General features: G+C 44.3%; 1 protein-coding gene across 2 annotated transcripts; it reads left to right on the top strand.

Moving 5' to 3' along the window:
• The first annotated feature begins 4,651 nt into the window (after nucleotides 1–4,651).
• On the top strand, nucleotides 4,652–59,037 carry LOC134462400 (vitamin D3 receptor B). 2 transcript variants are annotated; one of them, XM_063215417.1, is made up of 10 exons: nucleotides 4,652–5,214; nucleotides 5,682–5,816; nucleotides 26,140–26,284; nucleotides 30,321–30,451; nucleotides 33,603–33,787; nucleotides 38,692–38,791; nucleotides 43,114–43,294; nucleotides 50,710–50,861; nucleotides 57,439–57,555; nucleotides 58,684–59,037. In XM_063215417.1, the coding sequence occupies exons 3-10, from the start codon at nucleotides 26,142–26,144 to the stop codon at nucleotides 58,935–58,937; spliced, it is 1,263 nt and encodes a 420-aa protein (XP_063071487.1). In that variant the 5' UTR covers nucleotides 4,652–5,214; nucleotides 5,682–5,816; nucleotides 26,140–26,141; the 3' UTR covers nucleotides 58,938–59,037. The 2 variants fall into 2 exon arrangements, with proteins under 2 accessions (XP_063071487.1, XP_063071488.1); XM_063215418.1 differs by lacking the exon at nucleotides 4,652–5,214 and adding an exon at nucleotides 5,221–5,384.
• Nucleotides 59,038–72,089: the final 13,052 nt, after the last annotated feature.

Below are 72,089 nucleotides of genomic sequence, written 5' to 3' on the forward strand. Positions count from 1 at the left end.
CTTATTTTATTTCAGACCTTGAGATGGATAAGCAAGCATTTATTTATCAATTTATTATCTGTCAATTTATTTCTGGAAAAGATGCATCCTTGAAAAATGACAATAAAGCGTTTGGTTAAACAAAGCGTTTGGTAGATAATAAATAATATAAATCAGTTTTGCTATGAATCATTGACAATATTTAAATAGCATAAAATATCTTGATCATTTACAAGAGATACCAAAGCGAGATACAAGACTTGGTGACGGCCTATTGCTTTTTCCGAATTGGTATGCCATAGCTGAAGTTGTTGTTTTGTTTTAGGTTATGACTCAGAGTTAAAACTATGCTCTGCGAATATGCATTCCTGAACAAGTACAAGCTAAAATTGGCTATTGTCATGTAAGATACTGCTCTTGGTGGAAACATGGCCTCCACCTAACAGCACTGGCTAAAACATGGAAACATGGCCTCCACCTAACAGCACTGGCTAAAACATGGAAACATGGCCTCCACCTAACAGCACTGGCTAAAACATGGAAACGGCCTCCACCTACACAGCAGCACTGGCTAAGTAAAAGCAATGCGGAGACCAGAAGCAGGGAGGTAATGAAACACCAGTGTAACAAGTGAGCTGAAGCGTGAGAGAGAGAGAGAGAGAGAGAGAGAGAGAGAGAGAGAGAGAGAGAGACACAGAGAGAGAGAGAGAGAGAGAGAGAGAGAGAGAGAGAGAGAGAGAGAGACCGTGGGTGGGGGGTGGTGGGGAGGGAATGGAAGCCTGTTCCTGAGACCAAAGCAAGGGGCTTTGGGTGTTGCATAAGAGCAGGCCTAGGCTGGAGGGGGCAGCGGTTACTATAGATCACTACAGCAAACTTAAACAGCCAAAGTCCACACAATCCAGGCCTCCCCACCTCTATCGCCATTCCTCAACTACACAACCATGTAGTCCATGGCTGCCCTAGAAACATGACCACCACCTTCACAATGTAATATACTGTTTTCACTCGTTTGCTTGCTTGTTTTTCTTCCCTTGTTATTTTATACAAATACTTTAAAGTTGCCTTGATGTTTTTCTTTAAGATCTCGAACATCACTATGGTGTGTGTGTGTGTGACTTTTCCAATTACATAAGAAAGCTTTTGGTAATACCTAGGATTTCCAATGTCATGGGGAGGCCAATACTTTCATCTGAAATATTTGAGACATAACTACTAGCACATACACAGTAACCCTTTCACAATATCCTGTGTGTAGCCTACAGTAATATATTCAAGAATGATTTACAAATGAGTATGAGTATGTTGTTGAAACAGGCACTAGAGCTGGTGTTGTAGATTGGTGTTTTGGCAGTCGCCCAAGATCCAACCTAATTAGGGTCAACTCAGGCAAGTTTAGATCAGCTGTTAGAATTTCATGATTTCAATGAATACTGCTACAAAATGTGTTCCCATGAATATAACTTTCTTGATGTACTATAACTATAGTGTTAAATACAATTTCTTGATCATTTGATCACTTGAGATTTTTAATGTAGGTCTAATAATACTTCTTCATACAGTATTGTGAAAATGGTTTTAATGGTCCATCTTGTCAATCTGTATATGTACACTGAATTTCAATTTATGTTTATAGATATTTCCTGTTTCATTAATTTCAATTCCCTCTTTATCCTCATTTAAATTTCTAATTTCAGCCACACCGTTTTGGGTTGACCTATCCTCTAAATGAATATGATCGTAACATTACTGCACCTGGGTCAATATTACAAAGTAGTAGCGCTGTTAACCTCTCCGGGTTTATGAGGTTGGAAATGGTAAAGCACACTTTCTCTGTGTATGAGTCTGTGTGAAGGATGAGGTATAGAGCATAATGGCAGGAATCAGTTTCAGCTTAAGCCAGGCATGTCATTGTTAGCCGTTAGCTCATAAATGGTGCTGAACATTGATACCAGTGACACTGTGAAGGTGCCCTGGTTTTAGAAAAAGCAGGTAAAAGGAAAGTCTTGCATGTGTTGAAGGAGGAGTGCTGAAAAAAAAGCGTCAAGCTACACCTTTTTGACTCATGGTGAAACCCTTTTATTTACCACTATTATACTGTCTTATGTCATATGGGAATTGGAACAAAGTCGAGAGGGGAGGGGAGGGGAGGAAAATAGTAGCCTGGGGTAATAAAAGGAACAAGGGGGGGGTAAGAAATTGTCAAAAAGCCACAGGAATGTTGAAAAGATTTAGGTAGTAATAAAGCACAGTGTAAATAAAACCTGACATAGTCTAAATAAACCATAAAGTGCTACGATTACACAACGGAGAGTGTTGACATTTTCAACAGCACAGTCTCCCTTCCACATATGATTCACAGCTGAAATTTTGAAAGTATCTGGAAAATGTGCATTTAAAAACACACACACACAAACAGAAATTGAGAAAGGCACTGATTTTCAACCCTCAGACACCCTCAGAAGTGGACAAGACAGACATGATAATTTCTTAAACACAATGTCACATGTAATTCATTTGTTATGACATGCCCTTTGTTATACAAATCAGCAGTTAACAGCAATGGCAATGCTTAAGTTACAATGCAGTACTCTGTGTAATGCCATAGTAGCGTAGTATTATGGTAGTTACACCAGTGACTAGTACAGCCTTCCACTGGTGGAAACGACGAACACCATAAGGCTACCATGAATTTACAATGCTATCAATGAGTCAAACTCAATATACAACCCACCATTGTGCAATGACAATGTATGACATTAGTTTAGTGTCACAAAGCGGAATACATATTTTGACCTGGATACAACCTATGCCAATGTCCTGAAATTCAACACCAAACATCAATAAGCACATCATGAGCCGGCAGTAGCCACAGATCATAGGTTAAGAGCTCGCCATAGCGCCTGCCTTCTGTTGATGGTTACAGCCCATAATGTGCCGTGAACATTTTTCAGGGATTTCTGTCATGAAGCATGAATAATGGAGCATATAAGCTCGGCAGGCACTGAGTGGGCACTGCAGGTTAGTGTAGCTGTTTGTTTCACACGACAACACGCCAGCAAAATGAATTTCAACATGACAGCATTGCCAAGAAGGCAAATACATTCTATTTGCTTCTTCACCTTACTGGACACCTTAATTTCTCCCTTGGATCAACAAATGATACTCTATTCTACTCTACTCTACTCTACTCTATTCTACTCTACTCACGGCACTGGCAAATCATGCAGTATAAGGCCATCTAACAGTTTTTACTGCATTTTTCAAAATACATGCAGTCCTATAATAAACCTGCACACAACAATAGTTTGTCAATGTACAGGTTTATTTTCAAATATAATGCAAAATAGCTCTCCTACTCGTGTCCACAAGGCCAGCAACCCATCATGAACAGGGGGAAATGAGTTACTCTTCATGAACTTTTCAATATTGCATGCCACAAGGCATACCACCCAATTTAAAGGCAGCTTACAGTGGGTTCCTGCCTGCTCTCCTCTCCTCTTCACGGCACGTTTCCCTCTGAATGCATGCATCAGCAATGTAAATATCCTCTCCGCAGCTGCTCTGCGAGAGGTCTGTTTTTGATTTGAAAAAAAAAAATGCCAGCGAACCTCCACTGTACCCTAAGTGTGGCCTCTTGCATGTCTAGACAGACAATGGTCTCCATGTTCCAGAGGGTGGGAGCGATGGGAAGGAGTGGAGGATACAGGATGTAATGGGGCCTCTCTCCTCTCTCACTTCCCGTTTGTTGTTGTAATTGAAACACTACCCTTGAATCCCATGATTTTAGTTCACTGTTAAGAATATGACTTTGTTTTGCTAAAAGACTGCAGTGAAGAGGTGGCAGAAGATCCAGCTATTATAATGTGATGGCATGTCAATAACAACACCAAAAAGGAATATCTCTTCAGTGTCCATTTTCTCTGCCCTACCCCGAGCCTGTGAATCTCCTTCTCCACATCTTTTTCTTTTCCGTTCCCCTCCCTCTCTCTGTTTCACTTCCCTCAGTTGCTCTGTATCCCCGACCTTGGCTACTCACCCTCCACATGCACGCATGCAGGCATGCACACACATACATGTGTGCCCCTCCCCCACCCTCTAGCTCGGCAACCCATTTACCAACAGCACTGAAGGACACTAGCAAGAAATTGCAGATACATTCACAACAATTCTTGGCTCATGATTAGCTTACCACATCTTCAGATACCATGCACACATCCTGGCAGAGGTGACTGCAGATAATCTCAGTTTTTCGTTCCTTTTGGTCTTGAAAAGGAAATTAATGGTGGGCAATAGCCTATATCTAGCCTAGAAAAAACAATAGGCCTATCTTCAAAAAATAAGGCCTATCCTTCAGCCTAGTTTTGTATAAGAGAGCCTCTAACAATGATATTTCATCCAATTAGCCCATTCAGCAACTCCCTATAAGAGTCATAAAAAAACATATAACTACGATTCAGACGATTTTAGTATTGGTCCTGATGACAGGCATTGTGAAAATATGCAGTGTGTACCACACCCCCCGTGATTGCGGCATGATATGATGCTTTAAACCTCACGCGGACAGAGTTGTTTACCTCTTCACTGCTCCTGACGTCATGACACACCCCTGGTTTGTGCTTGTGTGTGTCTTTGTGCGAGTATGTATGTGTGAAGGAGGGTGAGTGTAACTGCGTGTGTGTGTCCGTGGATATGTGTTTTCGTGGGGAGGGGAGATTTCCCCTAAGCGCGTTACGAGCGTTGGAATTGACCAAGCACAGAGCGCGTGTCGTTCGATGTCACACCAACCGAAACAGCAGACTCGCGCAGACGGCCACTTTGATCTGTGATTGGAGGAAAAACACACCGTTCCGACCAGCTTCGAGGCGTGGCTTGCCCAAGTGATCTCTAGCTATTTAGGGTCAAGTTGAACATTTTTTTCCATCTCAACAAGCGGGGTTGTAAAGTTTGCATTATTACGACGCAGAGATCTGGAAAAATCACGCGACGAAAAACAAAACAGAATTGGTTGGATTGGCTATTGTTATCCTCGCTGCAAACGCCGAATCCCGAGCTTGCGGAGCTCGGGGTTTTCACGAAGAACGGGGGCAACTAGCTAGCGACGGAGTCGTTTACCCAGACAAAATCAGCTAACGTTAGCTAATCCCTTTGCTAGCTAACGAATCTCAACGTGGGAGTGCTAGTAGCACTAGTCTGAAGCGGAGCAAACACCTCCATCTGCGGATCAGGCTCAGGCTGGTGAGTCAGTGGGCGTGTTGTGTTCGTGTCTCTTGCGTGCTGTTAGCTCGCTCGCTAACTAACTTCTTGGCATAAAATGTCCGTGATTTCCTAGTTCTAGCTTTGTTCGGTTACTTTGCCTGTACGCAAAATACGGGGCGGTTGGTGTTGATCAGGAAAGTTCTGTTCAGGTAAAGAACAACATGCATTTGTGCTAATGCGTTTAGAGCAATAACGTGTAAGCTAACAGCAAGTCAAAACACAAGAGCTAACGTTAACGTTAGACTGTGTTAGGTAACCTGCGCAAGTGACTGCGCTTTTGTCAGTTTGGACTGTATTTGGCTTAAAAAACTAGGAATCATGCAGCCAAACACTGGTACCAGCTCAGAAAATGGCATGCTGAAAATATTGGAATTGTGGCACAGCAGCACAGTAGCGTAGCTATTCTACTCTTTGAAGTATTTCTGCGTATCCATTTTTATTTTTAGATAGCAGCCAGCACAGATCTTGGCAAGTTACACAACGTGGAAAACTTCGTACTAGCTGGTGCACACCTTTGAGTTGCGGGCAAGTCTGCTGTTCCTTCACCACCAGGTATAACGACGGGCATGAAACAGTACGAGGTAAGACGGCGCTTTTCTCCTATTAAGTTATTTAACCTGTTAAGATTGCTGCCTAGAACTACATGTTGAAATGCCTCAGTGGTTCCTAGACATTTCCATACATCTGAGTTCGTTCGAAACATTTCGCTTCACTCAGCGTATGTTTCCGTTGTATGGATACGATATATGCTAAAGTTAGGCCCACGATTAACAAACTTTAGCTGACGATGGAGTTCAGTGTTATTTTCTTTTGCTGAAGTTACCGCAGAATGTTGCTCAATTGTTTACCCAAGCTAATTAATCAATGACCGTTATTTACGTAACATGTGCGATACCATTGCCTTTTTTGTGTTCATCGTTGCATTTTCAATTCATCCACGCACCCCACAATAATTTGTGTATTGGGCTAGTGATCAAAAGTCCTCTGAATGTTAGCTGTAGCTAGCGCTGTCTGGAATCAAGATCTGTGCTGTGTGTTTACTCAACTGAACGAACGTTCTGTCTTTACGAGGACCACCACATGCTGGAAATTGCATCAAAAGAGTCGATAAAACGAGTTTGTCTTTCTGTGTGTCAAAATATATGACGAGGCATGGTGTCAAAGTTGGAGAGCAAATGTAGTGCTGGAATATAGACATAATGTTTTGGTTGTTTTTCTGGGTCGTCTTCGAAATTGTTTTGCAATATATAATTGCAGTTCTCTGTTTACGTAATATTTTGTTGACCATTGATGGTTATTAGAAGTTAAATATCACAGCCTTAATAATGGTTTAATGAATGAAGATATTGGACGGAGTTGATGCAATAGCAATGTATTTCAAATTGTGAAACCGTGAATTACAGTGGAAGTCTATATGTAAACTACATGTAGCATTCGATGGTTGTTTGCATTGTTGTCGGTCAAATGTCTTGTTTGATAGTGACCTATTTGTTACTGTATGTAACATTCATTAAGGTACAGAAACATATCGTCAGTGTGGTCTATTGTCCTAATATCTGTCGATATGAGTTGGCTGATTAGGCTTCATATGGAGGAGGAAAATGTACTTCATTGAGGCACAGGAAAGTGAAATTCGTCACACTGGATGAGCTTGACTCGCTAGTTTTTTTTGTTTCTTTTTTTGTCACAAAGCACTTTGCTTTACCTTTGTCTTCAGCAACCAAATACTGACCCTTATATTTGGCATACAAAATGCAGGCACACACGTTGACACAAACAAACATACAAGAAGTCATGCACACACAGGAATGCTTGCAAACACGCACACATAAACACACACATTCATTCATATACCGGTACTCGTATACTATGTTTTTGTAAACCAACGTGCATTTTTTTCCCCAAAACAAAGTTGTGCAAATTAATATGGATCATAGCTAATTAATAGAATCATTTGAAATGAAATAAAAGCTGCCATATTAAGTGATTCATACTTTTAGAATATGATAAAGGTTAAAATTGGAAGCCCTATGTACGTTATTTACTGGCCAGTATCTTTCCCCATCTTAGAATGGTTTTAAGTGGCTTCTGTCACATGGTCCAAACCTCCTGATCACTAAGTGATTGGACTGTTCAAAGGTAGTCTTTTTCACTGCTGTGTGCGTGTGTGTGTGTGTGTGTGTGTGTGTGTGTGTGTGTGTGTGTGTGTGTGTGTGTGTGTGTGTGTGTGTGTGTGTGTGTGTGTGTGTGTGTGTTGCAGGGAAGTTAACTCCCAGCGATGTCGGCAGCAAAAGCCATCAGTCAGGGCTCACAACAGACCTTTGCTTAGTGGAAAAAAAATGAGAGATTAGTCTGTCGTTCGAGCAAGAGATAGCTTCTGCTTTTGTGGACTTTAAAATCATAAGCCACACTAATTATGTGTTTTTTGTTTTAAAAAAATACTTTATAAGTTATTGTAGATGTTTTGGATTTGATGGTGCAGAGTTGACCTGCTCTTTAATGGTCAGGCGTATGCTCTTAGGGTCGCCAACGGGGTCACTTGTTGTAAGCCGTGCTGAAGTGGGCAGCTTAGTTCTGGGTTTCATCAAGAAGCCTCTCCCCCTGTATTGTGGAAATACTTGTGGTGTGTCCGTTTGCCTTGAAGGAGCATGCGATACACAAGCATGTAACAAGATTAGCGGCGATATCCTGGCTCCGGTCCCGTGTTGCACACGGGAATCTGCGGCTCATATGCATACACACTTGCTCGTACTGTTCCAGATCGTCTCGCTGTCCTCCTAACACATGCTCCATATTCCTCTCCCTCCCTCCTTCTCCCTTTCTCTCTTTCTCTCTCTCTTCTCTCTCCTTCTCTTTCTCTCTCCATTTCTTACTCCCTGCACGCTGGCCTGCTCTGCCACTTGTTTTGCCCCTTCGTTCCAAACTCCCCCCTCCCTGACTAAAAGGACAAAATAAGAGAATGAGAGAAATGGAGGGAGGTGGGGGGAGAGGAGAAAAAAGTTCGGCATGCAAAAGACATGTGGCATCCATCTTTAGAGTAGGCAGTGAAATGGAGCCTCCCTCGTGCCTTTGCTGGTGTTGCGCTCGTGGAGTGGCGGACCCCACTGTACGGCAGGAATGGTACACTCCAGACCCCCCACCCCCACCGTTCCCGCCCGGCAGCCCGCTTGGTACCTGCCTTTCCCTCACACACATACACACACACACACACACACACACACACACACACACACACACACACACACACACACACACACACACACACTCTCTCTCTCGCCTATGTTATGGCCATGCACCTGTGCATACCTGTGTCGTCCCGCAGTCCTGGCCCCGTTGTTTTGGCTGATGTATGACGAGTTGTTAAAGTGCCTCGAGTTGTTGTGGTGGTGGCCGACACTTAAGGGGATCCGTTCAGTTTTCAGGCATACACTCTATGACGTGTGTTGGTAAACGACTCAGGAATCCACCTCTACCTCTACCCCCCATCCTCGACTGCCAGCACCACATGCCTTATTTGAATGCGTAATAAACAACCAGTTTTCACTTAGTAGAGCTGTTATTGCTGCCTTACTACTTAACTGCGTATCCATATAACAGATTAGCCACTGCCCCACTCTCCACGGCTGTGGTTAACTTGACGACTTTGCCTGAAAGCTGGTTCTCTTTTATATGGCAATGGAGAGCTGAGATCGCTTGTGACTCAGTCAAGCTGTTTGGGATCACCGTTTACACTGTGTCTTTGGAGAGGCAGATTTGTGTTGGATGGGCATGGACCTCAAGGTTTGTTGTGTGTGTGTGTGAGTTGTTTATTTGGGCCAAGACCGTTAGTGCCGCGCTGTCCTCATTGTTTTGCTGCCGATATGTTGGGAGACGTCGCAGTGCCATTGAGGAAGCTGCCTGTTAGGATGGCCCTAATGCTTCAGAGAGGGAGAGAGAGAGGGGAATGGAGGGATGGAGGGAGAGGGCTAAGAAAGTCAAATCTGTTATATGGCTGTGGTAGTAAAAGAGAGCTGTTGTGGTCAGGTCTGTACCATGAAGTCCAGACCTGAATGTTCTCACTGGTCATTACATATTTCTTTCCCTCTCTCTCTCTTTCTCTCCTTCTCTCGCTCTCTCTCTCTTTCTCACACGCACTCTATACATACACATTGCCCCCACTCTCTCTCTTGCTTCTACACCATATTTTCTTGTCATTTTTCTGCCTCATATTTTAAAAAACTTTCTCTTGCATTCTCTCACTCCCTGTGTCCAGTCATCCCTCCCTCCCTCTTCCACTCTCTCTCTTTTTATTCGTTCTGTCTGTACGCCTCTCCAGAGGGGCCCAGTGCAAGGGGTGGCTGCAGTCCTCCCTCGTGGTGTGTTAGCGAAGGGGAGAGAGAGTGAGAGCGAGAGAGCATGCAGTAGGGGAGCTAGAGGGGGGAGCGCAGAGCAGCGCGGCAATGGGCTGTTGGATGTGGAGCATAGGACACAGCGCAACACCACCCACCCCCCACCCCACCCCACCCCCTCCCGCCACCCTACCCTACCCTCTCCATACTGAGCGAGAGACGCAGGGAGGGAGGAGGAGAGAGCGAGAGAGAGCATGCGCTGCTCACACTTTGTCAGTCATACATGTTTGCATGCGATAGGTGGGCCTAGAGATGTGTGAAGGCAGAGAAGGGGAAAGAGAGAGAAGCGAAGGAGGAAGAGGCGAAGGGCAGGAGAGAAAGAGGTCAAGATGGATGGTCTGATCAAACACAGTGCTAGCTAGGGCTAGTAAGCCAGCTATTTTTTCCCCCTTTTGCTCTTCTCAACAGTTTTCACTTTCTTGTCTGAGTTTAGGCCTGCCTTTTTGGTCTTCTTCCACTGCTTGCTTTTCGCCCTTTTCAGTTGCTCTCCTTCTCCGTGTCTTTCGTTTTCCATGAAACTCTCGCTCTACTTTCACATGCTCGTCGCTATTTAACTCTTCATCCTTCCCACAGCTTATACTGTATCTATTTGTGGTGAAAAGCCAAATAGTTGAATAAAAATGTGTACTTTGGTCTGCTAGCAGATTGCGGGTAGATGGTCCACAAGGTAAACTTATTTTGAAAGCATGGTGTCAGGATGGATGTGGGCCTTAAAATGAACCCTCGTCCCCACGTCCTGTGGACCATAGAAGTTCTTAATGGGACACAAACATGTTGTGTCTGGAACAGTTCCAGGGTCCTATACTACAAAGCTGGTTCAGGATAAACCAGGTTAAGTTAAGAGGTGAATGAGGACTCCAGGCTCTTCTAGTAGACGATTTACCTCTTAACTTAACCTTGTTTACTCCTGAACCAGCTTTGTAGTATAGGCCCCAGGACCGAGGAGAAATGTCAAAGCACTTTCAAACTTCAAAATGTACACAGTTTGATACTTTTGTCGTTTAGAATGTCAACAGAATGGCATAAGTGAAAAATACCAATGTGAAAAATACCTGTTGCCATTCATGCCTCAGAATCCTATCCCCCTCAGCTATTACCAGCTTTCCTACAAGTTGCATTGGTCCCAGCCTGAAAATGCAGATGATAACCAGAATTTCCCACTGTTCCTAAGAAATAATAAGATATTCAGAGAAATTGAATTTGTTTGAATTTTGTTGTTAGAGAAATCTTTGGATATCTCTATTCTGAAAATGTAATTTTTGAAACATATGAACAAGCAAATTTCAAAGGGTCCTTGTACCTTGAATCGCAGGGAATTAAGCTTACCTTTGTGTAATTACTTCATTTATAATTAAATGGTTAACTAGTTTGTTGTATGCCACATTATTCTACATTTCAGACCACCTTCCATGGTGGACTTGCTTGGGAAAATACAGGAACAGAAAGGCAACAACAGCGTGTGGCTACTACAGAAAGCCAGCCAAGTCAAATATAAGCTTAGCAGTTACGCCATCCTCTGTTTACTCTTTTATTATGTTCAACACCATGTAAGATACAGTAAATAATTCATCTGATTACAGACAAAAGGTCGATCTTTTTCATCTGATCATGCTGATATCACTCATGTCCTGACTGAACGTGTTAATAAAAGCATTATTTAGTAGTTAGGTGATCTAAATTGGAGTGCTCCTTCAGCAGAATGAAATAATCCTTTTGGCTTACCTGTGATCAACCTGTGCCAATGTAGAGCAGTGGTTGGGTCACCTTTTTAAGTAGTATTGTATTAATTTCATATTGGGCCTGCATAATAACATATGTTTATTAGATGTCTGGTGCTGCACTTAATTTATAATTAATTATACATTTAAAATGACAATCACAAAACATTGACAAGTAAACAAACCATGTACATATCTAGGCATAGCAAAACACATTTTGATGCAGAAACTGGTTCCGGCAGAAAAATGAAACATTAAAACCCATTTGGAACGAGTAGTGGATTCTGAGCTCTGGACGTATGGATGGTGGTTGCATGTGATGTGTGCACCATGTGACTGGCTGGCAGTGTTTACAGGCATTGCTACAGTGTTTGAAGAGGCCCCGCGAGTCGGGCTGCATAGCTCATTAAAGGCCCAAATAGGTGCCCCCCGCCCCGTGAGTCTGCTCGGCCAGTCTGCACCGTGCAGTCAGAAGCGGGTCTTGTAGCCGGGGCTGAGACGGGCCCAGCTTGTTGTTTTGGAGAGAGATGGCGAGAGTTCAGCATTGTTAGAGTTCAACTGAGGTCCTGCTTATTTTATGTGTGTTCTGGACGCAGGATGACCCAGCCAGCGGCATGTGCTAATCCGTATTGCTCTCTCTCTCTTTCTCTCTTTCTCTCTCTTACTCTCTCTCTCTCTCTCTCTCTCACACTACTTTCCCCCGTTTCTCTCTCTCTCTTTCTCCCTCTCTCTCTTACTACTTTCCCCCGTTTCTCTTTCTCTCTATCTCTCTCTCTCTCTTACTACTTTCCCCCTGTTTCCCCCTCCCTCTCTCTCTGAGGGAAAGACAAGTTCTGGACCAATTTCTGAGATTGCGTCATGTGATTTGTGAGGAAGTTCCTTGGACGGTTGGGGCTTACGCTCTCTCTTTTTCCTGTGCTATTTCCCCCTTCTCCCTCTCTCTTTCTCCCTCTTCTTTTTAGCACTTTTATAGCGCCGGTCATCATTCCTCCACAGGCCCTGTATGTTCGCATGCGGTCACTAACTCATCGCAAGCATTCCTGAAGTGTGAATCGGTCTCTGCCTGTCTGTGTGCAGTTATGTCTAATGACTGCTTATAAAAACCCTCTCATCATCTCTCTTCTCCTTCTTGCCTCTCTATCCCTCACTCTCTCTCTCTCTCCGTCTCTCTCTCTGTCTCTGTCTACCTCGTCCTCCTTCCACTTGTTCTGCAATCATCATCTTAGCTTACCCCTTTAAATGGCAGATGGAAACTGCCTCAGCCTCATCGGGCTAAATGGAATCTTTGTTTTTCTTTTTTGTTTTGTTTTTTTCCTTCTTCTTTAGTACCCAACATTTTCACCTTGCAGTGCTTTGGTTCCTGCCCAGCCCACAACAGTTGTGTTTGCTGTAAATGCTAATAGCAGTTTTACTTTAGGTAGGAGCACCTATGAGACTGGCTTCCATGAAAGAAGCCAACACCACAACCGGCAATTATAGGGCATCTTAATGCTACCCACTCCCTTAGTACCAACCAAAGGGGCCCATTTTGCAGCCGTGATGTCATATATCCAGCCGTCATCACGGCTACCGTGGTTGAGCGGTAGAACATGGTAGCCCGCTGCACGCGCGCGCCGCTCCAAAGGCTGCAAGCCTTTATTGCATGTCATCCGGAGGAGTGATGATTGGTGGGACATCAACAGTGACACATTACGGTGCTTGACTGCTAGGGATTCAAGAAGAAGAAGAAGAGGAGCACTGAAGCGCTGCTATGTTCCAGCCTCAAATGTAATCCACATGCTTCTGGTCAGCCAACACCCAATTTAAAACCAAGGATCAGATCAGTACATGGGGAGAGCAAAAACAAACCACCGTGGCAGCATAGCCTAGTTGTGCAGGAACAGAAGCTGGGTAAGGGGGGGAAGGGGAGGGGAGGGAGGGGAGAACACTTTAGACCTTACTCCCTAAACCAGGGGTGTATCCAGTGAGCCGCGTTCGCAGGGACTGGTAGTGGTGGTGGCGGGATTATGTAAACGCTCGCCGGGAGAGTTTTTATTAATCTGCTAGCACGTCAAGTGGATGAGCTGGTGGGAGCATGAGCTGGCGGTGCGGGTCTGTCACTGTTGCGAGTGGTGTTTGCGTGCTGCTGGCTCGCTGCCTCTGTGGGTGAAGGGTCAAGCGCCTGAACTCTGGCACAGATACAGCAGCGGACCTGCAGCCATGCCATTTATTAGCCGTTATATGGAGGGAATGCAGCATAGCGGAAACTTGCTCTCACGCTGCGATGGGTTTTGAAGATGGCAGCAGCAGCAGCAGCAGCAGCAGCAGCAGCAGCAGCAGCAGCAGCAGCAGCAGCAGCAGCAAACAGTGCCAAGAGCTAAAGCTAGGCTAGGCTAGGCTAGGCTAGGCTAGCCCCAGAGCTCATTGCAATCACTAGCATCTAATTTAGCAGTTATTTAGGATCTGCGGTGCATTTGCATGCATGGTTGTTTGTCTGAGGGACACCCTTGGATGGCCTTGTGGTAATACCATGCATTGCCTTGCAGTGGCTTTTGTTGTTGTTGCAGATTTGTGCTGCTCGCTGGCTTTCACACACACTTTTACACACACCCAAACGCACATTACACACAGACACAGACTTGAGAGACTGTCCGTCTCATACCACACACACACACACCCACACACTGTGTCACTCACTCACTCACTACGCAATGTAGTTGTTACCATTACATAACAGAAACTGGCCAGCCATTTTACTTCAGTCTGTTTTCCTTGAAGGAGAAGACCTTGCTTGGGCTTTCAGGATCTATTTACAGTATATCACGAAAGTGAGTACACCCCTCACAGTTTTGCAGATTTGTGAGTATATCTTTTCATAGGAAAGCATTACAGAAATTTCACTTTGACAAAATGATCAGTGACCTTTTAACAACATATTTAACCTCTTAAATTTTTTGGTCACTCGGGGGGGGAAAAAACAAAATACAGCCATTAATGTTTGAACATGTACTCACATAAGTGAGTACACCCTAGATTAAAATCCGGTAGAGGAGGGGCCGTGTTGGCTCGAATTGTCTCGAAATGAAAAGGGATTAAAAGGGAGGTCATCATCGGTGTGCGTTTCAACCTTTCTTTGCATTGAACTTTTCCATTTTGAGTGTGCACCTGGCTTAAATAGATTGATGTGAGATTTGAATGCAATCCTATGGAGAATATAATGATCTGCTTCAGTAGTCACAGTGCATGCTGACATGCATGTTTCTTTTAGGTGTATTTCAGATTGCCAATGTTGACAGCTTTCATGCATCCCCAAACCATGTCAGTCCCACTACCATGCTTGGCTATTGAGAGGACACACTTTTTTTGAAACCTCACTTGTTTACCACCGCACATGCTTGACACCATCTAAAGTAAATTTGTTTATATTGGTCTCTTCAGATCACACAGCATGGTTCCAGTGATCCATATCCTTGGTCTCTTCATCTCTCTTGAGACCAAGATAAACAAATTTGCTTTAGATGGTGTCAAGCATGTGTCGTGGTCATGATTTTGTGAGTACATGTTCAAACATTAATGGCTGTATTTTGTTTTTTCTGAGTGAACAAAATATGTAAGCCGTTAAATACAGTGAGGAGAATAAGTATTTGATCCCTTGCTGATTTTGTTGGTTTGCCCAGTAATAAAGACATGATCAGTCTTTAATGTTAATGATAAAATGTATTCTAATATTGAGAGACAGAATATCAAAAAGAAAATCCAGAAATTAACTCTTATAGAATATATATTAATTGATTTATATTTCATTGAGGGAAATAAGTATTTGACCCCCTACCAACCATTAAGAGTTCTGATCCCGCAGATCAAATGGCACTTCCAATCAACTTGTTATCTGAATTGAACACATCTGTAAATAGTAACCTTCACAAAAGACACATTGAATCTGCAGAATCAGTCCATAGTATCAGTCAATCAACCAAACTAAACTCGCCAACATGGGAAAGACCAAAAAGCTGTCAAAGGATGTCAGGGACAAGATTTTAGAACTCAACAAGGCTGAAATGGGCTCCTGCATATTAAGGAGTGAACTATTGGTGCATTTCTTCCAAAGTTTAGGACATACAAAATGATCCTCAATCATCAATCCTATGCCCGTCTGTGGTTCCATACAAGATTTGACCTTGTGGGGATTCAATAACCAGAAAAACAGAGATAAAGCACCCTAAAACTGTATGGGAAGAGCTAGGAAATGATCTCAAGGCAGCTGGGACCTCAATCACGAAGAAAACTATTGGAAACACTTAATACCACAGCGGATTAATATCCTACCGTGCATGTATGGTACCCCTGCTTCAGAGGGAGCCTGTTCAGGCTCACCTTAGGTTTGCCAATGAACATCAAACTGGAATAGGATATGATTGGGAGGTGCTGGAATCAGATGACACCAAAATCAAACTGTTTGGCATTAACACAACTCAATGTGTTTTGAGGAAGAGAAATGCTGCCTATGATCCCAAGAACAACACCTTCTCCAACATCAAACATGAAAGTGGTAACATTATGTTTTGAGGTTGTTTGTCTGGCCAAGACACAGGACAATAGGACAACGTCAAGAAATGGATGGAGGGAGACAAACGTACAATGCTGCTTGCCAACCTCTTTCCCACCACCACCACTAGACTGAAGGTGGGTCATGGATTGGCCTCCCAATATGATAATAATCCATAACATACAGCCCAAGCAACGAAGGAGTAGCTCAAGCAGAAGCACATTAAGGTCATGAAGTGGCCTAGACAGTTTCCAAACATGAACCTTATAATAATCCTGGGGAGGGAACAGAAGATCCCATTTGCCAAGCTACAGTCATGCAACTTAAATGATTTAGAGATGATCTGCAAAAAAAGTGGACAACAATCCCTTCTAATATATCCACAAATATTGTCATTAACTAAAAGAAACATCTGACCTCTGTACAAGAAAACAAGGGCTTTGCCACCAAGTATTTTGTCCTCTTTGACTAGAGGGGTCAAATACTTATTTTCCTCAATGGATAAAATCAATTAAAATATATTCTTCAAAGTTATTTTCTGGATTTTCTTTTTGATATTCTGTCTCTCCATATTAGAATACATTTTATCATTAATATTATAGACTGATCATGTCTTTATTATGGGCAACCCAACAAAATCAGCAAGGGATCAAATACTTATTCTCCTCACTGTATGTTGTTAAAAGGTCACTAATCATTGTGTCAAAGTGAAATTTCTGTAATGCTTTCCTATGAAAAGATATACTCACAAATCTGCAAAACTGTGAGGGGTGTACTCACTTTCGTGATATACTGCAAGTACATACCCCCTGCTTTACGTAGTTAGGGAGGAAGTATGTGCATAACATTGGTTTCAGACACAACAATAGAATGCATATGGGTGTGTGTAAGGCATACAAAATGTGTGTCCTTGTCTGATTTAGATTTTAGGAGAAGAGTAAACATTTTCTATGTATAAAATTTGAGTTGGAGGCTTCAAATTAAGTTTGACATTTTGCTTTCATTTCTGATGAAACATTTAGGACGGCGAGCATTAAGAGTTAGAAGGTAACCCTGGCTGTAACTCTAGCGATATGTACCAAAAAAAGCATTAAAAAGATGTCCTATATGTGTGGTATTACGGCTATTCCTGAAGGGCCATATATGTTTATCAGCATTGGCAGCCTGCCAATGTGCATTTGAATATATCGGCATAATAGAATATTGGCAAAAATCCAATGGCGTGCATCCCCCATTATGGAGTAATTTGAGCGCTGTCCTGCTCAGTGAATTAGGCCATCTCAGCCCGGGCAGGCCTCTCCTATGTCATTTCACTGTTACAGTAAGTCTGTGCTGCGCTGTGGCACGGCCACTCACGTTCCCCCTCTCGTGTTGCTGCCTGTGACGGGTCATGGTTTTCTCTACGGCACCCTGGATCCCTCTGCTCTGCGCTAGCCCCGCTTCCGGAATCCAGAACACTGGACCATTGTGAGTGTGACCCCGAATGGCGGAATATCGGAATGTCAGAATGCTTTGCCGACGGGGTCGCGGAGAGATTCCCTCCGAGTTTGCTCCCACTCGGCCCGCTTTGGTCTGAAAACAGAGTGGGCAGGAACGTCCTCTCTCTGACCAGAGGCTCCAACCGCAACGCGCGCCCCCCTGCCAGCCCCTCCCCTCACAAACACACACACACACACACTCCTCCCTCCCCCCAACCCCCCTCCTCGCCTCCTTTCCAAGAGGGGCAGTATCAGAAAACAAAACAGCTGAAGGAGCTCATAAGTGAGGCCCCTCTCTGAACTCGCAGGACTGAGCGAGTTGTGGGGTTTAGGATGGTATTTCACCACCAGTGCCCGCCTGACATGGCTTAAGCAGGACCACTTTTATTAGAGATTGCAGTGAGTCCCTGTTGTGAGCGAGTGTGAGTGCTGAGCAGAGCTCGCCTTGCCTTGACTTGACTTGACTTGTGAGAATGGACAGTGCGAGCGTACATGTACTTTCCCCGTCTCTTGTGTGTTATGCTAATTCTCTGACTCACTCAGTGGAATTTTTTTTCAGACGGTTATTTACTGTGGTGCGTTGGCTCTTTCTCTGGAAAGCGAATCGGTGAAGCCATTTAGTCAGCACACCAATTTCTCCTCTTCGTGTGTTTTTGTTTATTTCTCTCTATCTTTATCCTCCAGCCCCTAATTTGCAAGGACTTGTACATTCTCGTGGAGTTTAAATAAGCAGTAGCCTATCTTTATTTTGGATGTTGAATAATTATGCAGACACACATTAAGCTACAAAAAAATGTTAATAAATCATCTGAGTTAGCCAAGTGTACAAGAATGAAAAACTGTGAGGTTTTTTTTTTTTTTAAGTTTTTGAATGAAAAGTGAGAGGAGTATGGTTTCATTCATTACTTAAGCATTGCTGTTGGGATTTCCGATGTTGTGCCAGCAAGCCACTGTTAACAAAATCACGGAGGAGACACATTAACTTGGGAGCTCTTGAAAGTTTCCATGTCATGTTGTTCTGGCGTCTTAAGTGGATCACTAACTACTTGAACCAGATACTGCAACTAATTGTGACAGGATAAACCTTAGCATACCTGTGGAACTTGAAGCCTTGAAAGCTGAGGGAAAACCAAATCCGGTGAGGTATTCTTGTGTGTGTGTGTGTGTGTGTGTGTGTGTGTGTGTGTGTGTGTGTGTGTGTGTGTGTGTGTGTGTGTGCACGCTTGTGCTTGTGCTAATGTGCTTGCACTTGTTTGTATGCAAGTGTGCGTGTGTGTGCATGCGTGTGAGTGCTTCTCGGTGTGTGTGGTGAATCACTTAAAAGTAATGCCGGTTGTGACGACGCCCCCTTTACTTGGCTGTGAGAGGCTCTACGCGCCAGTGAGCAGCCACAGTGGGTAGTTGAACGGTTAAAGCGCTGCCTGCCACCCTGAAGGAAGGACACTGGCCGGTTGTTTGCACTGCTCCTGTAATGAAATGCTGAGTCAAAGGCAGACAGGCAGCGGCCATGTTGTCCTCAACTGAGGGCAGTCACGGGTAAGCGGTTAGGGCGTCAGACTTGTATCCGCAAGGTTGCCGGTTTGACTCCCGACCCGCCAGGTTGATGGGGGGAGTAATTAACCACTGCTCTCCCCCATCCTTCTCCATGACTGAGGTACCCTGAGTATGGTGCCGTCCTGCCGCACTGACTGCTCCTGTTGGGGGCTGCCCCCTTGCACGGGTGAGTCATAAATGCAATTCCGTTGTGTGCCACAGTGCTGTGTGCCCTGTGCCGCAGAGTGCTGTGTCACAATGACAGTGGGAGTAGGAGTTTCCCTGTTGGGCCTTCACTTCACTTCACTTCACTTCACTTTCAGTCAGCTGTCCTCTCCTGGACGCTCCACCTGCCCCTCTGCCTGCCCTGTATCTTAGAAAGAGTTGGGGCTTTTTGTTGCCTCGCCGACATGCCAAGGGTGACCCTCTCTGCGAAAGACTGCCCACACAGGTGGTGCCAGGTGACCTCCAGCCAACCAACTGAGACGTGCCAGGCCTGCCGCAGTGTGTCCCGCCGCCGCACAACACAAAGGTGTTCTTCATATCAATATGATGAGGTGAAATCCCACAAAATAAATGGTTTTATGTAGATTTTTTTGTGTAGTATCTTTAGGAATTACTTCCACAGCATGAAACATTTATCTTTACTGGGGACCCAGTCGAGGTGGAAGTTATTTGTTGTCAATGTGGCCACCTTCACTGTAAAATGCAGGGGACTTAGCAGCAGCTAATTGTACAGGTCGCCCATGTCATCCCTGCATGGAGGCTGGGTGTAGTGCGGTATAGCTTTCCTCCAGCTTGTGGCTTAAGATGGTCTGGTGGTCTGGTCCTCAGAGGAGCTTCAGGCTTGGCAGAGAGGCCATGCAGGGTCTCCTGCCGTAAAGATAACGCGCTGGCGTCTGTGGTTGGAGAGCGAACGGGAAAAGGCGACTGCAATAAAAAAATGTTGGAAATTGTTACCTTCTGTCCACACACTGTCCAAACTCTGACATTTTTCTTTCCTGGAGGGGGCCCTATAGCATATATACTCTATATGTCTTTTGGAAAGGAAAAAAAGGAAAAGAAAAGAAAAGCTGAATTCCACACAGTCCTTCTAAAGCACATGACTCCCTGGAGACCTCGTCTGATCTCGCTTGTGTGTCATCAGCAGGTAATCTTCAGCCATAGGCTACATCCCTCCCCAGTCACACACAGACACAGTTTAGCCCACCAGTAATCCTCTCAGACCAACTGCGTAACCAAATCTGTTTACCGCCTGTACCCTTTTTTATGACCCACTGCCACCTACACTGGCAAAACTGGGCTTTTTTTTTTTTGCTTTCTCCTTTTCCGTAATAGCCTAATTTATAATTGAACGCGCAGCTGTCGTTGTTGTCGGACTTTTGTCAGTAATGGACTGATTTATTATTTAGAATACCACTGTTTACGGTCAGGGTTTTTCATGTTTAACAGTCTGTCAGGATCGAACCCGATCCTTGTTGTGATTGTGTGAGTAATTGAGCGGCGCCTCGCAAGGCATGTCAGCGGGGGCCTGTGTGTGTGTGTGTGTGTGTGTGTGTGTGTGTGCCTGTGCCTGTGTGTGAGCGAGAGAGTGGGTGTGTTTTTGTATGAAAGTGGAGGGGAGGAGTGTTATGTGTCCTTATGCTAAACAGTGTTTGTGATCAGGCGCGTTAAGCCTCTCGCCCCTCGCCAGGCTTTTTCACGTCAGGCAACTTTCGTCTGAATGAAATTAATCAAACAAACAGACGAGAGAGAGAGAGAGAGGGAGTGTTGGCAGCAGTCACACAAACTCACCACCACATGGCCTCGAGTGAGTCCCACAGACTCAATACCGCAGTAGCATGTGTTTGCTCTGAGAAAGGGCCGGCTAATTGGCTGTGGCTCAAGTGCCATACACAGACACATTAAGAAGCGGAGCAGCTTGAAATGCCGGCCGGGCCGAGGGCCATCTAAACGAGCTGGGGAGAGAGAGAGAGAGAGGGAAGCACCAGCACAACACAATGTGAGGCTCTTGTCCCCCTTTCCCCCTCCATTAAACATACACTCATCCCTCTGTGCTGTGTCTTTTTTCTCTCTCTCTTTTTCCTTTTTTCTTTTCCTTTTTTTGTAAAGACAAAAGCAAAGCGGCCCCGCAAAACATTTACATTGTGTGTGCCTCATTCTCCTGGCCTTCTCTCGACCTTTCGGCCCTTTTGAGCTGCTGTGGCCCCTATGGAATGCCAGGAGGCGAGGTTTCCTGCCCTGCATGGGCCCCCAACAGCCCTATATGGGGAGGTTGTGAGGCATGTGCATGTGTAGTGTTAGTGTGTGTGTCTATATGGCCTGCCCCTCTGCTACAGTACAGTATGGGACCTGCTGCTGCTGCTGCTGCTGCTGCTGCTGCTGCTGCTGCTCTGGCCTGTGCATAAGGGCTACGCTGGACCCGACCCGACCGGAAGATGCAATCTGTGTTTAGCCCTAGAAAAGCAAACACTAAGGCCCCCGTTTTCCCATGAATTCTCCCCGTTTTCTCTCCCCCCTCCTCTCTTCCGAAAACCTGGAATTCTGAATGAAAACAGGAAAGTCGTGACATCAGGAGCCCTTAGCAGAGGTGTATTTGTTTTGCTTGTGCTATTCCTGTTTGCACGGTGCGTCCGGCTAAGTGGGTTTGATCCGCAAAGCTCAGCCGCTCGCTCGGAATCCTTCTCCTCGATGAAGAGCAGGGGGGAGAGAGAGTACAGTCAGTTACCTTTGCAAAGAAAAAAAAGGTGATGTCATGATGATCAGTTACAGATTGCTTCATATTAGAAAAATATTTTTTGGCAATGGTCAACTGATCGATGCTTCATTATGTGGGGATCTGACTGTCTAATCGTATTGTGAGAAAGTGGTCATGATGATGACCAGGTTTGGCCACGTCTGAGGACTGTTATCAAAGAAGCATTTGCGAAACGTGTTGCACTTTGCGCTGCGTCAGCTCCATCATCATCCGGGGCGAGCAAGCTGGTTTATGATTTGATTACCAAGGCAGCCCGAGGGCATTGTGCCACCTGTTAATCATTGCATGCACGAGCCCTCATTTGAATGCCTGCTAGACTTTGCTTTGATTTTGTTTTGCTTATCACTTGCAATGATTGACTAAAGTAACGGTGATTTTTTTTTTATATATTGTAGTGCATTATCGCATTACAGTAGTAGCGAAGTTCAGCCATAAGTCAATGAGGTTTGCCAAGAAGAACAAGTCATACTTACTTGCGTCTCCTTAACTGAACTGACCCTAGGGTTTTATTGTGGTTCACACCTGGTGGAAGTATGGGGCGTGTTGCCTTGATGTGTTGGAAGTGGTTTTTGCGGGCCGCAGAAGTTACTCTTGTCTTTTTGATCATAAATCAGTGACGCTTGCAGTCAGAGGCGCGCGATGCCCCATCACTTCGCGGGCCTCCCTCGGGGCATGTTTATTCCAAATGTTTCGGCGCAGCGAAACATTTTCCCGTCACCGCAGTAGGAAATGTTTCCGGCCACAAGAAGGCGGCGCATGAAATTGCAACTGCTGACGACGAACGAAAGGTGTGGAGTGGGCCACAGACAAAGACTGCGGTGGGAATACCATCAACTGTCTTATTTGTTGACAAACGGTACTGTAAGCTTATATACTGGCCATTTGTTCAGCTGAGGTTCAGCCCCACCTTTTCATGAACCTCCAGTCATCCACAGGCATTTAATGTCTCACTCTGCAGACATTGATTTCTCATCATAGCAAGGGAACAAGTGTAGCATATTTCATCTGGCTTGGTTTTTGGCATGGCATCAGGTCGCCTCGTCTTCCCATTTGTCCACACACACACACACACACGTGCACAGCACAGGCTGTGTGTACAGTGAATGAGCCAATCCACACACACACACACACACACACACACACACACACACACACACACACACACACACACACACACACACACACACACACAGACAGAGCACAGGCTGTGCGCACAGTGAATGAGCCAATCCACACACACACACACTCACACACTCACACACACACACACACACACACACACACACACACACACACACACACACACACTCACACACTCACACACACACACAAGTTCAGTGCTGCAGGCTACTACTCGAGTCTGTCATTGCCATAATGTGGAGGGAGTGGTGGTGTCAGGCGGATCGGTATTGTGGCGTCCCAGACGGGCAGAGATGACTGGATCTGCAGTATTGTTGCGATTTGCTCAAGGTTATGTGGAGATGCTGTGGACAGATGTGGGCTTTGGCTGACAATGGGCTGAAGTGGTCTGAACTGACTCTTCAGCAGTCAAGGTAATTCACTTATGAAGTGTGAAAAAGTATCTCCTCATCTGGATCTTTTTTATACTTTTGCATAGATACTGTTGCTGACCTGCTGAATGATACCATGGTGAAAATAATCAGTGGCATTTTTCTAACCAGGAAAGCGTGATAACCCCTTGCCCCCTAGGAGGGCTTGGCTCACGTCAACCTCCAGCATGAACCAACACATAACCAAGGCCTATGAAATGTTTTGCAACCATTTTTTTTGCTGAAGGCTAGATGGCAATCTCTGAAGGAAATGCTGGTCTGTACTGTACTGTTCAGTAGTAGAGTAGAGCCCATGTGATCATCTACATCCTCTTAACATCATTAATATCCCACATCTTACACTTAAGTTGTACGGTACGCGTTCATGCATAGGACAAAAAGTCAACGCTCTGGAATTAGCTGGTTCGACTAGGTTTTGAAGACAAAGACCGGCTTGTTTTTCTTTTTCTCTTTCTTTCTTTTCAAATGTGATGTGGTTTAGCAAATTTCACAGTCCATGTTTCTTTCTAGGGTAGTGAGTAGAAGCCGTTGTCCTTTTTAATTACGTGTGTGTGTTTCCTTTTTGTAGTTGTAGGCTGTGTCAGTTTGGAGGGCGGATGGTGTCAGTATTTGATCAATGTCCCGTTTTCAGGTCATCCCTGTATTTTTAGGTTGTTCCCGCCAGTGGTCAAGCCTATTCAGTGGCAGAAGCTGGCTGTAGAAATTAACAAGGCAACAGGGCCGATTTAGGAAAATGGGAGAACCATGAAAGATTGAATTTAAAAACTATGACTAATGCTCTATTCACTGCTACGGCACAACATTTCCAATATCCAGGTTTCTTTAGTACAGTGGCTGAGAACCCTGTTGTTAACACTTATGACTTGACGACAATCTCTTTTCTGAAGAAGACAATGGCCGCTTTACTCTGTGTGCGTGTACGCGTGTGCCTGCGTTTGTGCGTGCATGAGCGTAAGCATACCATCCAAGCTTAACTTTCAGAAGCAGGAAGAACATGAGGTTGTGGCTTTGGCTATCGCGCGGCGCCCAGTCAGTCTGTAGTTTTGATGGCGGGCAGGCAGACTAACTTGGTAATTACAACTTGAGCAAATAGTTGGTCATCGGTGCCTTTGCTGGTGGCGGCCGATGTTCCGACAGGCGAGCTCTCATGTCCACGCATGAAGCACAGTAATTTTATGAGGACAAATTTAGGGCCGGGCCGCAGAGAGAGAAAAGACATGTTTTTCCGAAATGTGCACAGTTCCGTTCCTTTTTTTTGTTTGTTTGTTCTGGTTTTTGTTTTTGTTTTTGTGCTTCTCCCCCCTCCTTTCTCTGTCTGATTTTGATGCAGCATTTTGGTGGCGCGTACACGGACAATGCAGAGGGCTGCAAAAATTATGGGATTGAACAGACGAGAGAAACAAAAAGTCCCAAAAGTTTTGGCAGTTAATAAACCCAAATGGGAAAAGTGGTGCCTCTCAGGCCTATTAGGTCTAATTATTATACACCTGTGTTTGTGAGTTGACAAACTTTTTATGATTTTCATTTCATATTTTTTTGCTGCGTCACGACACGCTTGTTGGAGGCACTCAGCGCAGAGGAGTGATTAAGAGTTCCATTAGTACTTAGTAAATTATTCAGCGTGTTACAAAACCATGTCACTTGTGATTTGTGGGCTCAGATTAGTAGTAGTCAATCAGCACGCGGGAGAGTGTGGCTCAGTTTTCCACTTTTTTTTGTGTTGCTGTCCTCGACTCGACTCGCTTTCTCTGGCTCACTCACTCCGTCTCTCGCTCTGTTTGTGTGTCTCTCTCTCTCTCTCTCTCTCTCTCTCTCTCTCTCTCTCTCTCTCTCTCTCTCTCTCTCTCTCTCTCTCTCTCTCTCTCTCTCTCTCCTTCTCTCCTTCTCTCCTTCTCGTACCAGCCCTGGCTCCAGGGCCAGTCCTCTCTTTTCTCTTCTTCTTCTTCTTCTTGCCTTCCCTCTGTTGTTTTCCTCTCTCTCCGCTTCTCTTTTTTTTCCTTGGCTGGAGAGAGAGAGGAACGTGAATCTGAGGAGAGGCTTTGTGTTGGTCAGTGATTGTGTGTTTACGCGGCGAGCTCTGAAACTTGTGGGCTGCCTTCCCCCCGCCACCCCCTCCAACACACACACACACACACACACACACACACACACACACACACACACACACACACACACACACACACACACACACACACACACACACACACACACACACACACACATGCTCTCTCTTGCTCACACACACACACACACACACACACACACACACACCACTCCCGCCCCTTAAAACCAGCCCACTTTGGTGAAAAGTGATATTCCAAGTGCACACACTAGACTGCAGCAGCCTGCTCAATCAAAGCCAGCTCCCTCATTGGCATGGGAAGGAACGGAAAGGGTTTTTTCCCGACTTTTCATACATGAGGGTTACATTCCGCACCTTCATACCTGTGCTGCCTTCACACGCAGGCACCCCGGGTCGGCTCCCAGCCCTCCTGCGTCATGGCTCAGCGCAGCAGGGAAGGCCCACACCACCACACCAGGGAATGGGGAAGCCAGGAGGTGGAGAAATGGAGGGTGGAGAGAGAACAGAGCAGACTAGAGCATCGCACCTGATGTTTGTGGTGGTGGCGGGTACAGGTGTGGATAGGTGGAGGACAGGGTAGGGGTGGTAGTGGAGGGGTAGGTGGCGACGAGAGAATGGCAAAAGAGCTGTAGCACTGACTGGCTCAGTTCTTTAGCAAAGGATTATCAGCCTTGATGCAGCCAAGTTGCAAATCCCTCTCTAAATGATCTTTATCATTCTTTTTTGTGTTTCGTGTGTCTTCAGCAAAAGAATTGTAAGCGTTGATGGAGCCAAGTTGCAAATTCCATTCTACTTGATCTTTATCGTTCTTTTTTGTGTTTACCCCCCACCCTTCTCTCTCCCTCTGCAGTGATGGAGATGGCTGTGAGTACCTCTTCACAGGCTCAGGATGAGTTTGACAGGAACGTGCCTCGCATCTGCGGGGTGTGTGGCGACAAGGCCACCGGATTCCACTTCAACGCCATGACCTGTGAGGGGTGCAAGGGCTTCTTCAGGTGAAGACACACACACACACACACACACACACACACACACACACACACACACACACACACACACACACACACGGGCCAACGTATGCACATTCTTGTCCCAATCCAGCCTCACATGTGCACGTGCACACTCACGGTTCACAAAATTCATGGTCCGGTCCATACCACGGTATCAAGGTTACGGTTTTCGGTTCTTTAAGGGTCCTGTTTTTTGTTTTTTAATTCAAAACGTTCTGTGCACTTCAAGATTCAAGATTTTTATTTGTAATATCGGAATATCAAACTATATTTATATAAGTGTAATTAGGACTGCACAATATATCGATAAATCTCGATATCAAGAGTGGCGATATTCGTATCCCGAAAAATGACTTCATTATCCCAAACAAGTAAAACATTTGTGTGCAGTCCAGTCACTTGCTGAATGTCAACAAATGCGCAGGAAGCCTGCCATGACGAAAGCCACGCCCCCCACACAGACCAACAAATTAGTGACAAGAAAAACACTCAGCTATATTTCTAAATGTCGTTTAAATATCGTTATCGAGGTATTGCATGCTCTTATCGAGTATCGAATTTGTTCTGATATCGTGCAGCCCTAATTGTAATTATAATATAATATTGTGCAAGTTGAATTTGACCTTTTGCTTGTGTCTGGCAGGCGCCTCTTGTGCTAACCTGTACTTAAACCGTCGTCAGCTGATGCAGGCTGTGGAGCGTTCCAAATGCCTTCTTTCAGTTGGCAGATAGAATCGAACTTATTATCACTAAATATCCTACTCATGTTTTTCTTAGGCTTACAGTGTGAACATTGTGTGATTTTAAATGTGACATCCTCGGTGGTCTCGAATGCTAATGTTTTAATAGATATTTTTGGAGATGGCGTGGACTGCGGTTTGCTGTGGTTTGCATGCCCCGGTTTGGTATGCATGTGAGCGGTACGGTTTCAATTTTCGGTGCATATTGTGCCATCACACACACACACACACACACACACACACACACACACACACACACACACACACACACACACACACACACACACACACACACACACACACACAACACACAACACACAACACACACACACACACAGCTGTATCCACAACACTGAGAAACAAAGGATCTGAGAGGAGGACAGACATGAGTGTTTCTTTCCAGAAGCGGGATGCAATGAGCATGATAATAACACTGTCAGATCCACACATTGTGGTGAGGATGAGTGTGCAGGGACACAGCCACACCACTGCATGCTGTACACACAATCAGGCTTCTCTTTCATGCTGGATCTCATTCAAAACCCATCGTCATAGAGAGCACGATGACCAGCTATTCAAGAACTCCAGGGTTTCCGGTGAATTCTTTGTCAGTCAAGGTGGGTGGTGGAGGGTTTGCCGGTATCTGAGACGTACGAAGGTCATTGGAAAGACTATGTTGCGCAGTTTCATATGAAATAGAACATGAAACTCCATCAAACTAAATGGATTACGCAATGTTTTGTAAAACAGCTTTACAAGTAGAAATTACATTTGCAATACTAAATCTGTCTAGGAGGTATTTCAAGCAGTTGGCTCGGTAGCAGTTAACAGAGATGAAGTTAACCTGGGGGTAGAGGTAGATCAGCAAGAAAGAAAGAAAAGAATCAGCTCGGGCTATGTGTATTAGCAGGTTTACCACTTTCTGTTGCTTAACCAGGGTGTATGCAGGGTTTTAAAAAGTATTAAAAGGTGATAAATTAAAAAGCCAAAATTTAATGGCCTTAAAAGTTGTACATTTGCTCAAAAGGTATTCTTTTTAGAAAAATGAGGTGTTATTTTTTTGTTGTTGTACCATTTTGACAAAAAAAATGGATTGATTCTGTATCTGAGGGCAGTATGAGGGGCAGTCATGGTTATGCGGTTAAGGCGTCAGGTTGCCAACCTGCCAGGTTAGTGGGGAGACTAATTAACCAGTGCTCTCCCCCATCCTCCTACATGACTGGGGTACCCTGAGCATGGTACCGTCCTGTCGCACTGCTCCCTTTCGGGCATCTTTTTGCAAAAAACGAAAGTGTAATGTAATGTAATGTTACAAAAGACAAAAGATGTCTTGTCAGTACTTGCATCGGAGTGTTGTGATGGTTGTAAAAAAAATCTAAAGGTAGTGAAAAAGGTTATTAAATGGTAGTAAATTTGACTTCAAGGTTGGTGTATATACCCTGTTAACTTAGCAATGAAACCACTCCTTCATTCATCACTTGCCCTTTCCTTTCCTCCAAAATGCGTTTTAAATGCCTTTTTTCCTCAGGTTCTACTTTTTTCTTCTTGCTTTTTTTTTGGACACTCTTCGAGCAGGGAGGCTTTTCATTGCACTTGAATTCATGTACACATGACAATTAATATCTTGTGTCTAGCCAGGTTAATCATTTATCCATTCTTATCCATGTCCGTCCCCCCCAGTCGAGGTTTGAGGTGTTTGTAGTCTTGACTAAACAGTGCAGTGGGATTCTCTGAGCTGAACTCGACAGGCTTGCTGCAGTTCCCTCAGGTGTTGTTCCCCATGCTTAAGATGAGATGCATTGGAAGACTCACTCACTCGCGCGCAGCTTACATAGTTTACCACACTAGCCTTGACCTGTTTGTGTACGCCTCACAAATCCCGTCATCCCACCCATCTTACCTGCCCACACATGGCTAACGCGCACGCACATGTGAATACCTCGCGCGCACACACTCACACACACACCTAGGTAACATGCATGTTCGCACACGCACACGCACACACACACACACAAATGCACACACAAAAATACACACAAATTGAGCATCCATTGTGTTGTAAAGTCCCTATGCTGACAGATGGGGCTGTTTGCACAGTGTGGGTCAGCAGGGTTGACAGGGAGTGTGTTAATGCTCAGTATGACCTTTCCTCTCAAGCACACACACACACACACACACGCAAACAAACACACAGACACACACGCAAACACACACAAACACACTCTAGCTGTGCATTCTTCCGCCCTGTTGTCCATTCCGGGACTGCAATGGTTACTGTCCATAGTTGGACTGTGACAACACTCATTCGTACGTACGTACACACACATACACTCACACAGTCCACCTACACTTGGTTATACAACACTTGACTTACTGGCCACTGGAGAGCACGCCGCAGATGTGTGGTAATGTCCTGTTTGTGAAGCCGCCGTTAAAAAAAGGGGCCCCAGCATCCTGGCGAGGAGCGGAGAAGAGGCCCCAGTCAGGGTCGAGCCCCACTCCTCGCCCTTGACCTCTGCATGTTTTGTAATTGTTCCTTTAAGTATTTCTCCCTCCGGTTTTGGTTTCCTTATGGGAGGATTGTCCCTCATTTCTGTCTTGAGACGATGGGGCCTCGAGGGGACTGGTTAAAGGCAAAAAAAAACACATGACAAATTTTTCGAATCGACTTTCAAATCTCGAAACCGAGATGTGGGTCTGACCAAGAAGATGACGAATAACGTTTCCCAAACGGCCTGAGTAGCCCGCCTCCCTTGACTTGCTACTGGTCGAACCCAGAAGAGGCTGTGCCAAAGTTAAAACCAAACATTTTATTAGTCCTAATAGAACGTCTGCTTAAATCAAGTCACTGCCTTGAACACGCTCTACCCAGGGCCGTTGTAGCTGCTCAAAGTGGATTGCTTCCTGACAAAGTGGGTGGCGTTCCCGATTTCTCCGGTGCTCAAAAACGATATTTGTATTGCTCCTGGCCTGACTAGAAGCAAAGCCGAAGGCGTTGCATCACTAGGAGGGCTTAGCCTGGCTAGCATGAAATGGGATTTGTGTGAAACATGACATATATGCAAACGCATTCCATTTAAATAGCTGCGCTATCTATCTTACTAGCTCTCAGCTATGCTTTGGTCTGTATTCACGTCTCTCTCTCTTTCTTTCTTTCTTTCTTTCTTTCTTTCTCTCTCTCTCTCTCTCTCTCTCTCTCCCCCCCCCTCTCTCTCTCTCTCTCTCTCTCTCTCTCTCTCTCTCTCTCTCTCTCCCTCTCTCCCTCTCTCTCTCTCCTACAGGCGTAGCATGAAGAGGAAGGCCACGTTCACCTGTCCTTTCAATGGGAGCTGCAACATCACCAAGGACAACCGTCGCCACTGCCAAGCCTGTCGCCTGAAGCGCTGTGTGGAGATCGGGATGATGAAAGAATGTACGTTTCCACACTGACCCATCCCTCCCTCTCTCTCTATTCTCTCTATCCTTCTCTTTTCCACTTGTTTCGACCCTCCCCTTTTCTTTTAGCACTTTTTTTCTTTCCTTGTCTCTCTCTCTCCCTCTCTGTCCCTCTCTCCCTCTCTCTCTCTCTCTTTCTTTCTTTTTCTCTTTATCTTTCTCTCTCTCTCTCTCTCTCTCTCTCTCTCTCTCTCTCTCTCTCTCTCTCTCTCTCTCTCTCTCTCTCGTGTCATTCTCGTGTTTGCCCACCTCCTGTGTGCCCCCTTCTTTTGTTCCTCCTGTTGTGATGTCATTTCCTCCACACCCCCTTTGACAGCTGATGTCATGATGTTCCAGTTGACTGGTTCTGTTTGACGGGGGCCCCTGGTCCTCCATCTTGCTCTTTCTTTCTGTCTTTCTTTCTGTCTATCTTTCTTTCTTTCTTTCTTTCTTTCTGTCTTTCTGTCTTTTTTCTGTCTTTAGCTATGTCTTTATTAGGGATGCACGATGTATCGGCCAGATGTATCGGTATCGGTCGATATCGGCCAATATTCAACACATCGGACATCGGTCTGATGGGTAAAACTGGGCCGATGTTAATGCCGATGTTTTTTTTTGTATGTTACGGTTCTAAAAGAATGGACTTGACGATGACTTTCACTGTTTGTCTTCTATTTTGTCTCTATTTTTTATCTAATTATCACAGGGAGTTAAAAAGTGTTTTTGGAAATAAGACGACATTCAAAAATTCTGTTTGTTTGCATCATTGTCATCTCTTTTTTTTTAAAAAGAAAGAAAAACATCGGTATCGGTTAATATCGGTCATCGGCCAAAACCGCAATATCATAATCGGATATCGGTATCGGACGAAATTTTTGACATCGTGCATCCCTAGTCTTTATTTATGTCTTTCCTTCTTTCTTTCTAAGATACAGTTTTAGGGCTCTTTGCGTTTATCATTAGGGAGATTTTGAAGGCTGGAACAGGTGATGAGGGCTGGGATATGAACCCGGGTCCCCATGAGCATGCAATTCCATGCACCACAGCACCCGCCTTCCTTTCTTTCTTTTCTCCAGTAAAATCATCTATATCAATAAGCCAGACCTGGAATAGTTGCTAAATGTCCTCCATTGTTTGTCTTTCGCTGGCCTTCCACTGAGCATCCATTTACCTGTGCAAGACGGACTACTTGCCTCAACCGTGAATACTTCCACACTAGATGAATTTTAGGGATTTTTAAGAGACTCTGCAAAGCCTTCTCTGTTGGACTTTATCCTGTGTGAGTGAGTGTTGGGTGTGGAGTGTTTTTTTTGTCCCCGAGTTTCCTGCAAGGCAAGCTCTCTCACACCTCTGTCTATCAGTGTGTGTGTGTGCGTGTGCGTGCATATGTGTGTGTGTGTGTGTGTGTGTGTGTGCGCGCGGATGTGTGGTCGTGTGTCTCCCTCTTCATGTGTGACTCCCAGGTAGTGGAAACTGAGTGCTATATTCAGCAGCAGGCCTCCTGCTCCTGGCTTGGGGGACACCTGCGGTTTCTTTGAGGGCCTTTTGGCAAGACTTAAGTCACCTCTGTTTGCCTTCACCTCCAGCAAACACAAGCTCTTTTCTCTTGCTCTCCGTCGCTCTCTTTTTATCTTAAATCCGGATATTGTTGCCTTTGTGTGTGCGTGTGTCTATGTGTGTGTCAACGTATGCAGTGTGTATTTCAACACTGTTACATTCCTGACATTGTCTTGAGAGGGAGATAATAAGTGGGTTTTGTGTTGTATGGGGGGGGGGGGGGGGGGGGGGGGGGGGGGGGGGGGGGGTGTTTTAGAAGGAGGGGGGGGGGGGGGGGTTGTGTTGTTTGCGTTTGAGCAGGTTTGTGCACATACATGACTGTAGACTGCAGGATTTTAGTTGTGGCTTGCTATAAAGCAAAGTGATGGTTGTGTGTGTGTGTGTGTGTGTGAGAGAGAGAGAGGGAGACGTTCTGGATGCTCTGTCTACCGTCCCTACAAGACAATGGAGAGGACAACATTAAGCGAAGAGAACTGACTCCCCTTAGCAGTCACCACGACAACCATAGTGTGTGTGTGCGTGTGCGCGCGTGCGTGTGCGCGCGTGCGTGTGCGTGTGTGTGTGTGTGTTCCGTGGCAGGCTGATCTGTGCAGCACATCAGTCTCAACCCCCCCCCCCTCCGCCGCTCCAGCCTCTGCCTGCTCATCCGCGCCACAGTAGGGGGGAGCAACCTGTGAATTGGTCTCAGTGTCCGACCACACACACACACGCACCAACATGTGCATGTACGCACACATAAGACACGCACGCACACAAAAAACACGTGTCTCCGCACCATCTTGCCAGGAGGCTGTTGCGCAATGTACACTTTCTTAGCTTCTGGGAAGTTATGTACTTTTTTTCAGTTTCCCTGTATATGCTTGTAGTGGTATAGACTGTACTGACTTGGTAATAATTTTAATAAAAGCAAAACTTTTTTTTTTTTCTTCTGGGAAGCTTTTACAATAGACTGTAGGCCGAGAAATGTTTCCTTTTCAACATTCTTCCCATCTTGGTGTTTTTTTTCCCCCGTTCTATTTATGGGGGTTGTTTTTCCCCCTGCTACTCCCTTCCAGTCAGTCTCTGTCTCTGTCTCTGTCACCGTCTCTGTCTCTGTCTCTCACTCACTGTTGTTCTGCCTACGCATCTGGCTGTCTGTCCGTCTTGTGTGGCTGGCTCTGTCTCACTCCGTTTTTTTTTTGTCTGTCCATCGGTAGGCCTGTCTTTCTCTCTAGCCTAGTCTTTCTGCCCTGGTGTCAGCCTGCTAGCAATTCAGCTCTGTCTCTTTCTCCTTTTCTTTCTCTTTCCCTTTCTCTCCTTCTCTTTTTTTTAAGTCATCCTCATTGCTGAAGCTTTCAACATTGTTGACGCTCCTCGTTTCTGACTGTCTATCTGCAGTTGGTTCGTGGTGGTTTTTAAAGCGTCTGCTTGCCCTTTTGAAATGGCCCTCTCTAACGTATACGTATCTCTCGCCACATCCCCTCTTCTCCCTCGCTCCGTCTCTCTCTCTCTCTCTCTCTCTCTCTCTCTCTCTCTCTCTCTCTCTCTCTCTCTCTCTCTCTCTCTCTCTCTCCCCCCTTCCCCCCTCCCTCCGTCTGCTCTTGTGCTGCCAGTCATCCTGACGGACGAGGAGGTGCAGAGGAAGAAGGACCTGATCCAGCGTCGTAAGGAGGAGGAGGCCATGCGCGAGGCGCAGCGCCCCCGTCTGACCGACGAGCAGCAGGGCATCATCAACACGCTGCTGGAGGCGCACCACAAGACCTACGACGACTCCTACCAGGACTTCTCACGCTTCAGGGTGAGCACCCAGGGTGTGTGTGTGTGTGCGTGTGTGTGTGCGTGTGTGTGCGTGTGTGTGCGTGTGTGTGCGTGTGTGTGTGTAAGAGAGAGGTGGGTGTGTGCGTGTGTGTGTGTGTGTAAGAGAGAGGTGTGTGTGTGTGTGTGTAAGAGAGAGGTGGGTGTGTGCGTGTGTGTGTGTTTTTTCCTCTCCAATGTTCCAGTCATTCAGACCACTCTCTCGTCTCGTCTTCTCTGCCCGTCTCTCTCCCACGCACATGTGCATGGCACACCGTATGCATATCCACTCCTACACATGTGGAACAACTTTATATGGGCCACAGGAAATGTTTCCAACAAACGTGTCCATCCCTCGCTTGCTCCTCACCGTTTAGTAGATGACGTGGTTCTGAAAACATAGCTCGTTGAGCACCGCAATCTGATTGGATCTTGAAACTTGGAGGTGTGTCGCTTGTCCAGAATGGTGTTTTCCGAACCATTGTTCCGGAAAATCATATGAAACAAACACTTCCTTTCAAACCTCTAGCATATCTTTGCCAGGAATAGTCGTAGGCCAGATCTCTGCCAGATCGTTATCATAACGAAACAAACCAGCAGCCTGCATGGCCTATTTGCACCATGTTGGGCGGCCTGGGGTGCGTTTCTCGAAAGTCTAGTTGTTTTTCAGTTAGGAACTTGGGTAGTTGCCAATGGGAATTTGCATTGCCAACAACAAAGTAGCTAACATATTTAGCAACTATGGTTTCGAGAAATACACCCCTGCTTTGCTGTATTGTGACATAATGAGTGCCTAGCTTTGCTGTGCCATCACCAAAATAGGCACATGCAACTCTAACCTTCCTGATTGCTGATGCTTTTCAGTTGTTGTTTTTTTTCCCCCCAACCACAGTGACCGATCGCTACACATCTCCGTTTTAAAGCATTTATTATAAGATGTTCTAAAGTAGACTGTTCCTCCCACCAAATCTACATTTTAATTAACCAATTTTGTCCTAAGCCCTTTTTGGGAAAGGGTGCCCTCTGCCTATTAAATCCTAAATATGTCATCCTCCGAAGCACATACAAACATGAAATAATTTGCATTTAAAAGCTAGGACCCTCGTTTTGCATTAGAATGTGTTCTTTCAGCTCTAACATACCCACATTTTTGAAGGAAAAAAACCCCCCTCAAATCCCAAGAGCCTGTATGCTGCGTATATGTCGCTCCAGGACACAATGGGTTAATGTACCCACTAATTGTTATGTGTGTAAAGTGACCCTGATGAAGACGCAAGCCGAAATGTTGGTCAGATTCAAGTCAAAGGTCAAAGTTCAAAGTTTATTTCTTTAAAATTGGGGACAGTTAACATTAAAGTTCTGAGTGTGTGACAGCAACTTTTTTCATAAGGTTTTTAAAAACAAACAAAAAAGTAAACAGATTTTACCCCCTACCAAATCTACATGTTAATCAACTGACCCGGTAACTGTTCGCTAACCTCTACCTTGTTATTTTCAAAATGTCAAACAGCACGGCTGAGGGAGGAAGCCAGAGTAGCAGCCGAGGATGAGATTCAAACAGCTGTCCTTTTCCATCATGCGCATCTGTATGACATTATAGTATCATGTTAGATAGAGGTCATGTGATTACAACAGCACCATTAGTCTGCTCATAAGGTTCCCCATACGCTGTATAGTCACATAATTAATCATTTAGTGAAATATGTATTACCATATGGTCCTATTGAGAGTCTGCTCGTGCACATCCTCCCACCATACCAAAGTCATTATCAGGCTACTACTGCATGGTTAGTCAATAAATTATGTGAAATGACGTATGTACAAATGTAGCTTTTATGTTTCATGGTCATTTGAAGCTTTTTTCTTTTTTCTTCACACATTACTCATTTGAAATATGTGCAGCATGCGTATTGCTTTCTTGGACATTCATTCGGTCTTTGTTTTCTATTGTGAATATTCAGTCTTCAACTCGCTCAAAAGGAAACATTGATGAGTGATAGAAGTAGCAAGCTGCCATTCAGTGACATTGAGTTGCATTGTGTGCCTATGTAACCTTGAGCTGTGCTGGAACAGGGGGAATCATCACTCCTCTCCTCTCCTCTTCTCTCCTCTCCTCTCCTCTCCTCTCCTCCCAGGGCTTGCTGTCTCTCCATCAGTAACCAATCTACTTCTCCCACTCTGCTCTTAGTCAAAAATATGACCACTGTTGCTATGGAGGCCTTAGAAGCAATTATTACTCTCACCAACCAACCAGGGATGCGTTTTCTGTAAAAGTTTGCTCAGTAAAGCTCTGTGGAAAAGCACAGCTCTCTGTATTGCTGTGTCTCATCGGTCAAACAAACAGTGTTGCTGACATCAAGAGATATGGCAACTGCAGCTCCTTTGGGTGTTTGTGGTCATTAAGGTACCAATCTGGGGTGTGTTTCTCGACAGTGTCAGTTGCTAAGTTGTTAGAAACTTACTTAATTGCAATGCAACTTCCCATTGACAACCCACTAAGTTGCTGTCGATAAGCACATCCCTGTGTAGTTCAGTGAAGTAGGCTCCAGTTTTAGCACTCTCAGCATGTTTTTTTTTATCAGTCATTAGTCAAATGAAACCAAAGATCAACATTACAGGCACATTTCTTATGTCTTGGGAAGGGGCTACAACTCTTTTTAGAGGTAACTACTTCTTTTGAAATTAGCTATTTCTCAAGCTGTGTCGTACAGTTTCGTTGAGAAGAATGGGATGGAAGTTTGAATGACTGTATAATATCAATCTCTACAACAAGATTGAGTTTCCTTGTGTTTGATGCTGAAGTGTTACAGGTGTAGAGTTGTAATGCCAGGGCTCTAAATTAGTACCAGCCAACCGGCCAAAGGCCAGTAAAATTTCAGTTTGGCTGGTAGAAAAGGTACGTACTAGCCACTGACCCATTAATGAGTGTGTGTTTGGCTAGTAAGATTAACATCTACTTGCCATTTTGACTGACGATGTAAAAACGTTAATTTAGGGCCCTGTGTAACGCGGTCAGGAATAGTTGTCCTGCACTTAATTAATTGCAACCGGCTAACGTTCCGATCATGTTTGCAATTGGTCATCCGTTTCATCTACGTGTTTACTGTGTGGAAACAAATTAGTGAGCGATGCTTTAAATTATCTTTGCCTTTCTGCACTTGACATTTTTTTTATTGTGAGGCTATCAAGAGTAAGGAGAACTCGACCTATAGCTTAAAACCTTTAGAGGAAATGGGCAATTTTGGTGTTGTTCTAGAAGCACAAAGGTTCACCCATCTTGCACAATGCTGCCTGAAAAAGAAAAAAAACACCTATATGGATGTTGTTGCCAAGGTGTCATAGGCGTGACAGGTGCTGATAATAATGAATGCTGGTTCCTGCCCCCCCTATTTACTAAAACCACTACCAGTAAGTTGGTTGAGGATTTTTTTTTTGGCATCTCCCATATGTGGTTGCCAGGAACACCAGTGTTTTTTTTGTTTTTTTCTACGACTGCCGTTGGTTAATATGCATAAAGCAGTTTGTGCCAGCCAGTGCTTTCCAATAGCATGCAAACAAGGTAAAATGCTAAAGGTTATGGATTTGATTTCCAGCTGAACCACCGCATGTGTTGTCTTTGTCTACCTGTGTGCGCGTGTGTGTACTGATTAATTAATGTATTCTCTCTAGCTGCTAAATCATTCAGGATGTATGCATTCTATAGAAGCAGCCATATCGCTTCCATCCTCGCGCGGTGCGAGGCGGTGTGGGTTTATTAGCAAGTGACATCTGATAGCGCGCCCGCGCCGCACATCATTCTCCTTTAATCTTTTCATCGCAGTCGCTTAATTGTGGCGGCGGCATAACCACATCAGGGAACCACAGCTATCCAATGGATTGGATGGATTTCATAACGCAATCAGGTTATCTCGTCAAACCTGATTTTTTGATGTTCTTCTGTTATTTCTGTGTAAGAATGTGGCCAGTATAGATATTGCAACTGTGCTGCTCATTGAAACTATGCTGCCTATTACTAAGTTTGATCTTTTCATGAATATTTACTAGATAATAAACTGATATTTACGAGGTTGACCAAGGCACATTAAGTTTTGCTAATGGATATTCAAAATGGCGGACAATGGAGAAGATCCCCCTTTTCATGTATGAAAAGTACAATTTTCCCAGTCATAATGAATAGCTACAGTTTGATGGTTGTGGTTAGTATTTGTGAAAAAGGGAACATTTGTGAAGGGGCAGCATGAATTCTGGAAATAAACAACTAAAATATTACACAGTGCAGAAACCACGGAGCAATTACACCTTTTATTTATTTTACTTTTTATTTTATTTGTTTATTCTTATTTCGATCTTTTATTTGGATTTAAGCATTTTAGCCTTTATTGAAACAGTGGACGATGAAGACAGGGGAGTGAGTGAGTGGGGGAGAGGGAGAGAGAGAGAGAGAGAGACAGGGTAGGATTGGGATATGACTCAAGCCGGACTCGCACCCAGGTGTCCAGTCCCCATGCATATAAACTACGGGTGCCTTAATGTAGCCACAGCACCCATTATGTCTGACTGTGACTGACGGGTCACAAGAGCACACACCATTTTGTGAAAGCCTTCGGCGCCCCCCTACTAACACCTGCCCAGTGAAAATGGCCAGCGGTGGAGCAATTGTCACCCTGCGTGTGTGTGTGGGTGTGTATTTTTGTCTGTCTTCCTGTTGAATGGCCACTGCTGTGCTGTGGTGTTCATTGATGGACTCGTATCAACTCATCAGGACCCTGTTGCTCGGATGCCTCATTAACCCGCTCTCTTGCTCTGACTCACAGCGCTACAGGCTGAAAACCTTTTAAAAGTAATTGTTTGTGTGTTTTTGTTCCCTCTGCCGTGTGTGTGCGTGTGCGTGTGCGCGTGTGTGTGTAGCCTCCGGTGAGAGAAGGCCCAGTGACGCGTAGTGCCAGCCGAGCTGCTTCCCTCCACTCGTTGTCAGATGCCTCCTCCGACTCCTTCAGCCACTCACCAGGTGTGGAAATGTTTTGATACGGATGTACATATTCACTGTATGTTATTGTATGTATTCTTTTTATATGTCTTTCTGCCCTTCTCTGCCCCCAGCCCTCTTTTATATTTGTCTGTCTGTCCATCTGCTTGTTTTTTCTGTCTGTAGGTGTTTTCGTATACTTAACCCATTTTAGCCCAAGCCCTTTTTGGGAAAGGATGCTCTCTGCCTATTAAGTCCTAAATATCTCAGCCTCCGAAGCACATACAAACATGGAATAAGTTGCATTTAAAAGCTAGGACTGTCATTTTGCATTAGAATGTGTTCATTCAGCTCTAATATCCCCACATTTTCATGAAAACCCTTCAAATCTCAAGAGCCTGAATGTAGCGTATATGTGTCTCCAGGCTAAAATGGGTTAAAGGTGTTAATGTATTCAGATGTGAATTATCTTGTAATGACGGATAAGTGAGCCTATAGTATGTTCTGTATGTTATGTAAATGTTGCCCTATTTTTAGCAAGATCATGTGACTGTATGTTTGTGAGGCTATGGTATGTTTTCATGCATCATGTAAATGTGCGCATAACGAGAGGGAGAGAGTGTGCGTGTGTGTGTGTGTATGTGTGTGTCTGTGTCTGATTATTGTATCTTTGTATGTCATGTAAATGTGTACATATGCACAGTAGCATGTGTGTGTGTGTGTGTGTGTGTGTGTGTGTGTGTGTGTGTGTGTGTGTGTGTGTGTGTGTGTGTGTGTGTGTGTGTGTGTGTGTGTGTGTGTGTGTGTGTGTGTGTGTGTGTGTGTGTGTGTGTGTGTGTGTGTGTGTGTGTGTGTGTGTGTGCATTAGCCGGCTCACATGGTGTGCTACTGGGAAGCCTGAGGGATTCTCTGTACAAACAGGGCCTTAATCATGCTAATGGACATGATGTACCCTGTGAACAAGAGCTTCTCAGAAGAGCCGTGTGTGTGCCTCTGCCTCACCACATGAGCAGGCACATACATATATGTGCGCGTGTGTTTGGTGTGTGCATGTCCTCTTATACCTTCTATATGTGTCCGTGTGCGCGCGCCTACAGTTTGTGTGTGTGTGTGTATGTCAATTTAGCCCCTCGTGTGTGCGTGTGCGCGCCTGCCTATATGTTGTGTATGTACATGTCTATTTGGGCGCTTGTGTGTGTGTGCGTGCATGCTCCTATGTGTTGTATATGTTCCCATATGTTGTGCATGTCTGTGTAGATGTGTGAGTGCGTGTGCTGCTGCGCCTCCCTGTACGGCTGCCTATAGCTGGCTGGAATATGCAGAAATGAGACTCTGCTGCTTCTTAAGCTACACCTAGGGCTGAGCTAAGCTGAGCTCAGTGGAGCTAAGACAGGCAAGCAGGCAGGCACATATAGCTTATATATATACGTACGTATGGGCGCAGCGCTGCGCATTCAGCTGGCCCACGTGCATGCCTGGCCTGCGATAATCCCATGACCCAATTAGCGTTGGGGCCGTATGCACCGGCGACCCCGCTGGGCCGTAATGTGCCGACTTGGCCCCGCAGGCACAGCCACCACGTCTGGGCCTTCCTTACCTCCCATGCCCCTCCCTTCCCTTCCCCCACCCCACCCCTCTCGCCCGGCTCAGGGAAATCACACACGCACACACTGGCACAAATACACCCGTAAACACTGTGGCGTGCCTGCCGTGCACACACACACGTAGCTCCTCACCTTGTTTGTTTGTGTGCCGACCAGCCGTCAGCTTACGCTTAACACCGTGTGTCTGTCTTGCGCCCGCTCGTCAGTGAAGTTCTAGGCGCCCGCAGTGGGGCATCGTTGGGAAAAGGCGGTAGTGCATCAGTAACTAACTCGCCCCTCCCCCTTCCCTTCCCCCATTCCCCCATTCCCTTATTCCCTTATTCCCTTATTCCACTCATGTGGCCCACAGACCAGGCTGCATGTGTGTGGGTGGAGGGGAGTGGAGCAGAGCAGAGCACTGTGGACTGGAGTGTAGTGTAGTGTAGTTTAGTTGACTGAGGTGCGTTGAGGCTGCATGTGGATGGAGTCGAGTATCAGTAGCAGTTCTTTGTTGATCCCGAAGGAAATTAAGCCGCACTCACACACAATACACATCATAAATATACATTGCACGGCAGATCAACATGAAGCACACGCTTGAATTCATTTTGCTTACAATGGTCTCAGAAGGTCTTTAAAAAAGGTCTAAAATTTGACCTACTGAATCCTGTCATTGACATTAGGCAGAGCAAACATCGCCCCATCTGCATACAAACGGCATCACTTGGAAAGCGACCAACAAAAGCAGCAATATGGAATAAGGTAGACAAGTTAAAGAGTAGTGTGGAGCAGAGTGCAGTGTAGTTGACTGTGGGGAGTCAGTGGGATCGGCTGAGGTGAGGAGTGGAGTGGAGTGGAGTGGAGTGGAGTGGAGTGGAGTGGCTTGGGCAGGCGGGGCGGACTCCCCCGTGCTCCCAGGAAGCGGTGCCAAAAGGGCCCGGGGAGGTGGAAATGATTTGTAACGACCCGCTGAAGACGCGCTGTTGTGAAACGTGTCACTTCCCATCACTGTTGCCCGGTGACCTTTAGTCCCTGGGCTGTCAGCTCCTCCCACCCGACCAGCCCAACCTCAACCCCGCCCCCACACACACACACCCACCCACACCGCCCCCGCCCGCTTGCTCGCGCCAAGGTAACTTTATTATTGTGTATTGTTTTTCAAGCCAGAGACTAAATGGAAAGGGTCTCTAACACAGGCAGGCACATTTATGCTCCGAGAAGAACGGAGGATTTTCGGGGGGAGGGTGAAAACGGGGAGAGATAGGAGCCGTGTCGATATAACATACAGCTTTATGCACTGATGGGGTCTGGGCATTCATGATCCATCTTCAGTCCTTTAGATCATGTTGTCTCTTTCGTTTTTTTCTATTTTTTATTTCTCGGGCATTGTGTGCTCTCAGCGTTCAGCCTCATCTTAAAACTCTCGTTTACGGGTCTCGTAAACGAGACTTCAAAACAAGTGTATTCTTGTTTCAAGAGAGAGAAAGAAAGACTGAAAGAAAAATGGCTGAGCTTTAGAAGCAGCCGTGGCTGCCGAGCAGCCACAGCACAGCAGGGGATGTTTGTGTCCAATTGAATCACGCTTATGACAGTTTTTGCCTTGTTTTCTTAATTTAGCAGAAATAAATGGAAATTAAGTCTTTGATTGTAATGGAACATGTAAAAATAGAACGGCATATTTTTAGCCCCAGCTGTGCTTCTTAATTCAGTCATTCTCGCGTGTTCTCTGTGGCATGTCTTGTTCACTTGCTATTGTCTTTGGTGGTTTTTCCATAATTTGGAAAATATTATTTTGCTAGGAAGCTTTTTGGTTCTCATCCTAGTAGTCCTAATGCCTTTCTATTTAGATTTTGGGCATGATGATAAATGGTAGCCAGCATGAGGGAAGTGCCCCTGCCAAGCGTGCCATGAAGCATGTTGGCATTGACAGTGTGTTTAAACGGGTACCTGTTACTAGGGGTGGGCGATATGACGATATTATATCGTGAATCGCGATATTGAGTAGATGATCATCTCGAATCTGCCAAAGTGGAGAAATCGTATAGATCGTCTTGCAGTGAGGATGTTTATTATCAGTATCAGAGTGACGTTTTCTCACTTGTGTTGTTGTCTTCACTTTATTCTTTACATTATTGTATTCCAATTGTACACTTTATGAGAGTATCATCAGTGTGTTAACATTTTATTGACTGCAAATTACAAATTGCAAGTATATGAAAGTTTTTTTTGTTGTTTTTATTTTTTTGGATGGAAGATCGTGATAAAATATCGAAATCGTGATTTCATGTTAAAAAATCGTGATACAACATTTTTGTCATATCGCCCACCCCTACCTGTTACTGTGGCATTGCCTTGTCATTTCTTCTTCCTTTTTTCTCTACACTGATATACATCATTGAGGTATCAGTCCCAAAAATTGTCTTTTTCGTTCTTTCTTTTTTTTTTTTTTTCTCTCGATCAAATGAGGTTTCATTAGAAGTTTAGGGAGCGGATGTCAGCTGGAAAGCAGTGTAAACCCCTACCTCTTAAAATCTGGTTTAACATTTTCTTGTGTGTTTCTCTCCCTTTCCCCCTCTCCCCCATCTCTCTGCCTCCCCTTCTCTTCTACTCCTTCTCTTCTACTCCCTCTCTTCTGCTCCTTCCCTGCCCTCCCATCTCTCTCTCTCTCTCTCTCTCTCTCTCTCTCTCTCTCTCTCTCTCTCTCTCTCTCTCTCTCTCTCTCTCTCTCTCTCTCTCTCTCTCCCTCCCTCTCGTCCTCCTCCCCTGTGTTCTGTTCTGCAGAGTCTGGGGACAGTAAGGTGAACCTGAGTAATCTGCTGATGGCCTACCAGGAGCAGGGCTCCAGCCCTGACTCTGCCGAGGACGACGGTACCCGCCTCTCCATGCTACCCCACCTGGCTGACCTGGTCAGCTACAGCATCCAGAAGGTCATCGGCTTTGCCAAGATGATCCCTGGCTTCAGGTGAGTCAGTGGGTTGGGTAGCACCTGTGTGGATTGTATTGTAGTGGAATGGAATGGAATGTAGTGTAGTGCAGTGCAGTGTAGTGTCCTGGTCTGACCCTGGTTGTGTGTGCATGTGGGTTCGAATGAGGGTGGCATTAGATCTGTATGTTGTGGGTTCATCATGTCACGATTAGCTTTGCCAAGATAATCCTTGCCATCAGGTTCATCTGTGATTACGTCTGTATAGTGTGCTGTAATGTAGTGTCCCGGTGTGACCCTTGTTGTTTGTGTGCGGTGATGTGTTCATGTGGGCAGGATCTGTGTACATATTTGGGGCATTACGCTAGTTTTGTCTCCCATGAAATAAAAAGAGAATTGGGCATACATGTGATGGAGAATGAACAGAGTTGTATTGGAAACGTGTGCACACACACACACACACACACACACACACACACACACACACACAGTACAACACTCCCATACATGCATTCTGCGTGTAAGTCGAATGTCCAACGTGTAAGATTTTTACCTTTCTTCAAAGGCTTGAACAGGGAAAAGACATTCAAAAAGTGCATTCAATTACCCATAGAAGATGTGGGTTCATCATGCCACAGCGATACCAAGGTAATCCCTGCTGGCTTCAGGTTTATTTGTGCCTATGTGTAGTCTGGTGTCCCTGTCTGAACCCTGTTCGTTTGGGTGCCATGCTGCGACTGCACGTGTGGCCCACTTGGGTAGGATCTCTGTAAGTATTTGGCATTAGTACTTTCTCCAATGAAATGAAATGAATTGGAAATACAATTGGTTGAAAAGTGATGATTAGAAATGTGTGCAAGCGCAGAATGTTGAGTTTTCTCCTTTCAGGTATGCAAGACAAAGGGTCCACTGTGTTTGTTTGGTCTCCTCTTCTTCAAAGGCAAGGCAAGTCACGGCGAGCAAAAAAAAAAATACAGCTTGAGATGGCTTGAGGTTTAAGCCTAGACCTCCCTTCATCTACTGTACATACAGTACAAACCTTTGGTTTTAAGAAGAAAAACAGCACGTTGACACAGAACAAAAGTAGGCAAGTTGAGTAGTCAGGGAAGTTAAAAAAGAGCCGTTTTATTTCATCTTTTAATTTTTACTGTCAGAGCACTTTGAGCTGCATTCTTTGTATGAAAATATGCTTTACGAATAAAATTATTCTTATAATGTGACGTTTATAACCAATAGAAGCTTGAAATGAATGTTGATATTTATGGAAATGTGAATGGGCAATAACACTGACCTAAATATATGTTTTTATGTCAGTGGGCAACAACAAAAAATGCTAATGAACAATTGAAAATATTATAGCGGAATTCACCTCTGGTCATTGTGTGCTGTTATTACAGATACTTTATCCTAATTTTGCATTTTACATGAGAAAAAATCAAGTAATTTGCATTATTTGGTTTAATTAAATACAATTATGTGCTGAACCGTGATTGTTAAGGCTATTTTAACGTACTCGGTTAACCAGAATGCACTGCGGGTAACTAAGCCGAATTCGAAGGAATTTTGCGTTCTGGCTAGTCACTGACAGCAGTCGTGGCTGGTTTTAGGACAAGGCAAATATCCGGTGACAGATTGCTGTTGAAAATACAGACTGTTGAAAAACAAAAACATAAAAACCATGCATTTTCCTCTTTGGGTCTCATTGCGCTTACTGGCTACTAACAACGAATAAAAAGCGAATGGAAAAACAAACTGTTGAGAAGTGCAGCTCGTGTCGCAACTGTCGCTGTTCTTAGATTAGTGCTGAAACGGAAAATGATTTTTTTTTTATTTATTTATTTTTTTTTTTAATAAAAAAAAGTGCTGAAACGGAAAATGAGAAGGTAGTCTAACCTTAAATTTAGCCTATTAAAAATATTATGCTCATTAAAGAAGGAAGTAGCCGAGCCTATCTATCTCTGCTCATGTTTTAGGCCAGCGGTTCCCAAACTTTTTCCCCTGCACGCCCCCTTATACTTCAATGTGATTCGCGCACCCCCTGAGCGAATATTTTGGTGTGCTGATGGCCACACAAGCATGGATTCACTGTGCATTCACTGCACATTAAGCATATATTCATTTTGGGGAATCCTCTTTTCCAATAGTCTAGGAGATAAACTACACTTCAGATTGAACCTTCCAGCATACAAGTCTAAATACAATTAAAAATGACTTAATGTTCATCAATGCTGGATAAAAACTCACAAATCCATCATTGCTCTATTGCTCATTGCTCTTATGCCAGGCCGTGCACGCACCCCAGTTTGGGAAACCCTGATTTAGGCCTATCTATTTATCCCCTGAAACCCAAAGGCGAGGCGGACTTGCTGTCTCCGTTCAACCAACTTTATCAAAGAGCGCTCGCTCCCCCCCCCCATCCCTCTCGCTTGTTTGACCAGAAGCCGTTTCAACCGGACCTCGGTTGTATAGTCACAAATAGGCGAGGCGTACAAGCCTGAGGAAGTTGATTAATCGTAAATAAAACGTATGTGCCAGCTGGCTTTTAAAAATGATCTTCATCCATTCATTGACTCTAATGCAAGTTCAACATGAAGGAAAATCGCCACTCGGTTGCACCGTGCGCACGCATTTCTGGGCATTCAGCTCTTCACAGGTTGCTTTCTGTTTTTAGAAGGTACTTGCGTGAAACTGTGGCTTACAAACCCGCATAAATAGCGCATCGGGAAGGACACCCCACCGTCTCCTCTCTATCTTGCCAGTTCGAGGGAGGTGTTGGGTACCGCATTTTGAAGATGTATGATATCGTCGCTTACTTTGGTCAAGTGTTAAATTTGTTTTGTCCGTTCGCGTCTCCCCGTCCCTCGAGAGGAAGTGTGTTTATCATTGATGAAAAATAGGCGGCCCTGACTGTCTGGGGAGTGCGCTGGATAATGACTTGACACCAGATTTCAGTAGCCTCCCTTGGTGTGCCGTGTTCTTGCTCGTGCTTTTTAAATGCAACCAAGTCAATGTGCAATAGCCTAATGATAGCCGGCGCACGCATTTAGGCTATTTTTATTTTACGCGTTTGCAGAGGAGCACAGCAGCGCCAGCAGTGCAAGGAGGATGATGCATGGGTCACGCCTCGTTTGATGATGGAAATGGTCACAGCCTCCTTCCGCAATCCATCAAATAACTTTGAATAATCTTAAAACAATTCAGCAAGCCTTTTTTATTTAAAGATGAACATTCAACTTAAAAAAAACCCAAGAACAATAATAATAGTAGTTAAAAAAACATGTGGGCTATGCCTACGTGTCATTACAACTTGCATGTAGGCCTAATAGGCTACACCTGGCAGGCGTAGCCTAGACATCGTGGACTGGTGCGCTCCGATATCACAGATGATTTGTAATGACAATGAGCGCTATTAACAATGCGGACAAAAAAAAAATATATGCCGTTGGATTGAATGCACCAAGGCTTTTAGTACTGTGGTAAGCTATACTTAAAAGATTCTCTCGACAACGTAAATATCTCCATCCTCGAAATTTGTTAGCCTATCGGCCTGGCTGCTGTTCTGTTCCATGCCGCCTGTCATACCGAGGTGATTTGATGACGCGTCAAATCAAATCACCCAGCAACGTTCTACTGGAATTTGTAGTCGTTATTTTTTCTTCCGGTGATTTGATGACGCTTCAAATCACCATTTCTAAAACAATGAATAACTTTTATATTTAATATAAAGGTATAATATCCAGTGGCAGCATAATCCCCTGTTGTCAAATACAGAGATGGGGCACAATATTGTTTGAAAGGTGAATTCCGCTTTAAACACTGGACGCCTTTTTAATTACTTTTTCTCTAGGTAAGGTGTTCTCTTTAGGTCGGGGCAATTATGAACTCCCTGGCCACTTTTTTGGGCAGTCCTTCACAGCGGCTTATTGATGCAAATTTCGTATCCCAATCACATGGCGGCAACTCAATGCGTTTCTTGTAGACATGTATAGACTATTGTTGGCAATTCGAATTGAGCATTAGAATGGGGAAGAAAAGCTATTTAAGTCGCACAGATGGTCTGAGTATATCCGAATCTGCTGACACTCTAGGTCATTCATTCACAACAATCTCAAGGGTTTATAGAGAATGGGCCGGAAAAAAGAAAATATCCAATGAGCATCAGTTCTGTAGACAAAAATGCCTTGTTTGAGGCCAGTGGTCAGAGGAGAATGGCCAGACTGGTTCGAGCTGATAGAATGGCAACAGTAACTCGTATAGCCACTCGTTACAACCAAGGTGTGCAGAAGAGCATCTCTGGACACCCAGCACATTGAGACTTGAGGCAGATGGGCTACAGCAGCAGAAGACCTCACTGAGGGCCACTCCTGTAAGCTCACAACATGAAACTTAGTCCTATAAGTAACACAAACTTACCAAAATTGGACAATAGAGGATTGATGCACATTGTCTTATCTGTTGAGTCTCGAATTCTGCAGTGACAGAGACTTTGATATGGTCAGAATTGGTTTTCAACACAATGAAAACATGAATCTACTCTGCCCAGTACCAATTCAACGTTGTTGCAATGCCACAGCCTGCCTGAGTATTACTGCTGGCATTAAGCCCATTTTAGCCTGATGAAGAGTATATGTTGTTTGACCTTTGGCGCCTGGATTGACATGCGCTGCATTCAGGCTTTTGAGCTTTTGTTGTTGTTGTTGTTGTTTTTTGTTTGTTTGTTTGTTTTTTTATGCAAAAAAATGTGGGAATGTTGGCACTAATGCAAGATGAGGGTCCTAGCTTTTCAATGCAACGTATTTCATGTTTTTATGTGCTTCGGAGGCTGAGATTTCTAGGTTATAATAGGCAGAAGGGCACCTTTTCCCAAGTAAGACTTAGGCATTCAGCAGGTGTTTTTTGCAGGTGCCTTAGGCTAAAATGGGTTCTGATGGCAAGAGGGGGTTCAACTTGCTACTAGCAAGGTGTACCTAATGAAGTGGGCGGTGAGTGTATATTATTATATAATATGTTGATTAAAATATGATTATTCAAATTATAATTTTAATTTGCGAGAATCATTCTGTTAATGCAAAAACACTTAAAGCATACTTGTCTCTACAAAATTAATTTGACTTAGGGGATAATTGCCTGAAATCGCTGATGGAAAAGCACTATATTGTTTTGACTTCATTATGCACTTACTTTTGGAAATGTGTGTGGCAGTGAATACATATCAGGGGAAATGAGTAAAATACAGATGGTCTCTCTGTGTGGGTGTTAGGGAGATATTAATTTGTTTGTCAGGTACTTGGTGTGTTTGTGTGTGTGTCCATGTCCAATTTGCAGGTGCACGCTTGTTTGCATGGGCCTGTAGCTGCCTTGCGATAAATGTAAATGTATCTTTACATACGTATGTGTCCCTGCTGGCGTTAACCTCTTGTGTGGCTGAGCTCGTTTGTACTCCAGTGCAATTTCCATGGGGGCCTCTATGCCACATGTGCTGCTGGCTTTTTCCGGTGGTCTATGAGCCGTCCCTTGCGAGAGCGTGCCTGTGACTGTACTGCGTGCGTGCGTGCGTGCGTGCATGCTCGCGCATCTGTGCCTGTGTGTTGCTTACGCCCACTCTCTCCGATGTGTGTGTTTACATGGCCTTCTGGGTCACCGCGCCCAGCACTTCATCTTCTATGCATGAAGGCATTGAGGTTGTCACGGTAACCATAAGAGTGCCATCCTCTCCCCGTTCCCCGCTCCCCGCTGTACATGTCTGTTTGTCACACGCCCCCGGAGAGAGAGGACAGAGATATATGGAGGGAGGGAGAGAGAGAGATGGACGGACGGAAGGACGGAAGGAAAGGGGACGGAGGGAGTGAGAGGGAGGGAAGAAGGGAACGAGACTGGGAAAGTGAGTGGTTGTTTATTATTGCGCTGGGCTGCGTTGTGTGCTGCGTTGTGAGTCATGCGCGCTAATCATACTCTGAATGACGTCCCTTGCCTCTCTCTTCTCGGAAGAAGAATATGTGCGCATTGCAGTGTTGGGAGATGTCATGGATGGACCCTCCTGGTTGTGAAGCCCATCTCTCTCTCTCTCTCTCTCTCTCTCTCTCTCTCTCTCTCTCTCTCTCTCTCTCTCTCTCTCTCTCTCTCTCTCTCTCTCTCTCTCTCTCTCTCTCTCTCTCTCTCTCTCTCTCTCCCTCTCTCTCTCTCTTCCACTCTGTGTTTGCGAGTGTTTTTTGTTTTTTTTCCTTCCTTTCCTCGTCATGATGCTGGTCCTAACTCAGTTCAAGTGAAGGTCCCTCTTCTGAACAGGAAGCTTAACCAGAGAGCACATCATGTCCTCACCCGGGACTTTACATAAACACAGTTGTGCATGTGTGTGCACGAACATATGTGTTATGGTTTGCATGTGACAAAGAGAGACCGATGGACAAGGACTTGGGCAAGGGGGAGCGTGTTTATGCATGCATGCATGCTTGTGTGTGTGTGCGTGTGTGCGTGTGCGTGCGTGCGTGTGTGTATGGGAAGATGAAAAATGACAGGTCAGGTGAGTGTGGCGCCCAAAGGAGCTGGGCTGAGAATGGGCGGTTCCTCTCTTTTGTCAAAGAGTTTGTCAACGACCCACTTTCATTTCCTGTGCATCTGTATGAGGGGGGCAGAGAAGAGGTGTGACTGCATACGTGTGCATGTAGGCCCTGACCAAAGATTCTCCCATTAGAGTAAGATACATCAAGCCTGTTCTTTTCCTGGATCCCTTCGGAGATCTTCGGTTAGGAGACCTTTGGAGACTTAAGGTTGAGAATAAATGGGAGTTCCTTTTGCGCTGTAGGTGGTGGTAGCGCATATCTTATGCAAGCAGTCACAGCACCACAGAAAGAGAAGACGATGGAGGGGACAACGCCCCCTTTGGAGACCAAACTTGTGCACATTCTTTTGCATTGGGTTGGCGGGGTTTGGGGTATCTTACCATGATGGACAATTCTTTGCCTTGACCGTGACACCTGCCAGCCAGCCAAATGCTGGTGAAACTTGACTGGCTAGTAGCAATTTCAGTCTCACCAGCCACTTTGGCAGGTATTCTTTGGTATGACACATTACAGTGGAGCATCATTTTTATGTATTTTCGTGCAGAAATTTTTAAAAGTATTTCTGTTTAGCACTCCAAAATCATTCTTGAGACAAAACACTGGCTCACCACAAACCTGGCATGTAGAAAGCCTGAATGGCGAGTGACACTGTGAAAACCACTAGATCTAGTGGGCTGGTGAGCAGCAAAGAGGTCAAGCAGAGTGTGTGTGTGTGTGTGTGATTGATTCTGTGTCAATGTTTATGTTTGTGTGTCTGTGTTGATACTAATCCTGTCCAATCCCCCCCTTCTCTCTCTCTCTCTCTCTCTCTCTCTCTCTCTCTCTCTCTCTCTCTCTCTCTCTCTCTCTCTCTCTCTCTCTCTCTCTCTCTCTCTCTCTCTCTCAACACTACAGAGATCTGACCGCAGAGGACCAGATCGCTCTGCTGAAGTCCAGCGTCATTGAGGTGATTATGCTGAGATCCAATCAGTCCTTCAACCTGGAAGACATGTCCTGGAGCTGTGGCTCACCAGACTTCAAGTACTGCGTCAACGATGTGACCAAAGGTAAGGGTTCAGTGGGTTTCACCAGGGGGTCAGATGGGCGAAAACAAGTGTGCTCATCCTCTGTGAAACGAGGATGCAGGTGAGGAGAGGTGCAGGTGCAGGTGAGGACAAAAGCCTGATGCAAGTTGTGATTGACAGATGTCAAGTCAACACACTTTGAAATCCTTCCATTGGATTTATGTCATGTCGGGGTGTGCTGTGGTATAGTGCACTGAGGCACCTGACTGTGTGTGTGGCTTGCATTGCCCTTGGGGAGCCAGGTTCGGATTCAGGATTTGGGCTCGGCCGTTTCTTTCAATACTTTGCTGTCTCTCTTCACCGTCCTCGAGATATAAAAGTGAAAGCCCAGAATGCTTAAAAAAAAGATTCCTCCTCATACCAGAAGACAGTTCTGACCTGGGCTGGGTTTCACCGGGTGTTCACTCTGAGCAGCAACCAATGGCCACAGATGGCCTCTCTGCATGCCATGTCCTGGAAACACCTTCTACCTCGCAAGCCCACGCTTTTCTTAATGAGCATAATCTCACAGCTTGGTCGTGGCTGGTGAGTGAAAATAATGCATCTTATTGACCTTATCGAAATCTAAAACCATGGCGACCTGGGTTACAGTAGGGACGCAGTCTGCAACAAATAATAGCCGCAGATGGACCCCCTCTGTGTGCCACGTCCTGGAAATACCTTTCAACCTATACGACTACGCTTTTCTTAATGAACATAATCTCACAGCTTGGTCTTGGTGGCTCGCACAGCATGTCACATGACCCTCATCCATCATCACAGGTTGATCTTTAGTGTGCCGCTCGGTTTTAATGATTCAAGTTATAGGTCTTGCAAACTTTCCCCACATATTTTTTTATTTTTTAGATAAACTGTATAAATAGCAGTAGTTGTATATATAATAAAGAAATTCCAGACATATTGATGTAAAAAAAAACCTCTATTGATTGTTTGTGTTGAAAATGCAGTGAATTGTGAAATTGCACATGTTTTGGCCATGAAATACTGTAGGTTGTCTAATTGGTAATAAACTAAACAAACATAAGATGCTATTCCACTGTAGATCATATGGCCCCAGGAAGGCCACCGTGTACAGTACGGAAATATACGCTGGGGTCAGTAGGTCACTGGAATTATCTCTCTCTCTCTCTCTCTCTCATTCTCTCTCTCTCTCTCTCATTCTCTCTCTCTCTCTCCCCCTTCTTCCTCTTTTTTTCGTCTGCAACAGAAGCTCTGCGCTCTTGCCAAATGGCACACAAATGCCCGCTTTGTCTTAAATAAAGTGAGCCCTTATTAAATGATTACATGGACTCTCTCCAACTTCTTTTTTTTTTTGTTTTAAACAAACTTGAATTCATGTATTTACTTTTCAGTGCAATAACTCAAATGGTGCTGAAATGACTGGCTCAGGCCGACCATCATTGCACACATTACAAAGAAGAGAAACCGTCTCTGTGATTGTCAGCGAAGCATCCAAGTCCCAAATCGGTTCACAAATTCACGTTTTGTCTTTACTGCCTGTAATTGCATAGAGGTACACTTTACTGAGACAAGGTGAATAGACCTCAGTCGCGTGCAAAGACTCCAAAAAGCCAACCGACTAAAAACCTCATTCTTCACCCAGTTATCCATCCACCATGACCTTCAGTATTGTCACAGAACAATAACACTTGCGAGCTGAAGCTGAATAACGTGTTTTTCATCATTTTTAAACCATTCCCCCTTCCCGTAGACATGTAACAATTGGACTTTACCAGAGCAGTGGTGTGAGTACACCTAAAGCTCAGTGAACCAGTCTGGATGGTTGGCTTTAACATTGATGGGTCACGTTGACATGTGCTAGCCCATCAGCAATGCCAGAAGCACTTTAAGCAGAAACGAAGTATGTGGCAGTGAAACGTCTTCACAAAGGAAACGAAAAGCTGCAGCACCTGTGTTGAGTAAAAGAGGGAGAGCGAAAGAGCGATTAGTGTCAGAGAGAGGAGTCACTCTTCCTACTCTACTCTCTGTGCTCTCTGCTACTCTCTGCTCTGTGCCAGAAAGATCACGGTTTACTCGGGGAGTCGCTTTCGCTCACCCCACACGGCCAAACGCGGGTGACCAGCTCCTGTCATGGGTCCAAGACATGACGGGGCTTATTGCAAAGCCACCGCTGCTGGCTGCTATAAATAAACCCTTATGAGGGTACGCTGTCTCTCTCTTCCTGCCTGCCACACTAACTAACCCCACCACCACCACCACCACCACTGGCTGCTGGAAGGTGGTCTAGCCCAGTGTTTCTCAAAGTGGGACACACGCCCCCTGGGGGGGGCGCGGAGGCATTACTGGGGGGGCGTGTGACATTTGATTTTGGGTTTAATTTCCCCCCGAGGAAATGATTTCCTGTCTTGCCAATTAGTCAGTAAGTTTAAAGCCTTCACCAACTTTATCTTATGAATTGTCATGAATTTGAATAGCATATTAGATAGGAAATGAACACACATCTGCATTTGACTGCAGTCCCTCTTAGGTATGAAAAGTTTCTTTTTTAAATTACCACTCTGTTTGGTGCATGACAAATGTGTGTGTGTGTGTGTGGGTGGGGGCACGGAGGCACGGAGACCTTCTGAGGGAGGAATGATGGAAAAAGTTTGAGAACCACTTGGCTAGCCCATGAAGACAGAAAGGGGAGAGCGGGAGGCGAAGAGAAGCTCTGGCCCACTTTTGGTTTCTTTCTCTCTCTCTCTCTCTCTCTCTCTCTCTCTCTCTCTCTCTCTCTCTCTCTCTCTCTGCCTGTGTCTGCAACAGACACTGGTATTGTGTGTAAATGGTAATGCCATATGGATCAACTAGGGAGATGGCGGCTTCCAGCAACAAATGGAGCTGCTGTCATAGCTGCTAGCTGGTATACAAACACAGGGACTCGTGCACACTGTCACATTCAAATAAAGACAAACGGATACACGCACACAGGCTTGCACGCACACAGGCAGACTCGCACACAGACGTATACACACAAACATGCACGCACACGCTCATTCACACCCCAATGCACAGATCCCCACACCAACATGCACACCCTCACACAGACACAGATACACATCTAGCCAACCCTACATGCCCCTTACAGAGCATTTCAAGATAATGAACAGATAATTAGGAGACAATGTTTTTGCATGGCACAACGAGATGAGACCCAGTCTTCATTAGGTTATATTTGGATTGTGGCTTTATTATTAGCGACGAGAGGCTTAGAATGTCACTCAGTCAAGTTCTCTCATTCGAATATTTTTGCCCAAAGACAAATACCTGGAGCACAGTGTTGCCAAGCATTTCAGCTTTTCCCCACAGACCAAGTAGTATTGTGTGGTGCTACAGGCAAAAAGTCAGGCCAGTGCAAGCATTGTGTGTATATTAACACGCGCAAACCGGCCACACCCTGGTGAAAATTTAGTTTGGCTAGTTGAAAAGAAAACTCACCAGCCACGTTGACCCATTAGTGAGTGTGTGTTTGCCTAGTAAGATGAACGTCGACTAGCCATTTTGGCTGGTGATGAAAAAAATTGAGAGCCCTGTATATGCCTATTGATGTCTTTGTGGCTGTTGGTCAATTTGTGGTCCTCAGTTTTCAGTTTGTAGTGCTGCACCACAGAATGATCCATGTATGGGAAACACTTCATTTACTTCACTCAATTGCTTTAGGACAGTGCACATTGATGAACACATACACGGCACGTGTAAATGTGTCAGATTGTAGCCCGGGGTCTAATATCCATCTGTTTTCCCTATACCATATGGAAAACCACCTCACCTGGAGAGCTTGATGTATGACTTGTCAGAAATGTTTTTCACCCTGAACAGGTGTGACTTTAACAGGAATCCTCATGTTGTGCGGCTGAGATTTTTTTTTTGTCGTTGGTACAACTGTTGTATCACACTATCATATCACACTGCAATAATCAGTGATGTTCTCCTCCCCTTACACGATACTTATCTTCTCTGTGGTTAGCAGGCTGCATGAATAAGTATGGGAGTATAATCAAGCCGCTTGTTGGCCGGCCCGCTATTGTTGCAGCTGGAGCCGAGCTCCTCAAAGATCTCTTTGCCGCGTTGGTCACAAAATATTAGTTTTGTGATAAAGCACAACCACACATTGGGGCTCAGTTTATCGCCAGTGCTATAAGAAATGCAAAGTTACAGTGTAGCTTTGAGAATGACCTACAGTAGTATGTAGTGTCAACAGCAGGACAGGTGTTGAGGGCATATCAACTGGGGCTTTGCCACCGTGCATCTGGATTTGGAGTCGGCCTCAAAAAAGGAAGACAAAGATGTGTGCACCTGCTTCCATTTTATGACTGGGCGAAATGACTGTCTGGAAAATGCTACAGGTTTGTAGAACTGAGGAGGGTGCTGTAAGGCTCTAGTCTGAATATGGCTCACAGTCTTGCATAAGTCTGGCATCTCCTGCTCCTTCTCCCTTCCTCTCTTCTTTTCTAGCTTTTTTCTTTTTCTTTTTCTTGTTCACTCCCCCCTCTTACTCGCAAAGATCTTTTTAGCCAATGACACTGGCACAAGAGGCTTTGTAGCTGATAAAGTATCACCAAACGTCAGAGCAGACGATTGCCCAAGGTCTTTACTATGAACAGGATGTATGGATGTGGTTTTACTTGCTGTTCTAAAGAAGGCAAAGTGTCACACACTTTGCAGTGAAAGAAAATGGAGGACTTTGGCCGCGGACATGTTTGCCGTGTGCTTTAAATTACGCATGCAACCACATGCGACAGAGTGCACATGCTTGCATCAGGACAACTGGAGCACTTCGCACGATACATGAGGTATCATCAAGGGGGCAGATAGACAACGGGGCTCTTGATAATTTTTTTCCACTATTGTTTGACTACCATTCAAAATGGAAGTTCGGAAAATAGCCCCTCACGGTTTTGCCATTATCACACCATACGCCAGCACATCTCACATCTGCATACCTTGTGTCAGGTGCTTTCTTGCGAGGAAAAAAAAAGGACATAAAATTCGCATGGCAATGCGTTTGTGCACGAAATTTATCTGCGCATGCGTATCCTGCAGCAAGGATGTCCCAGGGCTTTCTTATTATAGTTGTCAGCCAGACTACAGTGCCTTCTTGGAGGACCTAATAAACAAGTTCTGTCTCCAGGCTTGCTGACCATCTTCAGTGACAGGTGTGGCACTGTGCCACAAGAGTGTTTGTTTAAACGTTAGGGAATGATGAATCAAGGTTAGGAGTTTGGAGGTACAGTGTCAAACTTCATGAAACACATGGAAGACAGTTGCAGGCATATTGTACAGTGTGCAAAACTGACTGCTCTTTTCTCTTATCATAAGGAGGGCAATTGTTATTTTTCCTGAAGATCTTTTTTTTGGCAGGTACTGTGAGAAGAAAATCAAATGGTTACACCAGTTAAAAGATCTTTTATAGGATAGGCCAATATTTCGGACTAGAACTGCTCCGGCAGTGATTCTCAAACTGTGGTCCGCAAAGGTATCCTAAGTAATCCCTGAAATAATTTTCTAAAAATGTAAATAGTATTTCTGTGTGTTGCTACTTGTTTGAGTTGTATTGTTTGTTGTATTTTATTATAGGTGGGCTGCGAACATTTGTTAAAATTTAAAATGGGCCTCAAGTTGATTAACACTGGGCTGCAGGATTTGTTGTGGACTAGAGCTGTGCAATATTATATCAAATTATATCGCAATGTCAATATTGCTGTCAAACAATATCAAATTTCATAATATCGAGTTGAAACAATTTTTTTGTCATTTGTCTATACTGCCAAACGGTAGGTTACACTAAGCGCAATACATTCCCCTCCATTTGAAGCATTGTGAGCACAGAGCAGACTTGCTAGCCAACACTCAACACTTGCACAGCTCTCCACTCACACTGCTGAAGGGAGGGAAGATTGTTTATTGTTTAGCACAATTATTTGTGTAAATCGTGATATCAATGTTGACTGAAATAATTGCAATATATATTTCTCCTAATGGAGAAGCCCTATTGTGGAGCATGCTGTGGGTTGGGAAGTGGGAGAATGGTTTTCAGGATGTGAGGGAGGGACCTGCTCCTTTCTCAGGCACAATGAACTTGCTGTCTGAACTGTAATGTTCATAAAGGTTGGAGCAGGCTTCACCCAACACACTTTTCAGTGCTGACCAAAATATTGTAAAACTGTAACGTGAGAAAAGGTCTCACCATGTATAGATTCTTTTTTAGTATAACACCGACGCGTTTTGGCTTTCTGCACACTGAGGACTGAGAACGCCGAAACAAATCTATGTAGTAATAAAAAAAGAAACCATGCATGGTGCGACCTATTCTCACTGAACTGTAATATGCCATATGAACTGGTGACGATGATGTACAATGATGTACAATGTTCTCTCTCTCTCTCTCTCTCTCTCTCACTCGCACACTCACTCGCACACTCACACTCTCTCTCACACTCTCTCACACTCACTCTCACACTCTCTCTGTCTCTGTTTCTGTCTCTCTCTCTCTCTCTCTCTCTCGCTCCCACTCTCTCTCTCTCTCTCTCTCTCTCTCTCTCTCTCTCTCTCTGTGTAGCTGGCCACACTCTGGAGCTGCTGGAGCCCCTGGTGAAGTTTCAGGTTGGCCTGAAGAAGCTCAACCTTCATGAGGAGGAGCACGTGCTGCTAATGGGCATCTGCCTGCTGTCTCCTGGTGAGTGCACTTTACAACATGCTCATACGTACAGTGTGTGCCTGCGTGTGTGCGTGGCGTGCCATATGTGTCTACATGTACGTGGTGTGTGTGTGTGTGCATTTGACTGTACGTGTGTGTGTGCATATGTGCCTATACGTGTGCGTGTGCGTGTGCGTGTACGTTTTAAATGAAGGCTGACTGCGGTGTGTGTGTTTAAGCTTGTGTGCATGCCTCCATACATATGTACTATAATGTGCTGCACATGTTGTCTGTGGTCTCCACTTCTCCACCACTGCATGCGTGTTTGGGCTTGTCCCATCTCTCCTTCCTCTCCTCCAGGCTGTCCTGGTGTGCAGGACCCTGCATATGTTGGAGGCCCTGCAGGACAGCCTGGCCATTTGTATGCTCTGTGTGTACGCATATACTGTGCAGTACCATGCATGTGTTCAGGACAGCCTGGCCATTTGTATGCTCTGTGTGTACGCATATACTGTGGTCTCAATATTAAAGTCCCCCCCCCCAATCTCAGTGCAGTACCATGCATGTGTTCAGGACAGGCTGGCGATTTGTATGCTCTTTGTGTATGCATACTATACTCTGGTCTCCATATTTACGTTTTTCCCCCCCCCCATCTCCTCCCTCTACTGCAGACGTGGGCAAACTCAGGCCCGGGGGCCACATGCGGCCCGCTCGGCCGTTTCATGCGGCCCGCTCGACCATTTCATGCGGCCCTCAGAGCCTTTCCCAGAAAAAAATGCAGACTCGCATGGTCACTCATTCTTCAATGCGCTACCTAAAACAAGGGTCTTGGAAACCTAAGATTACTAAAGTCTACATCTAGATACAATTAGCAGGAATGGCATAACTGACAATTAATGTAATGTAATTATGCTGCCGTACACCAATTCTTATTATTGGCACGGGCAAGTTGCCTACGACATCCGGCCCTTTGGTCAACTTTCTAAACCCAATGTGGCCCTTGAGCCAAAATAATTGCCCACCCCTGCTCTACTGTATCTCCAGACCGCGTGGAGGCCCTGCAAGACAGTGATTTGTATGCTCTGTGTGTATGCATATACTCTGGTCTCCATATTTAAGTTTTTTTTTTTTTTCCCCACCCCCATCTCTCGTCCCTCTACCCTCCAGACCGTCCCGGTGTGCAGGACCACGCCCGCGTGGAGGCGCTGCAGGACGCCCTGTGCGAGGTGCTGCAGGCCTACATCCGGGTCAACCACCCCGGCGGGCGGCTGCTCTACGCCAAGATGATCCAGAAGCTGGCCGACCTGCGCAGCCTGAACGAGGAGCACTCCAAGCAGTACCGCCAGCTCTCCTTCCAGCCCGAGCACAGCATGCAGCTCACCCCACTCGTCCTGGAGGTCTTTGGGGGCCAGGTCACTTAGCCAGCCCCAGCCCCCAGCCAAGCCAGCGGCAGGGCAGCAGCCAAAGGTCGCGGGGTGGTGTCGGGTGTGGTGGAGAGGGAGGTGGGGGTGGGGGTGGGGATGGGGGGAGGTGTTGGCAATGATGATGATGATGATGGTGATGATGATGATGGCTGTTGGTGGGAGGTGGTGGGACTGGGGACAGGGGGGAGGGCGAAGGGGGGTTGGAGCAGGAAGACTGGAATGAATGTATGGACAATCACTCACAAACAGCAAACAGCAGCAAAATAACACAAAATGGATCGAGTGCAGTCTTTGCAAGGTGGAGATAGTCGAGAGTGTGGGTGCTCGAGTGTGTGCATGTGTGTGTGCGTGAGTGTGTGTGTGTTAGCGAGTATACGTACGTTTGTGTTTGCATGCGTACTAGGTGTGTGTGTGTGCGCGTGCGCGCGTGTGTGTGTGTGCATGCGAGTTGTCTGTCCATAAGAGCAAAAGAAACGTATAGGAAAAGTCCACTTTTCGTCAGTGGGATGGTAGGAGGAACTCCTCAGTAGATTGGGAACTTGTAGTCAGGGAATTCTGTTGAAGAATGTATTTTACATACCATTCATTTCATCACGCCACACAACACTCATGGTGTCTATTGCAGTCAAGCAGTATTGAATCCTATGGGTAACACTTCCAACAAATGCACCTCTTACTCTGTACTCATCCTGGAGTTTTATTTTTTACGGTTCTTTAAATGCATTTTTTTCGGGGTTGTTTAAAAAAGAAAAAAAACCTCTATGCTCTTTACCAAAAGCACTGTCCCCTTCCATAAAAGCTGTGTTTCTCTCTTCTCTTTCTCTCTCTCTCTCTATCTCTCTGTCTCTCCGATCTACACGCCATGCCTTTCTTAGACTAACAGGGTTGCCAGCTAACGGTTTTGCAGTCTTACTGAACCTCTGAAGGAAGCGTCGCTAGCTAGTGCTGAAATTGCTAACCAATCAAAGATCAACTTTCAGTCATCTTTGTGTGGGGAAATTTGTTTTGTTTTTTCTGGGGGGTTTTCTCTCTCTCGCTCTCTCTCTCTCGTTCTCTCTTTCTGTCGCTCTTTCTCTCCCGTTGTCTTGTTTTGTTTGAATCATGTACCTGGTGAGCTTTAGTCAGTCTATGCCTGTAGGCTTTCCTACTGTTAAAAAAGCTCTTCAAAACAGCTGTCCTCGGGGTGGGGGCCCTACAAAAGCCCCTGCAAAAAACAGCACTGCAATATATATCTCTCTCTGTCTGTCTGTCTGTTTCTCTCTCATCCTTAAAGCTAGCCTCTAACATGTAAATAGTAACATATAAATGTGTATTATCAATAAGCTTTCTATATTAAGATATAAGAGATGTTGACATGGTTTAAAAATAAGTGATAAGCTCTTTTATGGTGCCCTCTCGCGGTGCCGTTTGCCAACACTACATTGCCACATCCGTTTAGAATCGGAATCGACGCACCCACTGTGTGCGCCCGGTGTCCGGTTCATGCTGGTTTTATCATAGCCACAAACCAAACATAAGCTGACGGTGAACAGTGAACATACGATAAATTCTAAGAATTGGTGTCGAGGGATAGTTAAGTTAGGTCTCCTTCTCAGCAGGACAACACACTTTCTATCCTGGCAGTTTTTAGTCCCGGTACAATTCCATGAATTGTATGAGTGAGAGTGTGTGTGTGTGTGTGTGTGTGTGTGGGTGGGTGCGCGCGCGTGTGTACCTTGTATGGCTATGTGTGCGTGGGTGTGTGAACGAACTCTTAGGTTTTATTGAGAACTTCTTTGTAATCCACTTCTACTTTTAAAATATCTTCAGAAGCTTACAGTTTTGTTAATTTTCTTTCTTTTATTTTTTTGAGTGGTGATTTGTACCTGTAAGGCTTCTCCCTTTTTTTGTCCTGTGTTTTTCACTCGCTCTCCTCACTCCCTCCTTTCCACATGTACCCCCGTCCCCCGTCCCGTCCCGATCTGTCTCCCCTCCCCTCCCTCTGTAGCTGTCACCTCTTTTCTGCAACAGTACGACCCCATTGTGTATGCCTTGGTTTCCGCTGCATTACCCAACTGTTTGTTTAGTGTGGCCACCTTGTGGCGGATGTTTGTAAATAATTTTAACTCATTCATAGCTGTACATAGGGCTAACCCAATGAACTAATAGCGAGATAATCTTGGAAAAATGACAAAAAAGAGGAATATATATGCAAAAAATATATATTATTATTGATATTTACGTTTTAAGACTTATTTTGTTTATCACATAAAGCACTGTGCTTACAGAGCTGTATCATTATGCTGACAGTTAACGTTATAGCAACCCGCTCCTGGAGACTCCCCCCACGCGGCCACTCTTGAGCACCCCCTAGGGCACGCACGCCGCAACTACACACACAGTGGAGCGGCCTGCACGTGCTCTCGCTCTCGCTCTCTCTCTCTCTCGCTCTCTCTCTCTCTCTCTCTCTCTCTCTCTCTATGTCTATCTGTTCATCTCTCGGTCTCCCTCTGCTCTCTCTCTCTCATTCGCTCGCTCATTCCCTCACCCAAACACGCGGCCCAAGCCTGGGCAGGGCTGGCTGGGCTGGCTGCTGCCGCATAGATAGCAGCGATGTACATGCGCCAGCCTCTACTCTACTCTACACAACACTACGCCCCCTCTCCTCCTCCTCCTCCCTCCCCCTCCCCTCCCCCCCTCAGCTCTCATCCAACATGCCCCTCATTCCCTGGCTCCAGATCCACAGCAATTCACTTTGTCTGTCAGCACACACACACACATACACACACACACACACCACATACACACACATGTTTATGCACACACGCAAGCATGCGCATGCTCTTGTATACATTCTCACATGCGCACCGGCATGCACGCATACGCACACACCCACCACGCTCACGCAGCATTTCTAAGAGATGACATGGCAGAGGCTGAGCCTGGAGGGAATTAAAGACATCCAGGAGTGTCAGTCACCGATGAGTCACTCAAACATGGCATATTTTACTTAAAGTCCCACCTCACCAGAGCGCCACTTGGTGGTAAGAGCTCTTCATTTGTGAGCATTTTTTTGTTTTGTTTTGGTATTATTATTATTTTGGTTGTGTTTTTTTTCAGTTGTGTGCGTCTGTTCTGGGTTTGTTGTTGTCATTTGTAGCTTAATACACAAGGCTATTGGTATGGTGGTATGCGAAGGGCGTTCATATTTACCTCCAGTTGACTGGATTTCTGCGCGTGGAAAGGGAGGACTTTGACTGTCAGGAGAACACAATGCTGCTCACTGCTCGCATCTTTTTTTTGCGACCGTTTCTAAGTATAGCTATCGGAGAGGGAGAAGGTTAAAGTAACAAACAGGACAAATGCTGTGGTGCATGTGCAGCATGTTGGATGTACGTTTTGCGTGTACAGTACAGTAGGTTGCGTGTACACACGTGATCACCTACGTTGTCAACAACACTCTAGTTATGTGTAGATATTGTGTACGGAAAGGTTACGTGTGTGTTGTGTGTGTGTGTGTTTGTGGTTGTGCGCGAGCGAGGGAGCGAGCTTGTGTGTGCGTGTGTGAGGAGGTGGTGTCGATGCCACTGTAAGGTGGGTCGCTCCGTCACGCAGTCTAATCTCTAACTCTGACGTTAGAACATGCAAATGCATCCTTGCATCCCCTTTTCAAGTAAGGGATATCAAACAAAAACAAAAAAAAAAACGTTTCTCTCAGGCCAGATTATTTTCCATTTTGAATTTGAGACCGTGTGGGGATTTTGTTTTAGTTTTTTCTGTCTGTCAACATTCCTGGGAATTTCTCACCACTGCAAAATGGGAGATTGCAGAATCATGTTTGTAAAAAAAAAAAAACCTTTATATGCAACAAATAATAAGAGATGATTTTAAAAAAAAAGATTAGAATCCCTTTATGCCACAAAATGCTTGTCTATGATTGGCTCCTCTGCTGCTTCTCCTTGCTCCTCCTTCATTGTGACCCAATCAGTGTCCCACAGTGAGGTGCATCAGCACTCTCTAACTTGGTCAGCTGACACCCACATTGCTGATAATGTGTCCCTTTGATGTACTGAATGGGTCACTTAGGAGTAGATCAAGGAAGTGAGTGAGTTCACGTGGATAGCTAAGTTTTTGGATGGGGGCTTTTTTCCCCCCAATAAGAATTTTGGCCCCAAAGCTTTTGGTCTGGGTATTTGAAAAAAAAATAAAAGGCTGCTCTTAAATAATGTTCAGTTGTGAACATACATGCACACACACACATGCTCACACAGAGAGCAAAAGTGAGCGCATTTGGGAAGGACTTTTGTAATGCACAGACAGGTTGTAAAGTATTATATAGCACCTCATGGAAAAGGCCCCCTCTAAAAGACCTGAACGATTGATCCTAGAAATATGCGATGATTTCCTCCCATGCCTAATATGGCACCCCAACACGATTATTTGATAGCCACATATCCATGGGTGTTATGTGTTTGTGGTACAGGGTCTGAATTATAGGTTGGAAAAGATGTGAGTACTTTAATCCTTTTTAGTTATCCTCTTGCATCCCATTTCTCCACTCGTGTGAGATTTTTTTAATTGCTAGTATTTGACGGAGGTTGACGAGGGAGGTGTGTGTACATAGATTTTTTTTGTTTTGTTTGTTTGTTTTTAAATGTCACAGGAAGTGGACTTCCCAGCTTTGCATTTACTCATGTTATACGAAAAGAAATCCTCTTCGCTCTTCAACTCTCCTCACCTCACTCCTCCTGTCCCCCTCTTTCACCATCAACCTTAGTACTTACGAGGAATCCAGTTATTTCTTCGACAATTTCGTTTTGTCTTTCTTCGTTTCCCCCCTTTCCTTCCACCCGTCTCCCATCCCTCCCTCACACCCTGGATTGCACAGGTTTAGCTGCTCATTGTTGTCTCAAAAGTGTTGTTTGACTTGGAAACTGGAAGAAAAAAAAAAGAAAGTTTGAATGATGCATTTTGTTGTGAGGATTTTTTTTGGATACCAGCTGAACACAACCTGGAACATTAATCATTGTAAAAAAAAAAAAATGTATTATTTTTTTATTTTATTTTCTCGTTTTGATTTTTGTTTTGATCTGTGAATAGTAGTAAATACATGGAGTCATTTTCTGCATCACCACCTACAATACATAAACACCAGCAACCTTACGAGTCCTTCTTGTTTTTCTATAATATATAGAAAGGAATTTAAAAAAAAAAATCAAGCAAACAAACAACTCCTCTCAGTTGAAAAGTGTTCACTTCATAAATGATAATGTTGGTCTCTTTCTGAGTCCAAAATGGAACCATAACGAACTACCTCTCTGGTCTACAGACAAGCTTCAGCACGAAGCGTGTTTTTTTATTTTTATTTTTTTCTATTATTTCTAATTCACATTGTGTATTTATTGATGTCCTGTGACAAAAAAGGCAAACACACGGGCATATATACAGTACCTCATGAATATATCATAAAACCTGCAGAATGCCAGGCTCCACATGAAGTCTGTTCAATTTTATTTTCAGAATTCTTTTTTGTTTTGTTTTTGGTGAGCTTTAGCGTCTCTGTCACAAACACAGGTAGTGTCCGTATTGGGCCCTTATAATTAAAAAAAAAAAGCTGATGCCTGTTTTTGGTATTATCACTGGTGAGTATTACACAGTGTTGCTGCTTAGGCGGGGCCCATCATTCAGGTTTTGACTCCTCTATCAATCCAGACTGTTTGTGATTGTGGTTGTTACATTTATTTGCTGCTCAGCAAAAGTTTTTTTTCTTTCTTTCTCTCCTCTACTTTTTTCAGTCTTATTTCATGCTGACATAAATTTTGGTAATTCTTTTTCTTTCAATTTTTTTCCGTTTTATTTTTTTTTTTTTTTTTTTGGTTACAGTGTAAATGATGTAGTTAAAAACTTTTCTGAAAATCGGTCAGAGAAGCTGACCGCCTCACCCGTTACCCACCCCCCCACCCCCACCTCTCTTTTAGCTGAAAGGCCCTCACATCCGTATCATGCCAGACTCAATGCTGTAGTAGGACTACCGTTGTGCCTTTTCAAGAAGGTTCACATGGACATTCACAAAAAAAAGTGACATGAACTCAGCTTCAGACTTAGAAAAAAAAAAAGAAACAACAACATCTGTCTGAATGGGCCCTGATGGCTCTGTATTGGCGAGGCTACACTGTTAGGAACTGATATGCATGAGCAGGCATCCACACTACTTAACCTTCCAGCCACTGAGCGAGGGGGCCTCTCACCCAGTAACACACCCCGGCTCCCATCTAGACTGGCTTACTGTGAGTGCCTGATATACCAGAGGCCTTATGGTGGACACAACTGGCTTCTCCGCTTTATTGCCTGCCAGTCCATATTACTCTGTCCTGTTGCTCTGCCAGTCCATATAATAACTGCTTGTTGGAAAAAAAGATCCACTATACAACGTTGTTCTCTAGCTCTCACTCTGCCACTATGTAACCCAAGGGCAAAAGGCTACCAATGCATGACCCCAACCCAGATTGAGAGTATCTTCTTATGGGGCTGGCCTAGAGTTTAGGGGCCCAGAGAAAGGATCTGCAGAAGGGCAGGTGTGGATATGTATCTGATGGTTTGTTTTTTTTAGGGCGTAGAAGGCTGAACCAGAGCCGCACCCCTGTTCCCCCTCTCCCCTCTCCTCCCCTGGTGAGGCTCTCCTCGGTCCTGTGTGGGGGGTTAGCGTGCTCTTGTAAAGATGATATACCCTAGTTCCTTGTATACTCCCCCTCTCCACTGGTTTTCTCTGCATTTTATCTGTTTTAAAACAAAAGTTGAGTGAATCCAGTTTGAATAGCAAATTTTTTTCTAAACACTTCTGTTTAGAAGAAGAAAAAAAGCAGATGTTTGAAAGGACAAAAAGTATATATATATGAAATAAGATGAAACAATCTGAAACCAAAACCTTCAAAAAAGAAAGTTTTTTTAACTTTCAATCTAGATTTTAATTTAAAAACAAAAGAGAAAAAAACGCACTTGTCTTGTACTGAGAAAACAAAATTGAGAAATTAAGTATGGATGCAGGATCCATATCCAGGCTTGCTGCCTCTAGCCTGCCGGCCAAGAAGAGCATATTGCTGCAATTATTTATGTAATTATTCAATGACAAAAAATTACTTTTCTTTTTTTCTTTTCAACTGAAAGGTATTGTAAATTCATGTCTCTGATATAATGTAATGATATGTTTGTCCAATGTTTTACAAATCAAATAAACCGCTGTACATAGAAATGCTCCCTTATCCTGTCCTCCTTTTTTGTTCTGTTGACTTCAGTGGAATGTTGGCTGTGTTTTGCTCTTAATTTGACGTTTTGCCCTTCGAAGTTAATGAAGTATCTCCAGTCCAAGGGCTTCTCTATAATGCAGTACTAGCTGCCAAACACAAGAGGGCACTGGTTGACCAGGGACTACTCGCCTATGCCATTTTGAAGCACAAGTAACTAGACCCAAGCATGTTGTGCTAATGCTGGTCAACACCACACAGCACAAGGGTGAACAAGCAGAATTTCTCAAATGTTAATACTGTTGATCAAGTGACTTCTCCTGAGGAAAGGAAATGCTGCCATCTTGCATGTTAACACTGTTGGGGGTAATGGAGTGAAGAATAGAGGTTTCATTTATTCCAAAGAAAACTACAAACCCTAACTCAGATGAAGTTGGGACACTTGGTAAACTGAGAATAAAATCAAAATACTGCCATTTTTAAAACATTCAATGCAGTCATTAGATGGAGGAGAATAAATGTAGGGGAAAGACAACATATTACCTGTTAAAACTAAGGTATCCAGCAGTTTCACATTAACATTCAATCAAAAATGACCTGACTGCCTTACTGCAAGAGGTGACAAAGAACAGGAGGGGAAGTTGTTTAGGTAGCCTACAGTGGATCACATGGTGTGCATCACACATGCAAGTGTGTAAAGAAAGAAAATAAAAGGCTCATTTGAATTTATTGCTCTGCAAGCTTTGATGAGAGTGAATTAGTTGGACTATGCCCCACCGTGCGTACACCTGTCAAGTTGTATTTTTGGACATCGGCCCGGTCTCTTCATTTCCAAAATATGGGTCACAAAATGAGTTTGAAGTCAGTTAGGCCTACTTGAAAATGCAATGCAAACAAAAATACAAGTAATTGAAAAGACAGACTTGACATTTTTTGAAAATAAAACTTTTTTGAAGGGCATCTGGCAAATTCTCACCATCAAGAGTTAAAGAAAATGAGTATGTGCATTGTACTTAAATACCATATTGCCAAATACTACAAGATATCCAAATTAAATAGGACATTGTCTGATTATGAATGTCAAAAAGATGGCTGAATATCAAATTATTGTCTTTGAATTGATACAATTATCAAAGGTAATAATTCTTATCTGTATTTTCTTCCTTTTGGTTTAAAATTGGATTGAGCTAGTAAGAGCACTCTGACTGCTATGATGATGACTATTAGGTATGATTGCACACACAGTCTGCCTCTGTCATGTCAAGTAGGCCATGATATTTGTAATGTTTGGCACTGCAGATAAGCACAAAATTTGCATTTTTTTGATGAAAGCTCAGAGATGTCAAAAATCTATTTCCAAAGTAAAAACCCTGCCACATTTTCTCTCCAACACAGCTGACTTCACAGAGTAACTGGTCTACCTGGTGTTGAATATTCATTGCAATCAGCTGATTCAGAGTAGAGGATGACATTTTCGGGAATTCCTGTGGGTCCCGATATTCCCACGGAATGGGAGTCAAAATTTTGGGCAGCATGAATTCTGGAAATAAACTACTGAAAATATTACACATTGCAACTCTATCAAATATGTAATTACTTGATTAAATGGCAATCTATTTAATGTAATAGATAAATATTTATTCGCAGTCATTTCCTTACAGGAAGATAATGCACAGTTCAGAACAAAGGATTAAAAAAACTTATTGTGGTCAAATACCTACAATTGATGACAAACTTAAAACTTGTAGTACTATCTTCAAAGCTTTCTGTAAAGTCAATGTGTTTGCTTTGCACTCAGATGAATGGACCAACTGCAAGAGTTCATAGCAAATAATATTTAGGTCCTATAGAGATAAAAATCATTACACAACTTGATAAAAGCATGACACTTTCAGGGGTTATTTCTAACAGTATGGTTGAAGGTTGAAAAACGCTATACACTTTGTGTTGTCAAATCTTTCACACAAACATCTTTGTAATTAACACACACACACACACACACACACACTGCAACTACACACATGTAGTATAAATGATACACACGTTTAGTTTGTGTTTTTCTTTGCACAATGTAAATCAATTGTAAATCACACTTTTGTCATGAATACTTGTGATATAAAAACACAGGGGATGAGACTTCAATCATGGATGTTTATTTATGTTCCCCAAAGCAAACTAAATAGATGTTTTTGACATGTAATTCAAATACAAAAGAAAACACAATATTAGTCTAACAATGGGAAATTACTGAACATCCATATGCCTTGCTGGATCTGACAATACAATTTCATTGACATCACATGCTATGTCTTCAAATGCAAGACAGTGGAGAAAGTATCGCCTTGTATGGCGTATCCAGTCCTGACATGCTTTCTGGTCAATATCAATATGGATGTCTACAGTATATTCCAAACTTGTTGATTACCTGCACATACTGTATCAACATAGTTGCTTTATACGTTCTGAATTCCATTCAAATAGAACTTTGTAGACCTGCTTCATGTGAATTTTGTTTCTTTCAACTAGCTGCGATATTGCAAAGATGCTCACATTATGTATAGGCCTATTTGCAAAGGTTCTGTCATGTTCTATTAGGCCTACCTGCTGCTCAATTTCCTGCAGCCTTATTGTTAGCCATCACCATATTTAGAATGTGGGTCTCTCTAACCCCTGCTCTCAGAATTCTAGTAATTCTGTAAAGTAGCAATGCCATCACTTGTACATTACTGTAGGCCTATTTCACACATTACAGTCAGTATATATACTATTTTGTCTTTCATATATCACTGTCTCTGTACATATTTGCTATACTGCACTCTTTGAGTATGAAATGACTCTACATACCGGTTCTCTGCGTGAAATGTTCTGCTTATGCTCTCTACAGTGTAGTGGCTCAGATTGGGTTGAACCCTTTCACCAGCTTTCCTGTAGCTCGTGCCATGGTTGATGACATGGTCAACGAATGTGTCATCTGTGATTATGTACAGCTCCAGGCCTTTTTATTAGAATACCATGAAAAAGTTGATTTATTTCCATAATTCCATCAATAATGTTAAACTGTCATGGATTGTAGATTCATGGCCCAGTTTTTTAACTATTCCAATCATTAAATTGTTTATTTTTACACATTTTGGTCTTCCAGCTCAAAAAAACCATGAATTGGGGAATTCACATCATTAGAATATTGTAATAAAATCACAATTTTCTTCATCAAAATTTGTTTCACATCAGTGCACATCAAATCAGTTGAGCTTTGGTACTTTCTACACAACATGCAATGTTCAATACTTGGTTAGGACTCTGTCTTAATATTATTAATAATAACGGCCATGATGCGTTTAACATTGAAGTCAATGGCAGAAACAGTGCATGGGAGTAATGGAAAGCCAGATATCCTTGATGCTTTGCCGTCAGCTGTTTTTGTATAGCTGACCTGGTGTCCCACACTTCACTCTTCAATATACCCTGTAGATTTCCATGCCACGTTTTGGCGCTAACTCACCAGTTTAATTCTAAATAACCAGAAATGAAACCCCATTGAAAATGAATGGGGTTTTATTTCTGTTGAGTTAGAATTAAACTGGTGAGTTAACACCAAAACGTGACATGGAAATCTACAGGGTATATTGAAGAGTGAAGTGTGGGGCACCAGGTCAACAAACAAGAACAGCTGACAGCAAAGCATCAAGGATATCTGGGCTTCCATAACTCCCATGCACTGTTTTGCCATTGACTTCAATGTTAAACGCATCATGGCCATTATGAAGACAGAGAATGTCCTAACCAAGTATTGACCATTGCATGTTATGTAGAAAGTACCAAATTTCAACTGATTTAATGTGACCCGAATTTTGATGAAGAAAAATGTGATTTTATAACAATATTCTAATAATGCGAATTCCCCAATTCATGTTTTTTTTTAGCTGGAAGGCCAACGTATATAAAAAGAAAAAAAATAATGATTGGAATAGTTAAAAAACTGGGCCATGAATCTACAATCCATGACAGTTTAACAGTATTGATGGAATTATGGAAATAAATCAACTTTTTCATGGTATTCTAATAAAAAGGCCTGGAGCTGTATATGCCTTTGTCTCCTTTCTTCCTTTCCTCACCCTCCTCTGATCCTCACCCTTCTGGTGTTTCTTTCTCCTTCCATTATTTTCTACACAGAAAGCTTACATGTGTCTTATTTATACAGTATGCTGGTTGCAAGGTGAAGAGATTATCTAAAGGTGTTTCCCCCTGTCACATGTTGTCTAATAATCAGTATTGTAGTGTACACAATATCCATGAATGTGTATATTTTTTTCTAGGGCTGTGTTCATATTTTGCAAATTGTGTGCAAAGCAGTGAGTTGCGTTTACAGTTATGCAAAATGTGTTTTATAACATTACAAACTGAGTGCTAATCAGTTTTTGTGCTATTAGTTTGGCTGATTTGGTTATAGGTTTGTGCATCTGTGTGAGGAGTTCCACAAAAGCAGCCAAAGCTACCAAAAATGTGCTTTAGCGAACAGAAAAAAACGGTAATAAAAGTTGTATAATCATTTGTTTTGAACTGTAAACCGTGTATGCACTTTCAAGATGTTAACATACTAATACATGGCTGTACAGTGAAATGTATTGTGTTCAATTGCTTTTCCCCTCATTGCATTTATGTTGAATATTGAATTGTAATAGAGAATAGTGTCAACGATGACCTTTGACCGTCATAGTATGCACTAACTATGGTAGAGATGTCATGCTTTCATCACAAAGTGCACAAAATCTTCATATATGGGAGCTTAAGCGCTGTACTAGGTACCTGACATCAGGCGTGCTGGGACAGTAGACTGTGTTTGCCATTGTATGAGTTAAAGGAGCATTCTGGCAAATTTCAACATGTGTTTGCCATTCTATGGGGCCATAGCTTGTTTATATGTTAAAATTGTTAACACACTCTAAATATTACGTTTTTTATAACTATTATTGTTGTTTTTGTTGTTGTTGTTGTTGTTGTTGTTGCTGTTGTTTAATTTTAATCCATTAGAATGGCCAGGATCTCTGAAAGGGCTGGACAAAAAAATGCTGCTTCATCGGGTGCTGACATGTCAAGAAATACAATACAACTGCATGTTAAAATCCTGCAATTGTCATGAACTCTTCTTTAAGACCTGCACATCCTAAATCTCTACCCAAAGTTACATACAGTACATGTAAATAAAGTAGAAAATGAAGTCTGCATCGACTAGGTGTTTTAGTGACCTGAAATGTCACCTCTAAAAAAAACACACCAACAATACCAACGCCTTTCTTCCCTTTATTTACCTGAGCTAACCCAGCCATGCCATGCCATATACCATGCCAGATAACCTATGTCAGCCGGGAGGGGCAAACCATAAAAATAGCCCCCAGATAGTGGCACCTCCCATTAGGCCGCTATGCCAAGCACCGTCCTCGCCTATTTCCCCACTGACTGTATCACGCTGGCTGCAGGCGTTTGCGGTGGGCTTCTCCAGGTTCCCTGTGACGATGGGCCTGGGCCTGTGCTATCTCTGGTCGTTTGAGAAAAACTTCTTTCTGTGTGTGTGTGTGTGTGTGTGTGTGTGTTTACACGCACGCATGCGTGCCTGTGTTATCAGTGAGTGCAAGTCACCCGGGGGGTCGTTAGTAGTGCGTCTTCGGTGCCCACTGTCACGCGTGAGGGGACAGATAAGAGACGGACTGCGCTTTCTGGGTCCCGTGCACAGAGGCCTTGACGTACACAAACCTGGCTCAGGCAGGGGGCTACGTGATTGCAAAAGGGGTGCTGGCTGGGTGGGTGAGAGGGGATGGGCAATTGCGGTGTGTGTGTGTGTGTGTGTGTGTGTGTGTGTGTGTGTGTGTGTGTGTGTGTGTGTGTGTGTGTGTGTGTGTGTGTGTGTGTGTGTGTGTGTGTGTGTGTGTGT

The sequence above is a fragment of the Engraulis encrasicolus genome, chromosome 14, assembly GCF_034702125.1.
Source record: "Engraulis encrasicolus isolate BLACKSEA-1 chromosome 14, IST_EnEncr_1.0, whole genome shotgun sequence".
Classification (NCBI taxonomy): Eukaryota; Metazoa; Chordata; class Actinopteri; order Clupeiformes; family Engraulidae; genus Engraulis; species Engraulis encrasicolus.

Bases quoted from the DNA above. Each gene is read 5' to 3' on its own strand.
- LOC134462400 (XM_063215417.1), top strand. From the start codon at position 26,142: ATGGAGATGGCTGTGAGTACCTCTTCACAGGCTCAGGATGAGTTTGAC. The intron at 26,285-30,320 runs GTGAAGACACAC...TCTCTCCTACAG, and splicing joins GGGTGCAAGGGCTTCTTCAG to GCGTAGCATGAAGAGGAAGG. The intron at 43,295-50,709 runs GTGAGTCAGTGG...TCAACACTACAG, and splicing joins AAGATGATCCCTGGCTTCAG to AGATCTGACCGCAGAGGACC.